At 49.1% G+C, this 70,100-nt stretch overlaps 2 protein-coding genes and 1 long non-coding RNA gene across 6 annotated transcripts; 2 read left to right on the top strand and 1 right to left on the bottom strand.

Moving 5' to 3' along the window:
• The first annotated feature begins 3,379 nt into the window (after positions 1 to 3,379).
• On the top strand, positions 3,380 to 4,468 carry LOC122457459. The gene is made up of 2 exons (XR_006276982.1): positions 3,380 to 3,708; positions 3,914 to 4,468. It is a non-coding gene; the product is annotated as an uncharacterized LOC122457459 (long non-coding RNA).
• Positions 4,301 to 12,787, bottom strand: LSM4 (LSM4 homolog, U6 small nuclear RNA and mRNA degradation associated). The gene is made up of 5 exons (XM_038384046.2): positions 12,549 to 12,787; positions 11,830 to 11,871; positions 9,948 to 10,046; positions 7,969 to 8,152; positions 4,301 to 5,099 (listed from the first exon to the last, which is right to left on the bottom strand). The coding sequence occupies exons 1-5, from the start codon at positions 12,549 to 12,551 to the stop codon at positions 5,011 to 5,013; spliced, it is 417 nt and encodes a 138-aa protein (XP_038239974.1). The 5' UTR covers positions 12,552 to 12,787; the 3' UTR covers positions 4,301 to 5,010.
• A 12,589-nt stretch (positions 12,788 to 25,376) lies between these two features.
• PGPEP1 (pyroglutamyl-peptidase I) lies at positions 25,377 to 52,785 on the top strand. 4 transcript variants are annotated; one of them, XM_043502559.1, is made up of 6 exons: positions 25,461 to 25,544; positions 28,649 to 28,701; positions 35,447 to 35,610; positions 41,367 to 41,483; positions 43,189 to 43,421; positions 45,324 to 46,442. In XM_043502559.1, exons 3-6 carry the CDS (start codon positions 35,581 to 35,583, stop codon positions 45,514 to 45,516), a joined length of 573 nt encoding a protein of 190 aa, XP_043358494.1. In that variant the 5' UTR covers positions 25,461 to 25,544; positions 28,649 to 28,701; positions 35,447 to 35,580; the 3' UTR covers positions 45,517 to 46,442. The 4 variants fall into 4 exon arrangements, with proteins under 4 accessions (XP_043358493.1, XP_043358494.1, XP_043358495.1 ...); XM_043502560.1 differs by lacking the exon at positions 35,447 to 35,610 and adding an exon at positions 37,308 to 37,434 and having other exon boundaries at positions 25,472 to 25,544; XM_043502558.1 differs by lacking the exon at positions 35,447 to 35,610 and having other exon boundaries at positions 25,377 to 25,544; positions 45,324 to 52,785.
• Positions 52,786 to 70,100: the final 17,315 nt, after the last annotated feature.

Genomic DNA, 70,100 nt, shown 5'->3' with positions numbered 1-70,100 from the left:
GTATGGGCATCTTGCACGCTGTAATACCATCTTGCAGTGCTACCATGCCTGAGTTACAGAGGGGAACTGAGGCAGAGAGGCTAACGACTGGCCCAAAGTCACCATGGGAAGCTTTGGCACAGAACAAAAGTGAACCCAGGGCTCCTGAATCCCATGCTAGTGCCCTGGGCACTCTCATTCCTCTCTATCACAACAGTAGGGCTAGCACCTGAGGCAGGAGCCCATCCATTATTCCCCTGGCCAGCCCATGATCTCATTTCTTTGCTTGTGGGAGGGGAGGGGGAGCCAATGCTCGGAGTACAAGGCCCAAGGTCTGCAGAGCCAGCTCCCGCACAGCAGTGCAGAAAGTCTCACCTGGGCTAAGACAGGCTCCATCCAACCCCCCACCTTTCTAGAGGATGGCAGGGAGGAGGAGGTGTGGAAAGCACCTGCTGCTAGTGCCAGGAGGCAGGTTGCATGGGGTTGTGCTCCCCACCTGGTTAATGACTCCTCAACTGTGTAGCTGTGAGACACCCTCAGCTGAGGCTAGCGAGCCTGGGAAGGAGAATTAACCCCTGCTTGGATTCACCCACCAAGAGCAAGGCAAGACTCAAAGGGAAGCGGCAGCTCAGAGACAGTGCACACTTAAATTCTTATTTCCTTCCAGAGAACCTGGCTCTGAATTCTGGAGGGAAAAACCTCAGCTAGTAAGGAGCTGTCAGCCATTCCCAACAGCCTGATGGAGGCACATGGAACAATCTGAAATTTAGAAAGGAAGGGAAGGAGGAGGAAGAGGATTCAAAGTGTATTTTTAGTTGCTTAACACAGCCCTAAAATATTTCTGCAGCCACTCCCTCTGGGCTGCAGGCTTCTCCTGTGTAACTATTCCTATGCTGTCTTCCAGCTGAAGGCACAGAAGTTATGAGTCAGAGCTGCTCAGAGTCAACAGAGAGCTGTTTACGCTGTGCAAAATAAGCGTTCTGCTAAAGAGAGATCATGTGTTCCTAGGTAAACACTTGCCCCATAAATACACACAACTGTGTTTCAGAACAAGGGGTTGCCCTTGCCCCACAGCTGGACTGTGGAAAAAAGAGAATAATTGTATTTTAGGGAAAGGGAAACTCAGAGTCAATAGACCCGGGAGAGAAAAGGGGGGTGGTGGTGGAATAGCAGGTTCCGCTGGGCAGCCAACACCCTACAGAGTAGCAACTGCAGGCTCCTTAGAACACCCTGTTCCTGGGAGAGGGGGAGCTACAGGGACAGGCTCCGACTGCACACTTCTCCCTGTGGCTAATGTGGGCCCCCCCGTGAGCAGACACGGCCATTTGTTTATGGCTCTGGCTATATCCCAGCCTCATGAGCAATTCTGACAACTTCCCTCCTTTGCTGCATCTCCTGCCCCCGCCCCCTTGATTCTTCTCCCTGGTCTCAGCTTTTCCTCACTGCTAGGGACTTACCATGACTACTCTGGCACCGTTCTGTCACACACCTTACACCCCCATCGCAAACAGGGGAAGAAGTTTGCTTGGATAGCAGGCAGAAGAGACAATACATGCACAGTAGAGATATACACTGCTAATGCCTTAGTCACCGAGGAGGCCCAGAAAAAGATCATCCTTGTCAACAGCACAGTGAACAGGACCCCGGCCTTCTGCGAAGCCCGAGCTCGTAAGCTGGAAAAATACGCCCCCCCCGGCCGACACCCTGAGCACGAAGGGCTGCGAGGTGCAGATGAATGCCCTGATAGTCGGAGCCCTGGGGACCCCTGCAACGAGCGTGCTGTGCACCTGTGGGATCGGTTGACGCTACGCAAGGCTCATGTGGCGAGTCATGGTCTCGGACACCATCCGATGGTCCAGGGACATCTACATCGAACACATCACCAGCCACCGACAGTAGCAGGATGTGTGAGCCGGTACGATATTGTGCATCAACTATGGGAAAGGGAATGAGAGACTTTTTCTATTGGACCATATGAACTAGAACCATAAACTCACCGAACATTAAATCCCACCAAATGAAGGTAGATCCATCCTCATCATCATATCCACTCATTATACTCCACACCTAAACATAGCCATTATATGGGCAACATACCCCCATATCTCAAGGTCTGTACTTTGACCCGTTAAACTTTTACCCCCAATTGGGGAGATTGCAGATTGTATTCCTTACGCCACCCGCTCCTAAACCGAATTTTGCACCCCTTGATAATCTGTACCTTAATCCCTGATAACCAGAAACTTCTATGCTTAAACTCTGTACCGTTTTCTTTTTACTTCAACATTATCTTAATAAAATTACATCTAGTCGTCCTGCAGATAACAGCTCCTTAGCAGAAGGCAGGACACGCATACATTATGTAAGGCCTGAAATGTTCCCAAGGAGAAGTGAAAGAGGGCTGGGGAGGAGGAACTCCCCTGCTGTAATGAAATGCTAGTAGCACTTCTTGATGGCCTTACAGGGTCAAGCCTTTCAGGTTGTTAGGAGTCACCTAAGGAGTGGTTAGTGGGATGCTACTCCGAGCTGAAGCCAAAGAGCTGCCTGTTGCAACTGCGCCGTGTCTGGCCAGAATAGACCTTTACTCCCTTTGTTAGTGACACTAAGAACCATCCTTCGCAGCACTTGTTTCCTCTTTCACTGAGGCAGCTGCAGCACTTGAAGTCTCCTGGCTTGAGCAGGGATGGGGATGGGAGGGGAGCAGAACGTTAAAGGGAAAAAACTGGCATGTGGCCCAACTTGTTTTTTGTTCAAGTGCTGGAGTGACATTTATTTCCAAATAGAGCATCTAGAGCAAGTACCCATTTCCATTTGCGTGGTCTGTGCCTTTGGCAGGAGGAGACATGGCTGCATTTGAACCTCTCTCACCATTTTGCTCCAAGGGATCAGAAGATCCACAGGCCCCAGTGATCAAACATAACAATTAAAATGTACAGTGGGGTTTAAAGATGGGTATTTTAGCCAGTCAGCTGGGGAGGGGTTTGGGTTTTTTTTGGTGATAACACCGATTTATAAAAAATTAACCCAATTGTCTAAAACAGAGACGCAAAGGTCTTCACCAAGGCCCAGCTTTGTTGCAGACAGCAGGCAAGAGTAATTTTCTACAAGTAACAATGAATTTATTTCACTCACAATTTAGCACTGGACTGGTTCAATAAAGTAAGAATTAAAAAAATGTATATATAAAAGCATGTTCTTCACTTGTTTACTCTTGTTCAGAAGAGGTGATTGAGGGCATAAGAGTGGACATGAACACAGATACCCCTTTAAAAAGGAAATTGTGTTCTCACCAAGAGCTGAAGGGTAAGCTACCTGTAATATTTTTCAAAAAATTAAACTACTTAAATCTTTTAAGACAAGAAATAGCTGAGGCAAAAGCCTACAGCATCTATTTCCACGCCAAAAGTTTGAACTTGTCAGGAGGTCTATTCTAGGAGTACTTCTCATTCAGGGAACATTGCAACCACTGGGGCTGAAGACTGGGGAAAATCCTGGCACTGCTGAAGTCAATGGGGAAATCCTGTCCTCACTGAAGCCAACGGGGAATTCCCAGTAACTTCAGCAGGGCCAGGATTTCCCCCTTTTCACTAGTGGCTCCAGGATAAAAAACTAAGCATAGATTCTTATAGGAGGCTTAGAAATGCCAGATACTGTTAATGAAATTAATCTCTACATGTCATCTAGCAAGAAGCAAGCTTGGGGGGTGGGGGGGAGCCAGTCTTATTTCAGGTTTCAGAGTAGCAGCCGTGTTAGTCTGTATTTGCAAAAAGAAAAGGAGTACTTGTGGCACCTTAGAGACTAACAAATTTATTAGAGCATAAGCTTTCGTGAGCATCCGATGAAGTGAGCTGTAGCTCACGAAAGCTTATGCTCTAATAAATTTGTTAGTCTCTAAGGTGCCACAAGTACTCCTTTTCTTTTAGTCTTATTTCAGAAAAGTCAGTCTCCAGAGTGAATTTAGGGTTAAAGGCTAGTCAAAGCAAATCCTCCTCTCACCTCACTATTCAATCCTCTCTCAAATAAAGTAATCTGAAGACAAAAGTGGTGCACTGGCATTTCAACCCATTTACAAAGGAAAAGTTTCATCCACAGTCTTAAATATAAAAAAAAATATCAGCATTTGGGAAACTCACTTACCACGGAGAACTCAGAATAGCGCACGCACATAAACCAATGAAACATTCATTTTTAATTTGAGTAGTTATGACCCAATGAATTATATTATAGTGTAAAAAAAAAGCTGTTAGCCTTTTGGTACTAGTACCTCAGGACTTCCCTATGTGAAATTCACATAGAGTAACAAACCAGAGAAAGCCAGGAATTAGTGATGTGATTTGAGAACTTGTAGTAATTGGTTTATTATTTTCAGTTTTTAATCACACAACCCAAGAGTGTTTTCCCCTTGGCCTATGGTTCAAGGCATGGGGGAGGGGGGGGAAGAGAGAGAGAACTGCCTCATCAGAAACAGAGGGCTAGTTAAAAAAGGATTTAAAAAAAAAAAAAAAAAGGACTCTTTGAGACAGCTCTTAAGCAAAGATACAATGTCCTCAATTTCAATGTTTCTAACTAAAAAGTTATGTATGCAACAGATGTAAAAACCTACCAAATCTGGTTTCAAGTATAAAACAAAGAACAAAACCAAACTGTCCTCAAGATGTTTACACAAGTTCTTAAAACATACAAGGGACAACATTTGTGTGTGTATTAAAAATATAGTGAGCCTGAAGAATTAAACAGAATGTAACTCTTCTCAGGAGACAGTCTACTGAAGTCACCTCCTTTATCAAACTGAAAAAAGAACCCAAATCTTTCAGATTATGGATTTACTGGCTAAAAAAGTGACAGCAATTACTCTAGCTTTACCAGCAGACTAGGATCGGAGGGACTGACAAGGTGCATGATGATTCAGAGTTTGTTTAGCTTGATTAATTGAAGTTTAGAAATCTAACACCTTTATACACATGACAATCCAGAGGTGACAAAACCAGATAACCTCCCAACACTGTCTCTGGCAAAGGTACAGACAGAGTCTCATTGCTTTGCAGATTGTCTGCCTGGCTTCTTTTCCTGCTGCCCTCTTCCACTCCCTGGTATCCCTCGGCCACGACCACCAAACACTCCTGGGGAAGAAGAGCAGTGAAAGAATAAGTTAGCGGTAACCTCCACTGCACAGTCTGGGTGCAATACAGTCACACATGCTTTGCCTGACTGGTAGACTCCTTTCCCAGGGCTCTCAAATGAGGTGTTAGAACCACCTTAAAACCTACACCTTGCTAATCCACAACACTACTTTTTACAATAAACCATGTAACCTCTCTTCACTTAGCAGCAGAGTGCTGTCAGATCTCACCCTGTATCCGATGAAGTGAGCTGTAGCTCACAAAAGCTTATGCTCTAATAAATTTGTTAGTCTCTAAGGTGCCACAAGTACTCCTTTTCTTTTTGCGAATACAGACTAACACGGCTGCTACTCTGAAACCTGCAAAGACTGTTAGCAAGATACTCACTACAGCGGTTACTAGTAGAATGCACCAGGATCACAAATTAAAAGTTACAATTTTCAAAATAAGTGGTCCAGTACATTGATTTAAAAACTAGATCAACATAACAGTCATTTAGTGAGATTAGCAAATTCTACCATAGGCAAAAAAAAAAAAAAAGAAGACACCAACAAGGATGCAGAAATCAACTTGATGGAGAAAGTGACTCACTTCAAAGATACGCCAGTTACAAAATGGGACAAGAGTACCCCACTGTGTTGTTACCTTGCCTATCTATCCATCAGACTTGCTTCAGTTTGCACACAGCATACTGACCCAGAAGGCACTCATGACTGGGGTGCTTTGGTCAGGGCATCAGCAAAATGGAGCAGCCTTGTAGCATGGCCCCAATTCCACCTCTCTCCAGAGCACTGCTCACCAAACTAAAGCTAAATCAGCATGAACATGCTGCCAGGGAGCTCCTCCAGACTGACCTTCTGGTAGAATTACTGTGGTGTGCTGGAGATAGGGTGCTCTGGGATTCACCCTGCTTACACTCCTGCACAGCAACCAGGCACAAGCAGCTTCCTTAGGGCCCACAAAGCCAGGTCACAGCTGGCTCTAGAGCAGCGGCTCCCAACCTTCTTAAACTGTTGGGAAGGGACACCAAACTCGCATGCCACCGGTGGGGCACGTACTAGTTTAGGGACCCCTGCTCTACATGCAGGTATCTATCCATGCAGCTGGGCTCTTTGCAGCCCATGGACTGATCAGGTGAGTAAAGTTAGGCACACTGCTGGCCTGAAAGGAGGAGAGGCCTCTTTCCCCCAAGCGGCTGAAGATATGACTACAGTGCCCCCTCCTGCTGGCCAGGAGCAAGAGACCGCGGATTGCTGAAAGGGTCATTCTTCTTGATATTAATTGTGTGTCCAGTTATAGCTTAGCTCCTACCAGCTAGCTCCTTAGCAAACTGTGTCACCCTTTCTGTGCCGCAGTAACAAGTGCCTTTCAGCTGATTAGCTAATGCTACAGCCATTCTAAAATATTCCCTAAGCTAATTAAAGTTACACATCAAAGCAGCAGGGAACTCCTTTACCTCAAGAGGAGAAATCAACTCTGCTTTCCACCAGGTGGATACAGCGATGGCACAAGGCCTAGAGGAAATATTTCATGCAAAATGTTTGTCGAATCCACCGAATCCAGAAGAAGCAATGCCAAGTACTGTGATCTCCGGAGTGGAGGGAAGAGAAATAAAGGCGCCTTCAGATTTCTAAAGGTCACTTTTGCATTTCGAAGGCTTTTAGAGGTTAAGCAAGAGCAGCAGAAATCCTAGCTTTGTTCCTCTGGGAGTTGACTGACATTCCTAGGGATGCTGCTTTTGCAAACAGAGTCCCCTTCACGAGCTCTCCAGTTCAAATCTGAAACTGCCAAACTCATTGCAACCACTGTTGCAATTACTTGTGTGATCACTAAGATAGGAAATGGTTCTGGTGACAAGCCTTTAAGGCTGCTCCATCCAAACAACAGTCAGCCAATCTCCCTCTTCAGTTATTGGTGCACAGAGAGCTAGTTGTGTGTCACAGGTGGCCTAAGGCGACCTCACATTTTGCTGTAACAGAATAAACGTGAGGTCCAGGACTGTCCTTAGGAGAAGCTTCAGACCCTGGCTCAAAAGCAACTCTTTGGCTGAGTAAGAAGCAGTACTGAGTGAATCCCATAGGTTTGACCAAAGCTGCAACTGGCCTCGGAGTGGGAGACAAGAAGCAGGAGGATAAGGAATGATCAACAGTAATAGGATCCTGGAATTGGGGCAACCCCTCTATGATTGTTGCACCCTACACTGATTTCTAGGGATCACCTTATAACAACCATGAAGCATTCAGCTGGAATGGTGAGAATGCTCCAAACATTCAGCAAGTGAAACAAAAAGTCAGCAGCTAGATCTCTTACAAGTAATGCAAAGACTTCCCAAAAGGATGGCCAGATGTGCTTCTCTTAAGAAGACTAGAGTGCATCACCTGAGCCCTGCACTGGAAAGAGGCTTCCCCTCCCCCACTGCAGTAATGGTCAGAACCCAATGCACATTCAGATAGAACATTCACTTGTGCCTCCAAACGGATTTGCTAATGAAGCAGATTTCACACGAGGTTTGTGCCGAGAGGGACAGAGCGATTACACAAATGGGCCGCAGCTTGTTTTGAAGGAGTCTGACCCAGCCAAGTTAAGGGACTTACTTATCTGTTAAGCTTCTACCCAGCTCCAGTAAACAGAAAGGAACAGTTCCTGCCCTTCCCTTTGTATTCACCTGCCTTACAGGCATGTTTGTGAGCAAGGCAAAGGACTTATTCCTCCTTAGCTGTTTTTTTTGTAGGACTCATTCCAGTGTCTCGTACCACACAGCACTATTCGTTTAAAACTGAGGAACAACAACAGTTACACTGCAAGAGATTTGCTTAAGACAGAAGCCTAGGAACTCCACTGCAAGCAGAAGATCAAACAGGACAATTACCTCGCCCAGCACCTCCACCTCCTCGGCCTTTCTGTTGTTTCTGCTGCTGCATGCCACCACGGCCTCTGCCCTTTGACACCACCTCCTCCTTCACCATGTCAATGATTTCATCTGGGATACGCAAATATTTAATTGTGCTGCCGCGAATGTAACACTCTGGCATTCTCCAGAATTTGTCTCCGTCCTGTCGGGGAGAAGCATGTTAGGGCAGAGCAGGTGCGTCAGTGAATACATGCTCTTACGTCTTTGACTCAGAAGTGCCTAAGTCAGTTTGAAAATGTTACCACTTATTTATTGTCAGCATAAATGGTTTCTCTAATACAAATACATGCCTTGGTGGGGGGGAGAGGGAGGGAGAGAGAGAGAGATTGTACATCTGCCACTAAAGTTTTGTCCACACATGGGGTTATTCAGGGATAGCTCCCTGTGTGGACACTTACTCTAAAACACTTACTCCCGTTTAGCTTACTGCTGCCCCCCACCCTTGGCCTTGGATCCTCCTAACTAGACTTCGGCTCAAAATACAAGAAAAGATTGAGCCAGTCTCCCTTCACTTCCTTGTTTCTGTACTCACAGAAGTAAACTAACTAACTAGTTTAGAGCCAGATCCTCCAGATACAGCCCCATGCCATCTAGTGGCCATTGCCATTAATACCATTCAACTAACCAGAGATGAGCAGGGTCAGCTGAGGCCGGCTTGACTGTATCCTGGGTGTATTTTTCTAAGTTTGGGTTTGTCTATTGATGTTTTCCTACTGCACAACTGGAGGGGGATTAAAAAGGCAGCCAGGCAGGATGAGCCACATGAACCATGTGGGTGTAACCCAGCCAGGCATGCATCCAGTTACGTAGCACTCTATGGGCTCACTTTGACTAGCATAAGCTTCTTTGCAGTGCTATGAGAGGCAGCGATAGAGAGAGAGAGGGACATTGGAAACCCTTTTGCCCTCAACCAGGTGCTCTAACAGCTCACTACCTGTACTCCAGGCTTTACCTGCTGCCAGTGTCCAAAGCATCAGGCACCATCTAACCACAATTTAATACAGGTAAAAAACAGATTCCAGTTCTCTTAAACAAAAGCAGTTTATCAGACACAGGAAAAAAGCAGCAAGTCAAACAAAACATTAAGCAGAACATGATCATGGTTACACTAGTGTCTAGGAAAGGTGCACTAAGCTTGGCTTTAAGCCAGTGGTCCCCAAACTTTTCAGGATCACCGAGCCACAGAGTGAGGGGGTTGCGACTGGGGCCAGGAACAGAGCCATGGCTAGTGGGAGAGGCTGGAGTCAGGGGGATAGGGCCAGAGCAGAGTGGGTCTGGGTGGCGCTACCTCCCCATCCTCCATAGGGGCAGGGCCAGCCCCCCCCAAATGTTTCTCTGCAATCCCCCCACCCAGCAGGCTGTGCCCTACAGTTTGGGAACCTCTGCCGTAAGCTGTTACATAGCGTGCATTGTTCACCAAAATGGTAATTTTGTATATCGGACAACCCTGACTCAACAGCAGGCTATCATCAGTTCAGATTCAGTCTCTGTGGAAATCTCCACAATGCCTCCCCCACTTCTCTCCTTGAGCCCCATTACCTCTTGATTTGGAAATGAAGCACTTACTCTGTAGAATATGTTTCCTCCCGTTGCCCAGTCTGGTTAATTTTGATTCCTGTGATCCCCTGCAAACTGTTTTACTCACTGGTGTTTGACAATGTTTTGTTTCTTTGCCCTTGCAAACAATTATTTGCATTTAAGAGAAGGTTCTCCTAAATTCTACATAAACATTAAACACTATTACTGAGCATAATGCACAAATACCACGTCAGTGGGAACATACTAGTTCTCACCAAATATCTCTTACAGAGTGGTAACCCACTAAAGGGAGAATACAGAATGATGGCCAGGCAGCAGCTATCACAGCTAGCCAGAGTCAGACTGGGGGTTCCTGGCATGGGGCACCTGACAGTGTAATCTAAAATTGCCAGCCTTACCCTTGATGTGCAGATGACTTCTCTTAGGTTGATGTTCATCCAGTTATCGCAACTCACTAGGTGACCGTTGTATGTTTCTCCATTTTTCAATTCCACCAACTGAGAGACAATGGAGAAAGTCAAATACAATAACCAGCAACTGTGAAATTCTCAAGAGCAGACAGTTTCAGGTAATATTTGAATCAATTATCCCCTAAGAGCGTATACAGGCAAGAGAAGCGTAGTCACAGTGTAAGACTGTACAAGAGGAAGTGAACTTCGAAATCAGTCTATATGGTATAATTTAGGCAATAAACAAGAGACACGCCAAGAGGTATATCCACCCCACATTACACATAGGAGAGCTACCTCCTGTTAATGGGAGTTGTACAGGAACAGGGAGAATAAAACCCGAGGTGTGCTAGGAACTTTTTTTTTTTTTGCTACTCAAGTTTTAGGATAAAAAGCTGCTACTGCACTTTAATCCCACCTCAGAATTCTAGCAGCCCTGCCTGTATTATTACCTGCACCCAGAATGGAAAAGGACACCCTCTCTACAGGACAGAGACAACTTTGTATCCAGCACCACTTGGGCCCTGATCCACTCTGCAACAGTGACTTGCAGTTGTGTCAGATTGCCTGTACAGTTTGACACAAAGAGTTACTGCCCACAGGGAACTGTACTGGGACCACCAGGTTCATTGAATTTAAATACGTCAGGTTACATTTTAATGTGACCAAGAGATTGTTTTCCTCTGCTGCTTAGGGCAGTTTAGACTCAAGTCAGCAAGACACACTAAGAGGAATATAGATAAAGAAGCCAGAGGCTAGGGGACCCTCTCAGAACCCTCCCCCCCATAAATAAAAGAGAAAACAGGAGGAATAAGAGTGCTACCGGAACAAAATATCTGGCCCCCAAGTTTTGTGAGCATCCTCCACGTTCCCCCACTTATTCTAAAAAAGTGAGGAAAATGCCCCCAAAACAAAAAAGAAAAAAAACAACTAAGTCCTAGGTAAGCTCCAAACGATGCTGCATGAGATCTGCATTTGTGTAGCACCTGTTCTGTTCTCTTCGCAAATAAGTTTTGCTAACAGTTTTAGATTTTTTATCGTCTGCATTCCAGTAGCACCCACTATGGGCCTGATCTCTCCACATACATACAAAGATGCAGATTCTGCCCTGAAGAGCTCACAATCAAAGATGAACACACAAAGGAATTAAAAAACAGTCAACAGAGTTGGATAAGAAGCATCAGCTGGCCCTATCTACCTGTCTATGCAGCCATAATTACCGGACCAATTTATTGTGTGATTTTTTTTTTTTAAACAGTGACCAGGTAGTGACTACAATGGGATCTTTCTAACACTCATATACAGATCGGCTTCCTAACGTAAAGGTACTTTGGATATTATTGTGCTAGCAGTTCCAGAATAGCTGCAATGCCCTTAGAAAGCTCTGTGAAGTAGTTGCTGCACAAACACACTAGGTGCTTTGTTAACTTACGTGTCTATTGGTTTTAAATGAAAACAAGCGATGAGCGACAGCCCAAAGACTCACCTTTAAAACTGTAAGGCTTCTGTTAAATTGAGAGTGGTGAAAAATGCACCTGACACTGCTTAGAATCTCTGCTATGTCTAATTCTAATCTTATTTCATAAAAAGTCACTCACAAGATTAGGAAGGTTTACTTTACACTAGGTTAATAAGAGACCAAAAAAGGGCCACCACACTACATTCTGGCTGCAGCACATGGAAGATGCAGAAAATACATCTAAAGCACTCACTTCTTTAGAGCTTCCAAATTCACCTCCCTACCCTCCAACATACAGACCCTGACCTGGTGACCCAAGAAGCTTCATAAGGATTGCAAGCATTGCTTGTAGGAAATATCCTTGCTACTCACCATAGGGTGGTTCTGTGCAGTCTTCAACAGGGATAAGGGAAGCTAGAACAGAAGGAAAGAGGATAAGCCTGAGAAACATGTCAGCAAGAGGATAAAACAGTCCATTTACAGACAGAGTTATTTTAGCCACGAATTTATTACCAAACACAAGATGACTGTGTTTCACTTTGCAGGGAGGAGTAAGAACCATTTCCCCAGATATATGCTACATGAGCTCCTACCACTCAAATTGACCTTTGAGCGTCAGGTAAAGCACAGCAGGCACCGAGTTTCACCCACACACCCCCTCCCCCGTAAACAGCACCCCACGCCAGAGAAGCCAAGCTACAAACCGCTAGTGCCCCCAGCATCTACTGCACCACAGCCCCACGCACTGACCTGCCCGGTGCATGATCACGGTAGCATCTAAGAGCCCACAGTGCCAGGTGCTGTGCGTGCCAGTGGTGTAGGTGTATCCCAGTAGCACCCAGGACCCTCTCCAGCCGCAGCCCAGGGGCCCATTATGCTAGGAGCTGTACACTATTAGGCGTACTACGGTAGTGCCGCAGAACCCCTGGACCAGGACCCTGGGTGGGGTAGGCGCCGCAATAGCTGTTAGCGCTATTAGGTGTATTACGGTAGCGCTTGGGCGGCCCTGCACCAGGGCCACGCGCCTTCCTCTTCCTCTTCCCCTCCCCCCACATCCCGCGCTCCCTTTCAGCCCCTCCCCCCCGACTCACCATCCTCCCGCTCGGCCCGGGCGCTCGCTCCCGTCCGCCTCCTGCTCCGGCCGCGCGAGCCCCACCGCTCAAACCGCCTGTGCTGCAGCCCCGCGCCACTCCGCGGCCGGCCCAGCCCTCAGCTAGGGCCGCCAAGCGACAGCCGCCGTTTTACGACAGAGCCGCAAAAGAGCGGCGGGCGCCAAGGGAGGAAGGGCGCGGGGCGTCCCCATTCCCCACAATGCCCCGCGCCCCCAGGGGCGGGGCTGTGTTACCCACAATCCCGTGCGGCGCGCCAGCCCGAGCCCGGCCTCCCAGGCTCGCGTGCGGCACGCGGGACGCCGTTGCACGTGCGGGAGGCGAAGCGGGGTTTGGGGTGGAGGCTGGTCGCTCCCGGCCCCCCCATGTAATAACCTCGCGACCCCAGCGTGGGAACCCCGGTCTAGAGCCCCCACGCGCCCTGCCCAGCTCAGATTCCAGTCCCCCCCCGCTGCTGCTGCGCCCCCCGCCAGCTGCTCGGGCTCAGTCCAGCTCCCCGTGGGCTGCTCCGCACGCCCCTGGCAGCCGTGGTGTGGGCCGCTCGCTAGTTGCCCCCCGCCTTGTCTAAGCCCCTCGTTTTCCAGCCCGGCTTAGAGACCTAATCAACCCCGCTGTTAGAATTGTGGCAGTCAGCCACAGCTCCTCTGTGACGGAGATGAACCATCACTGGCCACCATGAGAAACGTCCATCGTTTCTCCCATCTCCTTCTTTTTGCTTTTTCCGTCCTGTCTAGGCCAGCGTTTACAGGGCACTATTGTTAGCAACTGGGCTCTGGGCAGGTGCAGAAGTCCACCTTCGCAGAGCTTATTGCAGGATGATGAAGTGAGCTGTAGCTCACAAAACTTACGCTCAAATAAATTTGTTAGTCTCTAAGGTGCCACACGTACTCCTTTTCTTTTTGCGAATACAGACGAACACGGCTGCTACTCTGAAACCTGTCATATTGCAGGACTGAGGCCTAAATTTCCTAGTGTCCATCCAGCCTTCCTATTTCCTCTCCTCCCATCCCCCTGAACATTAGCCATACGATACTACTGCTTTGAGTAGCAGGCTCACAATTTAGAAACCCAGAAATGAGGAACTATGCCCCTAGCGTCCATTTCTCTTTCATTTTAAAACATTAGATTAGGTTATTGAATGAGTAATGCTACCCCAAAACCATTAACTTACATGACTGAAAAAGGGTCAGGTGAAAATTGGACACAATGCATCCCTTTAATTCTTTGAGGGCTGCACATACATCCTGCATACATGGAATTGGCACAGCTGCTTTATTAGCATATCTCCCAGTGAACTATTTAGCCCCTTTATTCATTTATTGGAACAGTATTAGCCCACGGAGGGCTTCTGCCCGCTCACTTCCCAGAACCAAACACAACGGTTCACCCAAAACACCCCACCTGGTTTGCAGGTGTTGATCCTACAGATAAATGGTTAAGTGGGCTCTACTGACTCACTGAGGCAGGTGGTTCACTTCCCACCAGCATATAAGGGAAGAAAGAGTAATACTTTCTTCTTTTCAAAGAGATGGTTTAGCAAAGCAATCCTGATGTAAGATCCCCTAGGCAAGTCTAGGAAAATGTTTGAGGTGAACTTTATTAAATTCTTTGTTAATAAAGGTAAAACTCTGAGGGGATGACTTGGCTTTACAGTGTGGACCTTGGAACGTGGCTTAGAGTAGGTTGAGAAAGGCACATCCAGGTCTATCAGTGTGATATGTGGGTGCATTTTACATTGCTTATGATGGCTTATTCCCAGCTCCTAATAATCATAGAAGGTTAGGGTTGGAAGGGACCTCAGGAGGTCATCTAGTCCAACCCCCTGCTCAAAGCAGGACCAATCCCCAATTTTTGCCCCAGATCCCTAAATGGCCCCTTCAAGGATTGAACTCACAACCCTGGGTTTAGCAAGGCCAATGCTCAAACCATTGAGCTATCGATCATGTTCCTCTGTAGCCAATCAGCTAATTCAGGACGTATAATTCCCTGGTCTGCTCCTACAGAGACATTTTGTATTTCTTCCTAAAAGTCGTGATCATGGTAATTCCTTACAGTGACAAAAAAACTGAACTTCAGTACACAGATAGATAAATATTCAAGAATTTACCTGCAAATGCAATCAATGACTAGGTGGTGTCACATCATATAGCACAGCAGTAACAATAGCAGACCCTGTTGATACTTTAAATCCTAGATTCTAGTACAAGTGTGGGAAAGGGGAAGAAGTTCAGAAAAAAGCAAAAAATGGGTCAAGTTGGTGAGAATATCCAACCTTGCCAGTAGTCACCCCAACCACCACTCAACTCCATTACATGTGTTAGTTTGGTATATGTATACAGACCTTTCTGCTGGTTCAGCTTAAGTTTTATCCTTTATAGCAAGCCAGATCCTTGGATTTCAGTAACTGGCTTTGTTTTCAAACTCCCTGGCTTGTATGGAAATCAAAGCAGCATTTTTAGTGCCTTCCTTGTTAAATTCTTAGTTATGTAATTGCTAGTGGTAAGATGTTAAACTAAAGGGACGAGGGGAACATGCAGAAAAGTTACCAGTGCACTCTGTACCACTGCTAAACAGCATTGCAGTTATTAGGAAAAGCGAGAGTCCAAGTTCATTCACGAGGCCTGTGTGGGACTTCGTCACGAGAAGCTCAAAGGTTCAAGTCCATTGGAAGGGCACAGCGTAAGGTGTGCCTGGGCCAACGCTGAAATCAGGAAGGGCAATCTTAGCCTGCTAGGGCCATAGGGCTGGGCGTGGAATCAGGCTGTGTCTCAGCCCTGGGGCTGGAGAGAACGGGGGGGGGGCGCTCAGCCCTGGGGCTGGAGAGAACGGGGGGGGCGCTCAGCCCTGGGGCTGGAGAGAACGGGGGGGCGCTCAGCCTGGGGCTGGAGAGAACGGGGGGGCGCTCAGCCCTGGGAGCTGGAGAGAACGGGGGGGGGCGCTCAGCCTGGGGCTGGAGAGAACCGGGGGGGCGCTCAGCCCTGGGGGCTGGAGAGAACGGGGGGGCGCTCAGCCCTGGGGGCTGGAGAGAACGGGGGGGCGCTCAGCCCTGGGGCTGGAGAGAACGGGGGGGGCGCTCAGCCCTGGGGCTGGAGAGAACGGGGGGGGCGCTCAGCCCTGGGGCTGGAGAGAACGGGGGGGGGCGCTCAGCCCTGGGGGCTGGAGAGAACGGGGGGGGCGCTCAGCCCTGGGGGCTGGAGAGAACGGGGGGGGCGCAGCCTGGGGCTGGAGAGATAGGGGGGGGCGCTCAGCCCTGGGGGCTGGAGAGAACGGGGGGGCGCTCAGCCCTGGGGGCTGGAGAGAACGGGGGGGCGCTCAGCCCTGGGGGCTGGAGAGAAGGGGGGCGCGCTCAGCCGGGGGCTGGAGAGAACGGGGGGGCGCTCACCCTGGGGCTGGAGAGAACGGGGGGGCGCTCAGCCCTGTGGCTGGAGAGAACGGGGGGGGCGCTCAGCCTGGGGGGGAGAGAACGGGGGGGGCGCTCAGCCCTGGGGGCTGGAGAGAACGGGGGGGGCGCTCAGCCTGGGGCTGGAGAGAACGGGGGGGGCGCTCAGCCTGGGGGCTGGAGAGAACGGGGGGGGCGCTCAGCACTGGGCTGGAGAGAACGGGGGGGGCGCTCAGCCCTGGGGCTGGAGAGAACGGGGGGGCGCTCAGCCCTGGGGGCTGGAGAGAACGGGGGGGGCGCTCAGCCCTGGGGCTGGAGAGAACGGGGGGGGGCGCTCAGCCCTGGGGCGGGGGAGAACGGGGGGGGGCGCGCAGCCCGGGGGGCGGGAGAGAACGGGGGGGGGCGCTCAGCCCGGGGGGCGGGGGAGAACGGGGGGGCGCTCAGCCCTGGGGGGTGGAGAGAACGGGGGGCGCTCAGCCCTGGGGCTGGAGAGAACGGGGGGGGGGCGCTCAGCCCTGGGGGCTGGAGAGAACGGGGGGGGCGCTCAGCCCTGGGGGCTGGAGAGAACGGGGGGGGCGCTCAGCCCTGGGGCTGGAGAGAACGGGGGGGCGCTCAGCCCTGGGGGCTGGAGAGAACGGGGGGGCGCTCAGCCCTGGGGGCTGGAGAGAACGGGGGGGGCGCTCAGCCCTGGGGGCTGGAGAGAACGGGGGGGGGCGCTCAGCCCTGGGGGCTGGAGAGAACGGGGGGGGGCGCTCAGCCCTGGGGGCTGGAGAGAACGGGGGGGCGCTCAGCCCTGGGGGCTGGAGAGAACGGGGGGGGCGCTCAGCCCTGGGGGCTGGAGAGAACGGGGGGGCGCTCAGCCCTGGGGCTGGAGAGAACGGGGGGGGCGCTCAGCCCTGGGGGCTGGAGAGAACGGGGGGGCGCTCAGCCCTGGGGCTGGAGAGAACGGGGGGGCGCTCAGCCCTGGGGCTGGAGAGAACGGGGGGGCGCTCAGCCCTGGGGGCTGGAGAGAACGGGGGGGGCGCTCAGCCCTGGGGGCTGGAGAGAACGGGGGGGCGCTCAGCCCTGGGGCTGGAGAGAACGGGGGGGCGCTCAGCCCTGGGGGCTGGAGAGAACGGGGGGGGGCGCTCAGCCCTGGGGGCTGGAGAGAACGGGGGGGCGCTCAGCCCTGGGGGGGGAGAGAACGGGGGGGCGCTCAGCCCTGGGAGCTGGAGAGAAGGGGGGCGCTCAGCCCTGGGGCTGGAGAGAACGGGGGGGGCGCTCAGCCTGGGAGCTGGAGAGAAGGGGGGGGCGCTCAGCCCTGGGGGCTGGAGAGGAGAACGGGGGGGCGCTCAGCCCTGGGGCTGGAGAGAACGGGGGGGGCAATCAGCCTGGGGGCTGGAGAGAACGGGGGGGCGCTCAGCCCTGGGGCTGGAGAGAAGGGGGGGCGCTCAGCCCGGGGTGGAGAGAACGGGGGGGGCGCTCACCTGGGGCTGGAGAGACGGGGGGGCGCTCAGCCCTGGGGGCTGGAGAGAACGGGGGGGCGCTCAGCCCTGGGGGGGCTGGAGAACGGGGGGGGCGCTCAGCCTGGGGGCTGGAGAGAACGGGGGGGGCGCTCAGCCCTGGGGGGAGAGAACGGGGGGCGCTCAGCCATGGGAGCTGGAGAGAAGGGGGGGGCGCTCAGCCCTGGGGGATGGAGAGAACGGGGGGGGCGCTCAGCCCTGGGGGGTGGAGAGAACGGGGGGGCGCTCAGCCATGGGAGCTGGAGAGAACGGGGGGGCGTCAGCCCTGGGGGCTGGGGAGAGAACGGGGGGGGCGCTCAGTCTGGAGCTGGAGAGAACGGGGGGGGCGCTCAGATGGGAGCTGGAGAGAACGGGGGGGGGCGCTCAGCTCTGGGAGCTGGAGAGAACGGGGGGGGCGCTCAGCCCTGGGGGCTGGAGAGAACGGGGGGGGCGCTCAGCCCTGGGGGCTGGAGAGAACGGGGGGGCGCTCAGCCCGGGGGCGGGAGAGAACGGGGGGGCGATCAGCCTGGGGCTGGAGAGAAGGGGGGGCGCTCAGCCCTGGGGGCTGGAAGAACGGGGGGGGCGCTCAGCCTGGGGCTGGAGAGATCGGGGGGGGCGCTCAGCCCTGGGGGCTGGAGAGAACGGGGGGGGGCGCTCAGCTGGGGGCTGGAGAGAACGGGGGGGGCGCTCAGCCCTGGGGCTGGAGAGAAGGGGGGGGCGCTCAGCCCTGGGGGCTGGAGAGAACGGGGGGGGCGCTCAGCCTGGGGCTGGAGAGAACGGGGGGCGCTCAGCCCTGGGGGCTGGAGAGAACGGGGGGGGCGCTCAGCCCTGGGGCTGGAGAGATCGGGGGGGGCGCTCAGCCCTGGGGCTGGAGAGATCGGGGGGGGCGCTCAGCCCGGGGGGCTGGAGAGAACGGGGGGGGCGCTCAGCCCTGGGGGCTGGAGAGAAGGGGGGGCGCTCAGCCCTGGGGGCTGGAGAGAACGGGGGGGGCGCTCAGCCCTGGGGGCTGGAGAGAACGGGGGGGGGCGCTCAGCCCTGGGGCTGGAGAGAACGGGGGGGGCGCTCAGCCCTGGGGCTGGAGAGAACGGGGGGGCGCTCAGCCCTGGGGCGGGGGAGAACGGGGGGGGCGCGCAGCCTGGGGGCTGGAGAGAACGGGGGGGGCGGCTCAGCCCTGGGGGCTGGAGAGAACGGGGGGGGGCGCTCAGCCCTGGGGGCTGGAGAGAACGGGGGGGGGCGCTCAGCCCTGGGGCTGGAGAGAACGGGGGGCGCTCAGCCCTGGGGGCTGGAGAGAACGGGGGGGGCGCTCAGCCTGGGGGCTGGAGAGAACGGGGGGGCGCTCAGCCCTGGGAGCTGGAGAGAACGGGGGGGGCGCTCAGCCCTGGGAGCTGGAGAGAACGGGGGGGGGGCGTCAGCCCTGGGGGCTGGAGAGAACGGGGGGGGCGCTCAGCCCTGGGGCTGGAGAGAAGGGGGGGCGCTCAGCCCTGGGGGCTGGAGAAACGGGGGGGCGCTCAGCCCTGGGGGCGGAGAGAACGGGGGGGGCGCTCAGCCTGGGGGCTGGAGAGAAGGGGGGGGGCGCTCAGCCCTGGGGGCTGGAGAGAACGGGGGGGGCGCTCAGCCCTGGGAGCTGGAGAGAACGGGGGGGCGCTCATGGGGGGCTGGAGGAGAACGGGGGGCGCTCAGCCTGGGGCTGGAGAGAACGGGGGGGGCGCTCAGCCTGGGGGCTGGAGAGAAGGGGGGGCGCTCAGCCCTGGGGCTGGAGAGAACGGGGGGGGGCGCTCGCCCTGGGGCTGGAGAGAACGGGGGGGGCGCTCAGCCCTGGGGGCTGGAGAGAACGGGGGGGCGCTCAGCCTGGGGGCTGGAGAGAACGGGGGGGCGCTCAGCCTGGGGGCTGGAGAGAACGGGGGGGGCGCTCAGCCCTGGGGGCTGGAGAGAACGGGGGGGGGCGCTCAGCCTGGGGGCTGGAGAGAACGGGGGGGCGCTCAGCCCTGGGGTGGAGAGAACGGGGGGGCGCTCAGCCCTGGGAGCTGGAGAGAAGGGGGCGCTCAGCCCTGGGAGTGGAGGAACGGGGGGGCGCTCAGCCCTGGGAGCGGAGAGAACGGGGGGGGCGCTCAGCCCTGGGGGCTGGAGAGAACGGGGGGGCGCTCAGCCCTGGGGCTGGAGAGAACGGGGGGGGCACTCAGCCCTGGGGGCTGGAGAGAACGGGGGGGCGCTCAGCCCTGGGGCTGGAGAGAACGGGGGGGCGCTCAGCCCTGGGGGCTGGAGAGAACGGGGGGGCGCTCAGCCCTGGGGCTGGAGAGAACGGGGGGGCGCTCAGCCCTGGGGGCTGGAGAGAACGGGGGGGCGCTCAGCCCTGGGGGCTGGAGAGAACGGGGGGGGCGCTCAGCCCTGGGGGGCGGGAGAGAACGGGGGGGCCGCTCAGCCCTGGGGGCTGGGAGAACGGGGGGGGGCGCTCAGCCCTGGGAGCTGGAGAGAACGGGGGGGGCGCTCAGCCCTGGGGGCTGGAGAGAACGGGGGGGGCGCTCAGCCCTGGGGGGTGGAGAGAACGGGGGGGCGCTCAGCCCTGGGAGCTGGAGAGAACGGGGGGGGGCGCTCAGCCCGGGGGGCTGGAGAGAGAACGGGGGGGGCGCTCAGCTCGGGAGCTGGAGAGAACGGGGGGGGGCGCTCAGCTGGGAGCTGGAGAGAACGGGGGGGGGCGCAGCTCGGGAGCTGGAGAGAACGGGGGGGGCGCTCAGCCCTGGGGGCTGGAGAGAACGGGGGGGGCGCTCAGCCTGGGGGCTGGAGAGAACGGGGGGGCGCTCAGCCTGGGGCTGGAGAGAACGGGGGGGCGCTCAGCCCTGGGGCTGGGGAGAGAACGGGGGGGCGCTCAGCCCTGGGGGCTGGAGAGAACGGGGGGGGCGCTCAGCCCTGGGGCTGGAGAGATCGGGGGGGCGCTCAGCCCTGGGGGCTGGAGAGAACGGGGGGGCGCTCAGCCCTGGGGCTGGAGAGAACGGGGGGGGCGCTCAGCCCTGGGAGCTGGAGAGAACGGGGGGGCGCTCAGCCCTGGGGCTGGAGAGAACGGGGGGGGGCGCTCAGCCCTGGGGCTGGAGAGAACGGGGGGGCGCTCAGCCCTGGGAGCTGGAGAGAACGGGGGGGCGCTCAGCCCTGGGGGCTGGAGAGAACGGGGGGGGCGCTCAGCCCTGGGAGCTGGAGAGAACGGGGGGGGGCGCTCAGCCTGGGGGCTGGAGAGAACGGGGGGGGGGCGCTCAGCCCTGGGGGCTGGAGAGAAGGGGGGGCGCTCAGCCCTGGGAGCTGGAGAGAACGGGGGGGCGCTCAGCCCTGGGAGCTGGAGAGAAAGGGGGGGGCGCTCAGCCCTGGGGGCTGGAGAGAACGGGGGGGCGCTCAGCCCTGGGGGCTGGAGAGAACGGGGGGGCGCTCAGCCCTGGGGGCTGGAGAGAACGGGGGGGCGCTCAGCCCTGGGAGCTGGAGAGAACGGGGGGGGGCGCTCAGCCCTGGGGGCTGGAGAGAACGGGGGGGGGCGCTCAGCCCTGGGGGCTGGAGAGAACGGGGGGGGCGCTCAGCCTGGGGCTGGAGAGAACGGGGGGGCGCTCAGCCCGGGGGGCTGGAGAGAACGGGGGGGCGCTCAGCCCTGGGGGTGGAGAGAACGGGGGGGGCGCTCAGCCTGGGGCTGGAGAGAACGGGGGGGGGCGCTCAGCCGGGGGCTGGAGAGAACGGGGGGGGGCGCTCAGCCCTGGGAGCTGGAGAGAACGGGGGGGGCGCTCAGCCCTGGGGGCTGGAGAGAAGGGGGGGCGCTCAGCCCTGGGGCTGGAGAGAACGGGGGGGGCGCTCAGCCCGGGGGCTGGAGAGAACGGGGGGGCGCTCAGCCCTGGGGCTGGAGAGAACGGGGGGGCGCTCAGCCCTGGGGCTGGAGAGAACGGGGGGGGCGCTCAGCCCTGGGGGCTGGAGAGAACGGGGGGGCGCTCAGCCCGGGGGCTGGAGAGAACGGGGGGGCGCTCAGCCCTGGGGGCTGGAGAGAACGGGGGGGGCGTCAGCCCTGGGGGCTGGAGAGAACGGGGGGGGGGGGCGCGCAGCCCGGGGGGCTGGAGAGAACGGGGGGGGGGCGCTCAGCCCTGGGGGCTGGAGAGAACGGGGGGGCGCTCAGCCTGGGAGCTGGAGAGAACGGGGGGGCGCTCAGCCCTGGGAGCTGGAGAGAAACGGGGGGGCGCTCAGCCTGGGAGCTGGAGAGAACGGGGGGGGCGCTCAGCCTGGGCTGGAGAGAAGGGGGGGGGCGCTCAGCCCTGGGGGGTGGAGGAGAAGGGGGGGCGCTCAGCCCTGGGGCTGGAGAGAACGGGGGGGCGCTCAGCCTGGGGCTGGAGAGACGGGGGGCGCCAGCCTGGGGCTGGAGAGAACGGGGGGGGGCGCTCAGCCCTGGGGGCTGGAGAGAACGGGGGGGCGCTCAGCCCTGGGGGCTGGAGAGAACGGGGGGGGGCGCTCAGCCCTGGGGGCTGGAGAGAACGGGGGGGGGGCGCTCAGCCCTGGGGGCTGGAGAGAACGGGGGGGGGCGCTCAGCCCTGGGGGCTGGAGAGAACGGGGGGGGCGCTCAGCCCTGGGGGCTGGAGAGAACGGGGGGGGGGCGCTCAGCCCTGGGGGCTGGAGAGAACGGGGGGGGCGCTCAGCCCGGGGGGGTGGAGAGAACGGGGGGGCGCTCAGCCCTGGGAGCTGGAGAGAGCGGGGGGGGCGCTCAGCCCTGGGAGCTGGAGAGAACGGGGGGGGGCGCTCAGCTCTGGGAGCTGGAGAGAACGGGGGGGGCGCTCAGCTCTGGGAGCTGGAGAGAACGGGGGGGGCGCTCAGCCCTGGGGGCTGGAGAGAACGGGGGGGGGGCGCTCAGCCCTGGGGGCTGGAGAGAACGGGGGGGCGCTCAGCCCTGGGGCTGGAGAGAACGGGGGGGCGCTCAGCCCTGGGGCTGGAGAGAACGGGGGGGGCGCTCAGCCCTGGGGGCTGGAGAGAACGGGGGGGGCGCTCAGCCCTGGGGGTGGAGAGAACGGGGGGGGGCGCTCAGCCCTGGGGGCTGGAGAGACCGGGGGGGCGCTCAGCCCTGGGGGCTGGAGAGAACGGGGGGGCGCTCAGCCCTGGGGCTGGAGAGAACGGGGGGGGCGCTCAGCTGGGAGCTGGAGAGAACGGGGGGGGCGCTCAGCCCTGGGGCTGGAGAGAACGGGGGGGGCGCTCAGCCCTGGGGCTGGAGAGAACGGGGGGGCGCTCAGCCTGGGAGCTGGAGAGAACGGGGGGGCGCTCAGCCCTGGGAGCTGGAGAGAACGGGGGGGGGGCGCTCAGCCCTGGGGCTGGAGAGAACGGGGGGGGCGCTCAGCCCTGGGAGCTGGAGAGAACGGGGGGGGCGCTCAGCCCTGGGGGCTGGAGAGAACGGGGGGGGCGTCAGCCCTGGGGGCTGGAGAGAACGGGGGGGCGCTCAGCCCTGGGGGCTGGGAGAACGGGGGGGCGCTCAGCCATGGGGGCTGGAGAGAACGGGGGGGGCGCTCAGCCCTGGGAGCTGGAGAGAAGGGGGGGGCGCTCAGCCTGGGGGCTGGAGGAGAGAACGGGGGGGGCGCTCAGCCCTGGGGGGAGAGAACGGGGGGGCGATCAGCCCTGGGAGCTGGAGAGAACGGGGGGGCGCTCAGCCCTGGGAGCTGGAGAGAACGGGGGGGCGCTCAGCCTGGGAGCTGGAGAGAAACGGGGGGGGCGCTCAGCCCTGGGGCTGGAGAGAACGGGGGGGGCGCTCAGCCCTGGGGGCTGGGAGAACGGGGGGGGCGCTCAGCCCTGGGGGCTGGAGAGAACGGGGGGGCGCTCAGCCTGGGGCGGAGAGAGGGGGGGCGCTCAGCCCTGGGGGGAGGAGAACGGGGGGGGCGCTCAGCCCTGGGGGCTGGAGAGAACGGGGGGGGCGCTCAGCCCTGGGGGCTGGAGAGAACGGGGGGGCGCTCAGCCCTGGGGGCTGGAGAGAACGGGGGGGCGCTCAGCCCTGGGAGCTGGAGAGAACGGGGGGGGCGCTCAGCCCTGGGGGCTGGAGAGAACGGGGGGGGCGCTCAGCCCTGGGGGCTGGAGAGAACGGGGGGGGCGCTCAGCCCTGGGGGGTGGAGAGAACGGGGGGGCGCTCAGCCCTGGGAGCTGGAGAGAACGGGGGGGGCGCTCAGCCTGGGGGCGGGAGAGAACGGGGGGGGCGCTCGCTCGGGAGCTGGAGAGAACGGGGGAGGGCGCTCAGCTCTGGGAGCTGGAGAGAACGGGGGGGGCGCTCAGCTCTGGGAGCTGGAGAGAACGGGGGGGGCGCTCAGCTGGGAGCTGGAGAGAACGGGGGGGGCGCTCAGCCCTGGGGGCTGGAGAGAACGGGGGGGGGGCGCTCAGCCCTGGGGGTGGAGAGAACGGGGGGGGGCGCTCAGCCCTGGGGGCTGGAGAGAACGGGGGGGCGCTCAGCCTGGGGGCTGGAGAGAACGGGGGGGCGCTCAGCCCTGGGGCTGGAGAGAACGGGGGGGCGCTCAGCCCTGGGGGCTGGAGAGAACGGGGGGGGCGCTCAGCCCTGGGCTGGAGAGATCGGGGGGGGGCGCTCAGCCCTGGGGGCTGGAGAGAACGGGGGGGCGCTCAGCCCTGGGGCTGGAGAGAACGGGGGGGGCGCTCAGCTCTGGGAGCTGGAGAGAACGGGGGGGGCGCTCAGCCCTGGGGCTGGAGAGAACGGGGGGGCGCTCAGCCCTGGGGCTGGAGAGAACGGGGGGGCGCTCAGCCCTGGGGCTGGAGAGAAAGGGGGGGGCGCTCAGCCCTGGGGGCTGGAGAGAACGGGGGGGGGGCGCTCAGCCCTGGGGCTGGAGAGATCGGGGGGGCGCTCAGCCCTGGGGGCTGGAGAGAACGGGGGGGGCGCTCAGCCCTGGGGGCTGGAGAGAACGGGGGGGCGCTCAGCCCTGGGGGCTGGAGAGAACGGGGGGGGGCGCTCAGCCCTGGGGCTGGAGAGAACGGGGGGGCGCTCAGCCCTGGGGGCTGGAGAGAACGGGGGGGGGGCGCTCAGCCCTGGGGGCTGGAGAGAAGGGGGGGCGCTCAGCCTGGGAGCTGGAGAGAAACGGGGGGGCGCTCAGCCTGGGAGCTGGAGAGAAGGGGGGGGCGCTCAGCCCTGGGGCTGGAGAGAACGGGGGGGGCGCTCAGCCCTGGGGGCTGGAGAGAACGGGGGGGGCGCTCAGCCTGGGGGCTGGAGAGAACGGGGGGGCGCTCAGCCCTGGGGTGGGGAGATCGGGGGGGCGCTCAGCCTGGGGCTGGAGAGATCGGGGGGGCGCTCAGCCCTGGGGCTGGAGAGAACGGGGGGGGCGCTCAGCCCTGGGGGCTGGAGAGAACGGGGGGGGCGCTCAGCCCGGGGGCTGGAGAGAACGGGGGGGCGCTCAGCCGGGGGGCTGGAGAGAACGGGGGGGGCGCTCAGCCCTGGGGGGGGGGCGCTCAGCCTGGGGGCTGGAGAGAACGGGGGGGGCGCTCAGCCCTGGGGGCTGGAGAGAAAGGGGGGGGCGCTCAGCCCTGGGGCTGGAGAGATCGGGGGGGCGCTCAGCCCTGGGGCTGGAGAGATCGGGGGGGGCGCTCAGCCCTGGGGCTGGAGAGAACGGGGGGGCGCTCAGCCCTGGGGCTGGAGAGATCGGGGGGGCGCTCAGCCCTGGGGCTGGAGAGATCGGGGGGGCGCTCAGCCCTGGGGCTGGAGAGAACGGGGGGGCGCTCAGCCCTGGGGCTGGAGAGAACGGGGGGGGCGCTCAGCCCTGGGGGCTGGAGAGATCGGGGGGGCGCTCAGCCCTGGGGCTGGAGAGAACGGGGGGGGCGCTCAGCTCTAAGGGGCCCTGGGGTGCGCGCAGGACACTGAGCAACCAGCCAGCACGCGAAGCCACGTGACCTACCGTCTGTCGGCGGCCGGGGAGGGGAATAAAGAGCAGCTTCCGGTTTGGAATACCAGAGCTGGCGGAAGTGCCCCGCTAGGGCCGCTCTGCCCCTGGGCAGCCCCCGCTCTATGCCCCTGGGCGGCCGCGAGCGGCGAGCGTGGTCACGTGGGGGCGCGGCTCCCAGTCACTCTCCGGGCGGCCTGGGGCAGCGGCGGAGGCGGGATGGAGCCTCTCCGGCGGCCGGTGGTGGTGACGGGTAAGCGGAGGCAGGCGGAGCGCCTCTCCAGCCCGGTTCTCGGGGGGCTGGGGGCGTTGGTGGGGGGAGCCAGGGAGTGGGGGAGGCTTTGGGGGGAGCCGGCGGGGGTGTGGCGGGGCTTTGGGGGGGAGCCAGGGAGTGGGGGAGGCTTTGGGGGGGAGCCGGCGGGGGTGTGGCGGGGCTTTGGGGGGGAGCCAGGGAGTGGGGGAGGCTTTGGGGGGGAGCCGGCGGGGGTGTGGCGGGGCTTTGGGGGGGAGCCAGGGAGTGGGGGAGGCTTGGGGGGAGCCGGTGGGGGTGTGGCGGGGCTTTGGGGGGGAGCCAGGGAGTGGGGGAGGCTTTGGGGGGAGCCGGCGGGGGTGTGGCCCCTCCACTGGATGGGGGGGGGGAGCCGGCGGGGGTGTGGCCCCTCCACTGGATGGGGGGGGGAGCCGGCGGGGGTGTGGCCCCTCCACTGGATGGGGGGGGGGAGCCGGCGGGGGTGTGGCCCCTCCACTGGATGGGGGGGGAGCCGGCGGGGGTGTGGCCCCTCCACTGGATGGGGGGGGGAGCCGGCGGGGGTGTGGCCCCTCCACTGGATGGGGGGGGAGCCGGCGGGGTTGTGGCCCCTCCACTGGATGGGGGGGCTGGCTGTGCAGTCTAGTCCTGCCACTGTCTCAGCTGGGGGTGGGCCTCACTTTTCCCGCCTGGGCTCCCTGCTCAGGGTCTTGCTGCAGGTTTGGGGCATGGGCAGAGCAATCTTGTGAATTAAAAGTAAATTCACCCCGAGGAACGTGGGGGAGCACTGGAAATCTGGCGGGTGTGCAGAGGCGTTTACACCCGGGCATGCCCCATCCCCTGGGGAAACGAAGCCAAAAGTGTTACCAAAATAACTGCGCCTGGGAGAGTGAAGTGGAAGTGGGGAAGCAAGCGAGGGAATGAAAGGCCCTTACGTAGCCGGCGAGCGCTTGTCAGAATCTTTTCCTAAGGATACAAAGGGGAGAGCAGTTTGATTTGTGGGGAAGGCAGCTCTGTGACAAATGGGGAACTCAATTAAACTATTCAGTGCTCCCTGTGTAGTTGAAGTTGAGATTGTTTGTATTGCGAAGGCATGGGAGTGGTAAGGGGTTTTGTTGCTGCAGTAGAGCGATTTGAATCGGAGGCAAGTGTTTCTACGTTACTGAGACCTAGGAAGGTGGCAGTTCTGGCTTTGTCAACCCAGTCAGTGTACGCAGCAAAGTTTCCGCATCCACTACTCATCAATTCCTTGATCAAAGGTCTAAAAAGAAAAGTTGGGTTGGTTAAGTTTCCACATCTCGCAGCACTTTCTGCTTTGGTACTGCACATTTATGGAGTCCAGTTTTGACAGAAGTTAACTTGCCTTAGACCCATGTTTACCACTGGGGTAATCTGTGTGTACAGCTGTCATGTTCTCTTTTTAAACTCTTTTTTTTTTTTTAAAAGTCTGGGAAATGATATTGCTTCCACCTCCTTCTGTTGGCGATATGTACTCAGTAGGGGTGTGTGTGTGTGTATATGTTTTATTTTTTAGAACTGTTTAAAGAGAGAATCCTATAAAGATCTCTGCAGCTGGCTTCAGTGCTAATTAGCCTTGGAAGAGGCCCCTTCAGTGTGGATGTCAAACTCAACTGAGCATGTCCAAGACTTCATCTTCCCTAAAGGACATAGGACAAGAGAGAGAATCCCTGTACACCTTTTCTATTGGGTTAGAAGAGCAAAAGGCCAGTGTGTCACCTGTGGGCAACTGATGCAGAATCAGAGCTTTAAGTCACACTGAGCACCTCTAGAATTGCCACTGAACAGGGAATTTGGTTTGTAGCTAGACTTGTTACAGAACTCCAGAAATGCAACAGTCTGGATTACGAAATGTTTCTGGTCATCTTTGGATAGTACTTTCTTTTACTGTCATTGAGTTGACTAATGAAATGATTTCTCAGCATTGTGCTGCTTTTCATTGTTTGCCGGTATGACCGTTATCTTATGGAGGTTAGGCCTGCACAGATAGGACACCTGCAGGTCAGTCTTGTGGAAAGCTTAACAAGTTGGTTTTTTTTGTTTGTTTTTTTAAGAACTGAAATTTGAGTTTGACGCTGGTTAGATTGTACATAGGTGTGTTTGGTTTTTTGTGGGATTTTTAAGTAGAATTTCTGTTTGATTGCACAGAGAGCTAATCACTAGTATAGCTGTATACAATATAACCTGAAATGTCACTCTCTATTCACAGCAAACTAATACTATCATAATAATGACAGCATTCTTTATGCCCCTAAGGCATTTCCTTTAGCTGAACAAGACTTCTTGTGTGTTTTCACAAGCACTCTAGGCTCACAAATCAATTCTGAAAGTTAATTTAAACTATAGTGGCATAACTTTGCATGCAGCTGAATTTCCTAACTTTTGTGGTGGTACAATAGTGAGGAAATGCTTGCTCAGTAAAAACTACTGTATTGTGGGTTACTAGTTAACCATAAGTTATTCATAAGAAAATTTAGGCTCCGTGCAAGTGTTTTATATAGAACTATCATTATATTTGGTGCTTATTTGTGTAGGGATCATCAGCAGTATTCTGTTTAACTTCCTGTTAAAATATAACAGTAATGATGGAAATATTAATTAAGACTTGCTTAATAGAGAGGAGATGCAGATTAGTAGGTATGCTAATTTGCTTGTATATTTGTAGAGGGATTTGTTGTGGACTCTGACAGTTGTGGGATGGGATGATTTCAACTGGGAAAGAAAAACAGAAAATTTGTAACTTTGTTCGGGGTTTTTTGTTTTTTCCCCAGACTGTCAGAAGCGGGAGGGAGTTTTTTATTTAGACAACATATTGAATCGGAATCATCTTCAATATTTTGTCTATTTTCATTCAAAAGACATAAAAGAATGTTATATAATATAAGTCAGATACTTTTGGAAGGCGGAAAGGATTTGAGTACTTGAATGTATGAAATGAGCAAGAATTTGGTATTCAAAGAAATCATTGTAGTATCCATAAGTAGTTTCCCTTGAGCACATTTAAAACAGAAAAGCGCAAATCAGTTTGCACCTCTGTGTCCAGTCAAGTCTGCAATAATGATTTCATCACTAAATCTTTATTTCTATTTCAGGGTTTGGCCCATTTGGAGAACATGCTGTTAACTCCAGCTGGATTGCAGTTCAGGTAACAACACATATTAAAACACAGTTGGCATGTTCCAAGAAAGTGCTGTGCTGATGTGTCCTGTTTTTTTTTTTAAAAAAGTTAGAATTTGTGAATCTATTATAGAGCCTGGCAGAAATTGTTCCTGAAATTTACCAGTTGAGGCCCAGACACCCCAATGATCAATCAAATTATATATTTTTTTCACTCATCAAAAATGTGTTCTGGACAAGTTGAATTTTGCAAGGCTGAGTTAATATAGTTAAGCAAAACAAAGAATTCACAGGATAACTCTATGAACATTCGCAAAAAGAAAAGGAGTACTTGTGGCACCTTAGAGACGAACAAATTTATTTGAGCATAAGCTTTCGTGAGCTACAGCTCACTTCATCGGATGCATTTGGCCCCGATGAAGTGAGCTGTAGCTCACGAAAGCTTATGCTCAAATAAATTTGTTCGTCTCTAAGGTGCCACAAGTACTCCTTTTCTTTTTGCGAATACAGACTAACACGGCTGCTACTCTGAAACCTGTCTCTTTGAACATTGTAGAAGTTTTCCTGTTATTCTCCCCCGACAGAGGGAAGAGAGGTAGATTTTTATAATTCCTCAGAAATAACCTGAAATATTCCTTAGTGGTTGCAGTGTGCAATGGAGTGAGCACAGGTTTTGGTTTAAGAAATGCATGAGTTCTGATCCCAGTTCTGCCATGAGTAATGGCCTTGGGTAAGTCACCTAAGCTCTGTGTTTTCCCCATTGTGAAATGAGGATAACATGTAACATCCCTGTGGATACAGGTACAGAATGAGAGTGGTTTTTAAAGCACTGCTATTTATTGATGAGGCACAAACTGTTCTCGGATCAAGTCATTACATAGGAAACTTATGCCATTCATGGTTTGCATATCTTCATAAGCATGTGTTCTTGCATTCATCTCACTGTGTGCGCTTACAACGTTGATATATTCACACTGGATGTCATCAAGAAATCAAACTCTCGCTAACAGTGAATTAAAATATTCTGCATGTTTTGCAGTATCCCATAACAGCATTAATTTGTGACAGTACTACTGTATTATCCAAATTCTTTGTTGTTGGAGACAGTTGACGAGTCAAGTGAAAGTTAGGGATACGTTTCAGTACTTTTGCCCAAGGAATTAGACCTGTTTTTTCTCACCAAGTCCCCATCCACCTCAGTGTTCTGGGACTAATGTATTTTTCAGAATGCTTTTAAATTTAATCACAAACTATAATCAATTATAGCCAACTAATGGAGGGCTGGCCAGATGTCTAATGCACTGCAGTGTTATAAGGAGATCAAACCTTTGATTCCTTGAACTGTTGGGGCTGGATGTACTTCTGAGAGAGGAAAGAGAGTACTTACGGCACCTTAGAGACTAACAAATTTATTTGAGCATAAGCTTTCGTGAGCTACAGCTCACTTCATCGGATGCATTCAGTGGAAAATACAGTGAGGAGATTTATATACAAAGAGAACATGAAAAAATGGGTGTTACTATACACACTATAATGAGTGATCAGGTAAGGTGAGGTATTATCAGCGGGAGGGCAGGAGGGGGGACCTTTTGTAGTGATGATCAAGGTGGGCCATTTCCAGCAGTTGACAAGAACGTCTGAGGGTTCGCTCAACTGCAGGTTGTAGAAAAGACAGGCTGTGTTTAGAAAACTGCAGTTACTATAATCTGATGTTATATAGTAGGGCTGACTGGTCCTTGTTCATTTATGGTTGGCATAAGGGCAGTAATCCTTAATAAAGGTAGCTGTGATGGGGGGCAGAGGCTAAATAATGGGGATCTGGGACAAGAAAAAACAGAATTGGTGGCCACTGTTCTGTGACTTGTAGTAAAAGTAAATACATAATCTGGCTTAAGGGAAGAGACAATCACCTCCACTCCCTCAGTTTAAGGCCCTGGTGATGGTGATCAGTTCCATCGTTGATAGAGTAATCATGTACATTTTATTAGAGAAGCTCTTTTTAATGTAGGTTAAATTTGTTCTGAATATGTAAAACTATCCTTTTGAGTTTTACACATACATTGCTGAGTTATAGCTGTACATGTGCTGGCTGTACTGCAAGCCTGTTCTTTGACAGGATTTTTTAATTACTTGTGGTAGATTGTGACTAAAAATCCTAAAAATTTAAACTTTCAACCAATGTGTAGGGGATTTGCATTTACCAACTCTACTCCAGTCCTGAGAGGCCCAGACAAAAAAGGAACAGCATGTCTTTGAACATGTGCAAGTTGGGCATTGTGCGAGTTTCAGACAGGGGACTTCATGGAGCTGAGTGGACACAAAGACATGTCTGAGTTTCTGAATCCCAGACAGTGTGATCTGCATTTTAATAGAAGAAAAATCAATTAAACAATCTTTGTAAATCCTCCCTAGCTTTAGGGCTAAGCTAGTTCGGGTTTATTAGATCTTTTATTATCCTGCATCCTGAGGATAAAATTCTGTTTTTCTTCTTTCCAATCCTTTTTTGGTTTTGTATGTTTGTATATTGAAGACAAATATGATTTTTTTTTTTCTCAGACTGCAGTGACTTTCTAATATGGTGACTTGGTCTTGAAAGCTAAATTATTAACATTTAGTAAAATATCGATATCTTGAAACTAGTCACTGCAGCATTTTAATAGTGCTAAGACTTTAATTGTTTTGTGCTTTTGTATGCACGGGGAGAGGCTGATCCTATAAATAAGATTATAGGACAGAAATTAGACACTAGACTTCTATGTGTATATGTAATACGCATTTTAGGAGTAGTAACCTAGGCTCTGATATAATTTTTTCAAAATGCTTATTTTTGTTTAATATCTTGAGACTTCATTAAAAACCTGCTGTCCATGTATATAGAATGCTCTGTATGTACTAAATTGTTTGAAATTTTATTTTTGGATGTTTTTATTTTCTCATTTTGAGTGAGAGGTGAAGACAAGGTTTCATTCAAGAGAGCTTTAAAAAAACTGTCATTGACATCGCTTTCCTATTTACTTAAACATAATGGCTTTCTCCCTGGTATAAAATAGCCTCTTTTCTGTACAGAGATGTGCAGATCAGCCTAGACACAGGTGTGTCCTATGGACTGTGAAGCTAATTGGCTCCTGGGTCCATCCCATTGAAGTGTTCCTGGCTGAGCTGGAGGATGAGAAGAAGGGTCAGAGTGCATTTTGACGTTACTAGGGACAATTGCTGTCAGCGTGTCTAGACAGACCTGATAAGGATATTAAAGGCTCACAAAGAGGTCCATTGTTGAGGGGTCAGGGAATGGGTCAAACATGTTGTTTTTTTGGGGGGGGGTTTCTATATTTGTCAGGTATACAAGGCTGTAGATAATAAGTTGTCTGGGGGCCAAAGGACATTTTTATTATTGAATAGAAGTGCGTGTGTGCTATTTGGTAAAATGTTTGTTGTGAATTTGTAAAACTACATTTTAATATAAATGCAGATAGAGAGCAGAGAAGTTGGCCTTTAAATACTTCCAGCTGCAAGTTACAGCATGGAGCATTCAGTGTAACATGTAGGGTTGAGCAAGGTGCGGTACGGGCACATCTCATAACTGTAGAGACTCGGCATTTAGTATCTTTCATACCCTTAGGAGTGGTGATAGAGAGAATTCCTAGGTGTTAGATAAAAGATGGACTTATTTCAGTATTACTTTAATATTGTGTAGTTACTTATTTATAGATTCATAGATACTAAGGTCAGAAGGGACCATTCTGATCATCTAGTCTGACCTCCTGCACAGCGCAGGCCACAGAATCTCACCCACCCACTCCTATGAAAAACCTCACCCATGTCTGAGCTATTGAAGTCCTTAAATCATGGTTTAAAGACTTCAAGGAGCAGAGAAGCCTCCCTCAAGTCAACCTTGCCCCATGCTACAGAGGAAGGCGAAAAACCTCCAGGGCCTCTCCAATCTGCCCTGGAGGAAAATTCCTTCCCGACCCCAAATATGGCAATAAGCTAAACCCTGAGCATATGGGCAAGATTCACCAGCCAGATACTACAGAAAATTCTTTCCTGGGTAACTCAGATCCCATCCATCTAATATCCCATCTCAGGGGATTTGGCCTATTTACCCTGAATATTTAAAGATCAATTGCATCATTGATGCACCAAGTAAAATACCTACAATTTTGAAAGTAGACTAGGGTAAAGAAGATGTGATGAAACATTACTTAGCATCCGTCTCTAGTAATGAATGTCTGCATGCTTCAGACGCTAATCAATACAGCAAACCTTTAATATCAGACTTGCCCTCAAAGCTACAGCAAGTGATTTATCACTGTTCTTGCTTAGACTTTCATGGACCAGCAGGTCTGACTCTTATCTTTTCTGGGTCTATTAATAATCTTGTTTTGAGGGGAGGGGAGCGGAGCGGAGCAGCGGCTGTGTCCCTCTGTCCATCCATACATGCGTAAACTTTCTCCATATGTCTAGAACTCCAATAAAGGACGTAACAGCACTGATAACTAGAGGATGACATGAAATGTTGACGGTCAGGTTGCAATATAGAGGAAATACTGCTATATTATAAAGCAGTCTCTCTCTAAACTTCAGTTAATGTTTACGCTAGCTTTCTATTACTGGCCAGATGTTTCAGATGCTTCTCCACCCAGGTTTTCCCAAAGAAACCAATCTTCCTGAAATTTTACATGCTTAATCTCATCCCTCGTTAGAATTTTTCTGGCATGTTTGGTAACTATCAGAAAAGGAGTTGTAAAGTTAAGGAGCTTTGAAAATTTTCCTAAGGTTTTATGGCTCACATCTCTAAAATGGCTTGGCCTGAAAAGTCCAAGTAGAGTTTGGAGCTTCATAAGAGCTGTCAGAGTAGCGCTTTGCTGCTGGGGGCCCTATATGCAAAGATGCTCACTCAAAAACCCTTCTTAAAGAGTTTGGCTAAGACCCAAACAATATTGCTGTCTTTATTTAAAAGAATCCAGATATTTTTATGTCGGGTGGTTGTTTTTTTTTTTTTAAAGTGTAGAAATAAACAATTAAGGTACCCAGCCTGCTCCTTGCTGACGTATAATCCTTCATTCACTTTACCTGGCCCAGTTTACACAGGTTTCTCAAACACAGCTTTGCCCTCTACAACTTGCAAAAATATGTTCAAAGATTAAGGTGAATTACCAAGCATTGTTGAAAATAGGATTTCATAATCTCAGTAATCTTGACTTTTTTGTATATTTTTGCAAATTTTAGGAGCAAAGCTTTTTGAGTGGATTGTGTAAATTAATGGTTTCTTTCCAGAGGTATTAATGTTGGGTTTTTTACAAGGTATAGAACTTTTTGAAAGTAATATTGACTGGAGTGTTAGACTCCATTGAAACACACATTTAGCCCTAATGTTCTAACTTTGTCTGAAAATAATTCCTTGAATATACACTATTCAGTCTGTGGATGAGCTTAATTTTTTTCTTAAATAGCAGGAAGTTAGGGGGATTCTGCAAAGGCCATGATTTTAAAAGCAATTAACAATTTTTGGCTGCCCACAAGAGGCACCATCTAAATGGGCCTCATTTCCAGAATACTCTGACCACTCATCCTCTTGCCCATTTAAGGAATTTCAAGTCAGGCACACACAATCGATATTCACTTGTGAAAGTCTGGGCCAGAAGTCTTCTTCAAAGCATGTTTTAGACATAGCCCAAAATGTGACACAAGTATGAGTGCTTAAAAAACAGTTTTTTTTAAAAGTGCACACTTCATAAAATTGAAAAGTTTGCAACTATAATTGGAGAGCAAAAGAGATTTTTTTAAAAAAAAGTACCCCACAGAATAATGCCTGGAATCTTCACAAGGGTCTGCTCTCATTGCTCTGATTGCAGTATCAGGAACTAAAACTGCAAAAGAGAAAAAGGATTTGGAAAGCGAAAGTGCCAAAGATGTTCTTTTATAGTAATCCTTAAATGTGTAACCCATCTGAGAGCAGGTTGGTGGTGTAAGAACAACAGCATGGACTCCTGATAACAATTAAAATAATAGCTCTTGGACTGTGAGTTGAAAGTCATTTTCTTGACACGCACATGTAACTCCTACTCTAACACTAATTGGAGTTAGCAGTGTAAGATCTTGGCAAGAGTAGAATTGTACTCTTTAACTGATACACATCTGCAGAAAAGCACAGAAATAGATGTTTTAAATGTGTATCAACTTGTGAAAATCTAAAGAGGTAAAAGTCAGTGATCTTTCCAAGCAAAATATAGGATCAGTAATAAAAACATCTCACTATCTGTTATTGTGTGTTCCAAAAGAAAAATACACTGGTCACCTCATTCTTGTGGGGGTGGAGGGGGAAGAGGACCTAAGGGTAAAGTTCTGGGATGCTGATGACTTGTCTGTCACTCCTTTTGTTGTTTAAAGAGCAATGGGTAACATTTTCAAAAGTGCCTAAGCCTTTGTCATTAAGAGAAAGATGTGTATTCTTAACTCTAGTTAACTAGATAAAGTCCCAGTACTGACAAGGCAGTTTGTAGTTGCCCTTCAACTCACATGGGAACCTCATGCAAACTACGAAGTATCTTGTCTGCACTAAGATTGTTTCTGGAGGTAGCTAACTTGAGTTATGAGCACTGACTTTTTTTCAAATGAAGATGCTGCCTATGTCCTACTGAAAGTCAGTCAGATTCTGAAGACTCTTAGCAGCTTCTGAAAATGCTCCCCTGTGTAATCTGTGGTAAGGTTCCTAAACCAAACGTATAGTATAGGTTTGGAGCTCTGCTTTTTAAATCTTTTTTTTTTTTCAGAGGCTTCAAATCTTTTGCGTGTCCCTCCCTACAGTTCTCAGGATGTTTGGGGTTTGAGGGCTCTGGAATTGATGGTTTCACTTCTGATGAGCCAGTTCCATTCTGGGCTAAACTGTTAAAATCCGACGTACCATATGAGCAAGCACCTGACTGAAATCTTGATGGTAAGACTGGAATGCATCAAAACAGAGCTGACAGCAGAAGAGCAAGAGAAGAGGCCAAACTAGTGTGTTTAGCAATCGACCATAGGGTAAACTAGATGAATGGAGATACTGCATACTGTAGCTGAGCTATGAACAATTTCCACTATAAAGGACTAGATAAAAGTAATCTTACAACTATGAGAGCTGAAAAACAGGCAAGGATTTGGAGAGAATTTTCAGTACAAGCTGTATTTAAACAATACTATTCTCTGTTCTTTCTTTGATTGAAGCATTCATCTTCCCCCTTCCCTAATTAACCTCAAAGAGGCTTCAGGCCAAGGGTCTAGTTGGTACTTGCAAAGTTTCCCACAAAAGTTTAAAAGAAACGGCCCAAGCACGCTTTTATTATCTATCCTTATGAATCCCCTTGAAAAACATCTCCTAACTTCAACGTAGTGTCTTAAACTACAATAATATAGGCCGCACATTATTCTACCAAATAAATGCAACTTCTGGGGTGCACAGTGATACCTTGCACTACCTGCAGACTCCACCCTTTACTGAAATTTTGGGTGAGCTGGAAACCAATACAGATTTAAGATATGAGGATTCCTTCCAAACCCTCTCATCATTATGTGAAGCAAAAAAAAAATAGTGCAAGTGATAATGCTCAATGGAATTGACACAGGTAGAACAGCTTCAGAATAATGTACGGAATCCACGCAGGTGCTGCAACTTCTGCCTTCCTGGCCCTTGCTTTGGGTGCCACTGAACACTCTGGAAATGGGACAAGAGCTTCCAAAGGAACTTCACAGCTGCCAAGATCAAGAGAACAGATCATTGAGCTCTACCTTAATAAAACTAAACACAGCTCCAATTGAAAAGTGTAGTAAACACCTGCTCTTTGAGGGAACACTCCCTTGAGAAGAGACAGGTTCAATATCCCATGCACCCTTGAGGTACTGGAGAAAAGACATTAAGACAAACTGGGTCCCCTTTACCTGCACTGGCCCCATACACGTTTGAAAGAAGAAACAAGTAGAGAGATGACCTGCTGGTCTAGTGTTGAAGAAAAACCTGTTTGTCCCTCATAAACTGGAGAGGCTGCTCAAGACCTGTTCAGCCAGGTAATACTAAGACCCTGTAATGCTGCTGGGCTCAGCAAGGCCAGTGGTGATCTGCAGAGTAAGTGCAAATCACAAGGTAAAGAGAAGCTTGGGGGCAACTTGAACTTGCACACTCAGCTTCTCAGATGTTTTCAACTAATGGTTAGAAAAAACGTAACTTGCTAGCTGGGGCTAGTTGCCTTCTCCTAGATAGGCACAATCATCTCTTGTGTACCTGACGGGCCTACTCTGAGGAACACTAAATTATCCATTTCTATCCCTGCCCCAGATTTCTAATGTTCTGGATGTTTTGCATAGAACTGCTTCTGTGTATCGCTTTGGAAGTAACAAAGACCAGACTAGAGCCCCGATTCTCTGCTCATTGTATTGAGATAGTTTTAGTATCGACAGAGCTCCCAATGTGCGTCTTTGGTCAGCATGGATCTCTCGCTTAACCAATTGTATATGCAGGAAGAAGCAAGCAATGACATGCAAGATATGCAGTAGATCCTCACAGCCCTTTGGAGTATTGTTTGGCACAAAGCCAGTGATCTTCAACTCCATGAATGTCTGTATGTGATAAAACTGTATTCTTTATTTGTATTACCATAGCACCTTGAAGCCCTAGTCATGGACCAGGATCCTGTTGTGCTAGGCGCTGTACACACACAGAACCCACAGGAGTTTACAATCCAACTATAGGATACAGACATGCTGGGAATACAAATAAAGAATGATTGTGAGTGTTGCTTATGAGCAGTTGTTACACTTCACCCTGTAGCTGTCCTGGCTATCTGGGTTTCCAACTTTCATAATACCCAGAGGTAAATGATTAAGGCTGTATTTCTAAACCTTAATGTTTAAAATAACCAAAGTCAGTCCTTTTCTTCCTTTAGTAGTTCCCTAAGCATGTGGAGGATGCAGTTACCCTGTGCACTTGCATACAAGTTTTAATACTGGTATCTTAATAATGCATAAATAAAGAATTCAATGAAGTGGTGCAACTTTGAAGAATCAGTTATTACTAGGATGTTGCAAAAAGTAGCCATAAATTATAGTGCAGTATTACTCTCTCCCAAACTACTAAAGCCTCCATATACTAAGCTGCTCTTGGGGGGGCCTCGTTGAGTTGCTGCCACAGGTTGAGTGTCTTTGTGCTTCAAACCAAGTAATGTGGTACTCAGACTTTTTTTCCTCTTCTCCCTGCCTCTGGGCAATTGGGAAGTTTAGTGTGTCTCTGGTGTCTGAATTTCGTTACAGTCTGCTGTCTGGCTTCTGTTTGTCTGATTAAGATTGTCATAGGACAGAAAGTTTTGACTACTGCAGAAATTCTAGTCCTGCATTTGAATAAATAGATTAAATTCAACTGAATTTTTAAGAAATTCAGTTGCAGCTAATGTCTTTTTTTACTTTTTTAAAATATTTGACACCCTTAATCTCATCTGCAAGTTGAAATACTTATTCTAAAATAAAGTAAGCAGTCACTTTATTTTGCTGCACAGAGGGTATAAATTGTTTAAAAAAAAATTATGATTGCATACATGTTTGTATTCTGGGCCATTAATCTTGACTAAAATTATAATCCAGATACTCTAGATTCAGAAGATGGGACTCTCAGCATTGTTGCCGAATTGGACAGCTGGCTATTCTATATGGGTTTGTGGAAATATAATTTCATTGATTTATAGTAAACCTACAAATCCTATGGAAGTATAGAAAATACCCTTCTGCTCTCTCCTAAAACTAATCCCATAGCCAGCAGATGGAACTCCTTTTTTTTAAATACATTTCAGTACATTGTCTCCTTTTTTTGAATTGCACTTTGCATGTGGAAAAAACAATTCATTTTTGTAGTGCCCAGATAAGCACAAAGCAACCACTTTTATTTGCTGAACTCCAATACACAACCCCAAACGCACAACTTTGTTATGATAAGTGAACACCACAACGGTAGTCAGTGAAGTCGCATTCTACCTTTGCATTTCAAAAACCGTTAAATCACCACCATGGGTTAGAATGCTTTTGAACATGTTAACTTATGAGTAAAGGGATATTCAATGTAACTCTTGGAACTCCAAGCTCTATCATCCATTCAGATTCCAATTTAAAATATGTATGTCCCACAACACAAACAATACTATGTAGCTGTCTTAGCAAACCTGTATAAAATTCAGTGCAACAAGCCAAAAGCTGTGCAAATAGTGATGTTTGTTCTTTTTATAAACATGTCAAAAGGGATACATTTACAATGCACTAAATGATAAAATAAATGGACTTAACACTCATTTATCCTAATATTTTATTAATCTATCAAACCAAAATATATTGAAACAGCAAGGCCCTCTGAAACAATACCTGTTAAAGCAAAGGGGTTATTAAAGTGTTAGTACAATCAGGATATCGGTTTTTATGGGTTCTCTATTGTCCCAACATGGTTTGGGACAAGCATGACAACATATTTTCAAGCTGCTCGTTATCCAGATGACAGGTTTCAGAGTAGCAGCTGTGTTAGTCTGTATTCGCAAAAAGAAAAGGAGTACTTGTGGCACCTTAGTGACTAACAAATTTATTAGAGCATAAGCTTTCGTGAGCTACAGCTCACTTCATCGGGTGCAATTTGTTAGTCTCTAAGGTGCCACAAGTACTCCTTTTCTGTTATCCAGATCAGAGGAGGAGGATGGCTTTGTCTTTAAAATTCTGCTAGGTGTCTAGTGAATTGGATTCTACTCCCGGCTCTCCCACTAGCATGCTGATTGAATTGCTCAAAGTTGTGTATCGCTGCTGAATTTCCCAGTCTCCAAAATGGGGACCTAACTGCCCTTCCATGTGTCACAGGTGTGTTTATGAGACTGAATTAACTGTTGGTAAAGCCTGGGATCCTTGAGTGAAAGATGCTGTAGAAGTACAAGCAAAGCATTACTTAAAGTGGTCCCATGGCGCAGGTCTGGATACCTATAGGGAAGTCAGATATACCAAGGGCTTGGGCATCCACCATGTCTGTTTGTTTGCCTTGGAGTAACACTAATTGTCATACCCACTGGTTGAATGGGGGGACCATATGTAGCCCTTCGTGCTTACGGGAGGGGAATGGTGAAAATGTAATGCCCTTGAAGACTTGCAGTATGTGTACTGATTGGTTTGGCACATGTGGGATGTGTTTTATACAGCTCTTGCTTAGTGGAATGGGGGAAAAATACCTGAAATCCTAAAGTAAACGACAGTTGTTTCCTTCAAGCATTGAATGTCAGTGTGGCTCAAGCACTTCCATGTGTCTTATGTTCCAATTTTTTATTTTTAAATGCTCCTAAAGGGTATATTTCTCTGTTATTGCATAGGGATTTATGCTGTCTAATCCTACTACACAAAGTGACCAGATTCCCACTCGTACTATCTAATCATCTGGGAAACTTGTTTCTGTCACATTTAGCCACAGTGCTCTAAGTTTTCTGTGTGTCTTGCTGTGATGGCTCTGGCACTGCTTCCCAGTGCAGGAGGATATATTTCCTAGCTAGCTATCATCTCTTTAACTGAACATTCTCTGCTTTAACAGAGCATCATGTTAGCTAGTATTAAGCATGCCACCGAACTGCCACTTTCACTCTTGTGTAGGAAAAAATTTGATGCTGGATGTTTGTTCAGCTGAAATTCAGTTAGTGTCCAAATATTTAAAATAGTCAGAGGACTCTTGGCCAATATTTTTAGAGGAGTGACAGTGCAATATTTGAATCAGAAATTAAAAATCGCTGTTGCAAAATTAAGTACAGATAAGCTGGATGGTACGGTGTAGGTGAAGACATCAAATGAAACTCCTTTTCCATTTTAAAGTTTAAGGCTGTATTTTTAATCCTGTCAAAGTGAAAGCAAAACCCATAAATATATCGAGTGATCCATGCTGATGCTGCTTAAGTTTTCCATATGAGGAATTTTGTAATTCCCTATAAAGATTAACAAAAAAGCAATCTGACTGGTGCTACTTTTCACTAGAGAGGAGTTGCTGACCTTCTTATACGCAGGCAAGTATGAAAACTTGCATATTCATTCTTCCGATCTAAGGTGACTAGAAAGACTTACTCTGTGAATAGAATGATCTGTGGTGCCTTCTATGTATAATGCAAACCACTTGAAAGAAGCAAGATATCATTACATATTCCTGAAAATAATATAGCTAAGAAAAATGGCACAGACATGAAGTTACTCTTTGATGTGAGGCACTGTCTGCAACCTGTCTGGGTTTAACTAAGGAATTTAACTTTCTGCATAGGTCAGAATCTGTATGATAAAAGGTCCTATCTGTGGATTTCTGATATTGTTGATGGAAAGATAATTTCTCACTGTCCCTTCAGCACAGTTATGATTGCTTTCCCCCTGCCCAGCTAATTGCTATGGAGAGAGCCTCTCCTCAGGGCCGGTGCAGAGCTTGCTATGGAATGCTGTCACTTCTACAAATGGCCAACAGAGGAGGAATGGAAAGGTCATTCCTTTTGTCTCACTTTAACTTGGGGACTGGAAACCTCATGGTGGTTCTCCTCCCATCTGTCCAGAGGCAAGGGAGCCAGACTGAGCTCTCTCCTGCAGGATAGCATAAAGCACACTCGAAGGCTGGCCCAGCAATAGACTTTCCAGCATAAATGTCTGATATTTTGAAACTTACTTTTTTTTCCCTGTTCTTAGGAGCTGGAGAAGCTTGGCTTGGGAGATGGTGTGGATCTGTATGTATATGAAATCCCAGTTGAATACCAAACAGTACAAAGACTAATTCCTGCATTGTGGAAAAAACACAGTCCACAAGTGAGTAAAATCCAAAGCAAGATGGAACAGATCATAAACTGACGGATCCTTACAACCATGGGCTGATGTTCCTAATGCAAAATCAAACTTCTGATTAAAATTTTGATTTGACACATCTTTCCTTTTGACAAAAACTTGTGAATTTTGACAATTATACATCTTAAAATAGATAGAGCCCTGGTTAGTAGTGTCAGTTCCCAAATCCCTGCACAACTGATGTTTACATGGCCTCCTTGAGGGCAGCCCGCTTGGGTTCAGGCCTCTAGCTGCCACTGTTCTCAGGGCAGAATCGTGCAATCTGCTCCTGGGCTGCAGATCGTTGCAATTCATTAATCGCCTCCACAGATCTGACTTCAACTCATCACTTGTAGTTCCATTCTCTCCAGGGCAATGACAAAGCTATCCAGTGATTAGCCAGCTTTCATAAAGCCAAGTACTGTTTTCTCTAAAATGATTTCATTCTGAACAAACACATCTGAGAAACAAACCTGTTATATGCATGCCCGACCTACCAGGTGATCACCCATCTTTCACAGGGAAGGGCTGGTAGATTCTAAAATACTTAAGGTCCTCCTGCAGGACCTGATTCTTTTAGACATATCTTCATGCCCGTCAGTTCACAAGTAGCGTCTGTGGTCCTCTGCCCAGGCCAGAGCTGACATCTTGCACAGCTCCAAGTTCTTTCTCGGTTAAGCTCTTGAACCAACTCAAAGCAGTTGGAGTGCTATTTCCCAGGGGATGAACTGCCACAAGCATTACCACCTGCTCTGTTTCAGCATTGGGAATTTTCACTAATTACACCCCAGTACTTTGGTTGCTTCAGGAAACCTCCTATATCTTACCCTTTTAGTCAGGAATGCCATCACTAGGCAGCCCATAAAGATGCATGGAACATTTATAAAGTCAATACAGAGGCCTTTGGCTAGTCCATGGTTTCCAAAGCACCACTTTTGTTTGAAGAATTCTACACCTCAAAATGGAGAGCCCTGCCCAGCAGTAGTGGTTGTTGGACAGGCATTGAAAAGGGCTGGCTAGGGCTAGGCACCTCAGGACTAATCTGTGTCACCTTGCCTCGTCCACTAGCAAGCTTCTCCCGAGCAGATTCTGCCATTCATGTCATTCCTTCCTTTTGCCTGGTGTGAAATAAAACTCACTAGGAGTTAGACACAAGTAGAATCCGTTTCACATTGGACCCAAGACTTCGTTAGCTTATGAACTACGGTAGAACCTCAGAGTTATGAACACCTTGGGAAAGGAGGTTGTCATAACTCTGAACACAACATTATAGTTCTTTCAAAAGTTTACATCTGAACATTGACTGAATACCACTTTGAAACTTTACTGCGCAGAAGAAAAATGCTGCTTTTAACCATCTTAATTTAAATGAATCAAGCACAGAAACAGTTTCCTTACTTTGTCAAATCTTTTTTTTTAAATGTTCCTGGTTTTTTTAGTAGTTTACATTTAACACAGTACTGCATTTGGGAGGGAGGCGGTATCTGCTGCTGCTTGATTACATACTTCCAGTTTCAAACAAAATGCGTGGTTGACTGGTCAGTTTGCAACTCAAAGGTTCTACTGGGACTCTCTAGGTTTTAATGTGGCCCCATCAGCATACCATTAGAATGCCCCCGGGGTTACTGTCTTCTTCCCTCCCACCACCAATTTTAGCTAACTAATTTGTTTTGTTTTGTTTTCTTTGCAGTTGGTGGTTCATGTGGGTGTATCAGGTATGGCTACAACTGTAACACTGGAAAAATGTGGGCATAACGTAGGATACAAAGGCTTGGACAACTGCCGTTTCTGCCCAGGCTCTCAGTGTTGTGTAGAAGGGGGCCCAGAATGCATCGATTCAATTATTGACATGGATGCAGTTTGCAAGAGAGTCTCAACATTGGGACTTGATGTCACAGTTACTATATCCAAGGATGCTGGCAGGTACGGGATCATAGTGATCAGTGGCGAAACCCATTCATGCTGCGGTGTATGTTCCATTTGTGCTAAACTAATGGGGATGATGGAGTTTCTGGGCCTCTCACTTTTAATGGGGTCGACACTTCCATCCCTTCACCCAGGGAGTGGGGATGGGGAAAGAAATCCTAATTTGTCTTTTAAAATGAATTTAATTTAATCTGGGACTATGAAGAGAGAATGTCACATTCCTAGACCTGTGGTTAGTGCATGGTGTTGCTAGAAGATGGAGGTAAGGTTGTTCAGATGCCCTAACTGTTTCCGTATCTGAATGTTTCTGCATGTTAAGTTTTAACCTTAACTGTGAATTTCCTAGGTTTATAATTGAAACATCACTGTAATGTAATTTAGGGTAAAATACTGATATGAACTCTCAACCTTAACTCCATTTTAACAGTTTTTTGTGTGAAGCATCGGAACTGGACTTGTTTTCTATTGTGGTGTTAATGAAAAAGAAACTAAGAATGTTTATCTGGAGATCTTGCAACAGTTGTTATCCCTAGATTTAAATCAGAATATTATCCACTGTTCACAGACCATACAAAACCCCAGGGCTGGAACTGAGACACATTAAAATGTTGTAGTAGCCAGATATGTTGGCTGCAACTCAAGGCTCTTATCACAGCTGTTTTTTTTTTTTTTGTCTCTGGGATGTTTTGGGGGCACTTACCTTGTGTTTCCTGGAAGTCCACTTAGATAATTATCAGTGTTCTTATTGTGGGAGTAGAGTTTCTGAAACTGGGTTAAACCAAAAATGCAATCTGGCTGCAGCAGAAACAGCTATCGTGTGGTTTTGCTTTACTGTTGAACATTGTCATGACTTTTTCCTAGAATAGCAAAAATTACTCCTTCATTTTAACAAGATGTATTCAGAGAACTGCTGAAATATTTGTTTGAAACGACTTTCTGAAATATCTGCAGCTGTATCTTTATCTGCATTTTGATATTCTCCACTTCAGCTTTCCTTACAGAAAGCAAAGCTATGAACTCTTCAATGTTTGCATGTTTTCCCCTCCTTGTTTAAGTGTTCCAAAGGAAGGGATGTTCTGGAGTGGAGGGCCCTAGCCTGGAATTTGTGGGACATGAATTCAGTACCCTCTTCTGCCACAGGCTTCCCATGTGACCTTTTCTCTGTACCCCACAGATCCCCATCATCCAGATGGGGAACAGCCCTGCCGCCCAGGGGTGTCGAAGATAAATGTTAGACTGAAGCGCTTGCGGGCACTTCTGTCTTCCTTAATTAGAAACATGCTAATTTTGCTCATGTCCATCGGTTGTCTAAAACAGAACACTGAGGCCACATAAATGCTTAGGAACAGATTGTCTGCAGAGCAGAGGAATGCTTTAATCCTTTCTATGAAATTATTACTTTAGATTTAAGTGTTACACTGAAGTTAGCAATCAACTCTGCCTCTTGGGCCAGCCTTATTTCCATGTGTGTGTCTTTCTCAGTTGGCACCATTCTAACCCACTGTGCACTGCTGTAAGTAACTACACAAGGTGTAGGACAGCGGAGAATTGGGTCTTTGGTCCTTGTGACATCCCGCTATCCTAATAAAGGCCATCTCCTCAATGCTCTTCAGGTAAAGCAACTAGAAAGTGATGTCTTGTTGTCTGGGGAGAAGTTATTTGGTGTTTTAGAACAGCTGGCATGGGAATGACATGAGAGGCTCTGAACCTGTTTGGCTGCTTCCGAGACAATAACTGAAGCCAATATAGGGTTAGTGTAACCATTCTTCTCCTGTAGCTGCTTTCCATTGCTAATTAGCAGAAGCCATTGGTGCTGGGCTTCCCACACTCCATTTTATTCATATCCATTTGCTCACAGCACTTGTTGCTTATCACTAAACAAACTCTTTTTAATTACAGATATCTCTGTGATTTCACTTACTATACGTCCTTATACCAGAGCCATGGCAGGTCTGCGTTTGTTCATGTGCCTCCACTGGGAAAACCATATACTGCAGAACAGCTGGGTCGGGCACTACAGGCTATCATAGAAGAAATGCTTGATGTTTTGGAGCATTCTGAAGGCAAAATCAATTGTCGCCATGAACACTGAAGCTGGGCAAAAGTCCTACTACTGTTGCACTTCCAAAATATTTCCCACTACTAAGTACTGGGGGAGTAGCCTGTCTGAAATATACAGAAAAAGAATCAGAGACTTCAGAATGAAAGTTAATTGCTGGAAGTGGAATTCTGTGACATTCTTTTCTTCCTGTGTGAATTCGCTTAAGCAAGAAAGGATTTCAAGTCTTTCTTTTAAACCATCTGTAACAACTTATTTCCTGAAGTGGCTGAAAAATGTGTGCTGTGTTCTACAGAGGATATCTCTAAATCAAGTGACGGCTATTGAGCAGTCTAATACAGTGCAAATGAAAAGGTTTACACCTGGAATCAGAGTTCATGTGCAGGGAATTGATAATACCACCTTCTGATTAGAAGTCCTTAGTTTAAAAGATTTGCTGATTTAAAAAAAAAAAAAATTTTTTAATGTAAAATTATAGCTATAAGCAGTTGGCATAGAAGACGGCTTATTTTGGGCTTATATTTTAAACAGTTCTTGTTTGGGATGGGGAGTCATTTATAATAGTTTTAGAGGGGCACTGAATCTTTTTGCCAGTCCTAAAATACCAATGCATTAGTGTGGACATCTGTTAAGACTTTAATAGTGCTGCAAACAGAAGGGGTATATGGTTTTGATTTGATGGGAAGCACTTGAGGTACAAAGAGGGGATGGCTTTTTGTATGTGGGAGAAACCCAACCCGCACCAATTATTTCCGAAAAATTATTTTTATTGTGCTCTTAATACCACCTTCCTTGCTCAGACTAACCATATGCCTCCTTTACGAAACACATTGTTTCATATGCATATAAAATAAAACATATAGTGGTTGGAAAAGCTTTGCTAGTGACCACTGTTTCCACAGGGGTCTCTTTTCCCAGAACCTCAATGCTAGAGCTTACCCTGCCCCCATACCTTAAAACCAACATGGTACTCTTATTGTAAATGTTTGCTCTGTTTAGGGATTGGAGGAAGAATAACATCTAGCGGCTTGTGCTCCAGCTGTCCCTTGAAGACCCTGCTGGTGTGCTCTAAAAGGTTCCCAGTGCATGTTGACGGAATCCTGCTTCAATACTGAACTCATGCACAGCATGTTAAAGTGCTTTACAAATAGCACCCCTATAGAGTGCTTTAGCACGCTATGTAGACGAGTCCTCAACTAAATATTAAGTTACATGGTCTTGGTTTATTATAGACATAAATATGCTAAAATGTGAATGAGAGGCAACCACGCCTCACAGCTAGCAGGCACTCAGCCCCACCCAATGCCACCATTGCTGCAGGCCCAGAGTTGCAATTATCTTGTTTACTCCTGCGCTGAGCTCTGTGTTTGTGCTTCTCCTGGGGCACCGGGAAGGAATGACCAGAAGGTACCACGGCTTCCATTATTATCTGTATTGCCTTTGGGGCCACCATGGGGCTCCACTGGGCTAGGTGCTGTACACATACACACAGTGGTTCCTGCTGCAAAGAGGCTCTCCTACAGCTCTGGTTTCAAGTCCCATGGCTCAGTTCCCAGTGAAAGTAAACCTTTAGTGGTCTACAGCCAGGAGAAAACGAGTCTCATTCTTCACTGCCTTGCCTTTCTGGCCATTATCTACACCAGTGCAAACCAATTGTGATCTGTCTACACTAGGAAAATCAGGACCCAGGGTTCTCTGCTGGGGTCACTCACCGCAGTGGTTGCAAACATGCACTTTTCTGACTGGTCTGTTCGTCTCAAAACCAATTGTAGGAGGCATGATGCATTGGGGCAGATACATGTCCCCATTCTAGCTGCAGCGTCCTCTTGGGCAGCAAAACTTTCCGCATAAGAAGTGTTGTGGGCTTGGCCCCATTCTATCAGTTTTTAAGAAAGCCCTTCTCATCATGTATAAACTGAGACTTGTATTTTAAAATTTCACTCCATAGGGGCATTTCTGGGTGGCCTCCATGTGCCCTCTCTTTGGTGAGATGATTTCATTTGTGTCATTGAGGCTAGGTCTGAAGTGCTGCTTGCCTTGCAAACTTTCCAAAGGCAGCACTTGGCAAGATAGGTCTAGTGTTCTAGCCAAGATTCAAAAAGGTTTTTGAACTGGTAGTATGTGACCTTGACTCTAAATTGTGATGCAAGTAAAAGGTATGTAATGCCACAACAAAAGTAACGGTTAAATTGGTACTAGCTAGCATGTTTTTTAGGGAGCCATTTAAATAAGAACTTATGTGACTAGTCTAATACTTTTACTAAAATAGATTTTAAACTGTTTTGAAACCTGTTTAGAAATATCTTACTGTTTTAAGTTCTCTAATTATGAACGGTTCTACTACAGTATCTCTCAATGAGAGCTGCCACGTTACTGCTGCTTCCCACCAGGAAGTATAGTGACAAAGAAAATACCACTTAACATCTGAATGCATGCCAGAGGTTGGAGACTTCTGCAGTTGCGTTAAGGCCACTCTTTTGCTTGGGAAACTAGTGCATGGAGATCTTCAGACTGGTTTTGTGGGGAAATAGCTCCATGTGTTCTTCACAGCTTTTCTGATTGAGATAACTTGCTTTAAAAGTCTATGTACAGTCTCTCATGTGCATTAGATGCAGAGTAGCACTTTGTCAGGCTTTCAGCAGGCAGGTCAGATCACAATTTCCAGTTTAGTAATTTATTATATTTAATATTTTGTTTAAATATTGGTGATTTTACTCATTTTTGTGAATAGTGGAGGTAATCTTGTAGTTTTCCCTTTTTATTGGTAAGCAGTTATGATCACCAAAATGCATCTTAACTGTTGAACCTCTTCAAAAGAGAGAATTCATATATTCCATTAAATAAAGCAGCTGACTTTTACATAATTTCTGAAACCATTTAATTTCCACTTAGATTCCTGGCTATGAACAAAATGGAAGCAGAACTCCACAGCTGAATGAGAGAGAAGGACCATAGAGTTAAAACTCCATGGGATGGTCTCCTAAAGGGCTGCAGATCAACAAACCCATGTTCCTTGTAGTGCATGTCCCCAGAAAGTCACAGACAAGGCTGCCCCTAAACAGAAACTTTTATTGGTTCATCTTGGCAGGTATCTGCTTGTGTGGGCCACCTGTCTGCTGAACGTTCCTCCTAATTCAGTAAGGGAAGTCGAGCAGCTCCGATCCTCTGGATCGTTGACCAGTTTTAAGTCTCATTTTGGTCAACATTTCCAGTTCTAAATAGGACACTGTCAACATCTTCCTGTTGAATGTTCAATTGTAACTTTTGAGTGCAGATAGTCCTTATGGAGTTTGCAGATGGGCAGCCTCAGAGCCCCCTACTAATGTTGATACTGCACCATGCTTGGTGGAATCCACTCGAGTTTAGGAATGGATTATATTCTATAAAACTGTGGAAGGAGGAGCGTCTAGTTCTGTGAACGGAGAAAGTAGGAGGGACATGTCTTCTAGAGGATAAAACTGCATTCGGGATTAGCTTGCTCAGTCAGTGGAGTCTCCTCAGCCAGGTACCCTTCCAGAAATGCGTTTTGGGTCCCTTCCTGCAATCCTTCTTTGAGGGGGAAAACTTCACTGATTTCTGAGAGTGGGAGCGTGGGATGGGAGCTCTGAATGTCAGTGTCAAAGTTCTTATTTCTACTAATACGTTTCACTTTGTTGTGAGCAGTGTTTTTTAATTGTTTGCATTTCCTCAGTCTGCTTTTGTAAAGCTTCATGGGATCAGTTTTATTTGCTAGAAAATTATAATTTATTTTATCTTTTGTTTTGAGAATAAGTAGTTGATCACCTCTTTAAAGAGCTGGTGTCTCATTTTATTAGCCAAGTTTTGTATAGTGATTTTTTTTAATTGTGACATTAAACTCATTTTATTTAAATCTGACCTAAATTACATACTTTTGTGGGTTTTTTGGATGATTTTTTTTTAAACCCATTAACTCGTGTTCCCTAATATAGACCTATTTTGTTTGGAATTACACCATACAAATGGCCAAAAACTTTAGTTACTGTCTTGTGTAATATTTGCTGCCTGCTTCATCCTCAATTATTCATAAATAGAACTTTGCCTGGGAGATCCATTGCCAGCTACAGAATCTTTCAAACTAACAAGTCCAATGTTGAAACCCAAAAAATGAGGGTTACTTAAAATTGATACCTATAACTAGTACACCTTATAAAATGTGTGAAATTCTATTAAGTCATTGCAGCATTGTCTGTTTTAACACTTTGCTGAGAAACTGGGTGAGAGAGCTTGGTGGATTTTGTTTTAATGAGAGATCAGGTTTTTTGGGTGTCTTTATGTGCTTACTCACAGCTTGGGGGAGGAAATGAGTAAGGAGCTGGTGACACTTATGGATGAGACTTAGTTGCTTCAGTTAATAAAAACTTTGGAGGATTTTTGAGAAACTCCAAATGTGCTCAAACTCCTTCAGGGATTGGTAACCATAGTAGCAGGAGAAATTAAGCTTGAATAAAAACATGGTAATGTCCATTATCTCTCAGGGAAGAGAAGCACTGACTGACTCTGAACTTGAAGGCTTCTCTGAAAATAAGGACTCGGAGACATTATGGGTATACTAGTAAAGACTGATGCCCAAGGCTCAGCAGCCATTTGTGTTTGAGTACATTTGGAAAAGGACAGTGATGTATGGGGAAAAAAAGAAAATATCCCTGGCTCACATTTATGTGGAGTATTGTCCAGCATTGGCTGCCTCCTCTGGAAAGATTGAAAGGTAATGAAAATGGTTAGAGGTATTGAGCAGGGTTGTGGTGTGAGACTGCAAAGACTGGAATTATTTAGCCTGGAAAGAACAATTTTACAAGGAGGGGACTTGGTTGAGGGGGTTCAAAATTATAAGACTTGGTGAAATTAAAGGGAGTACATTTAGAATAAAAAAATTTAATACCACTTTATGCAGCTCAGTGTTTGAAATTCATTGCTGCTGGTAGGCCTAGCTCTCTGGCCAGTTTCACTGGTACCATGTAAACTAAGAATAATAAAAATTAAACTGACTGCTTGCTGGCGTTGAAGGGATTGGTTGCCATGCAGCATGGCGTTACAGAGTGTAGAGGGTTGTCACTCTTCCTCTGAAGCATTGGGTATTGGCTGCTGCCAGGATCTGATAGATGATGACTTCTCTGTATCACCTTAAGATTTGTACTGTAAGTGCTTGGCTTATAATAAGTCAAGTAGGGAACTATAAATTGTCCCAAATGTAGCATTTAGACTTCAGTGATGTGTATTTTTTTTATTTTTTTTTGGTCTGCCTAATCTTCCACGCGGTGTTAACCTCTCTGTGCCTCAGTCAACTGGCAAACAGTACCCTGGACATGGTCGCACAGCGAATCCATGGTACAGCTGGGATAAGAACCCAGGAGCTTCCAGGCCTGGGCTCTAGCTGATAGTACAGCTTCCTGGTATCCTTTTTTTTTTTTTTTAATGGAAAGTTTAAAAAAAAAATTGTAATCTCCTAAATGTGATAGAACACCAATAATCCTCAGTGTCTGAACATGTAATTCAGTGAAAAGTTACACACAAGCATAGCTAGATATGAACTGTATAAAGGAAGCACTGTGCAAAGGCCTGGCTGGACCCCAAGTGGGGAAAGGTTAGGTGGGAAAGAGCGACTAATCTGGCAGGTGACAACCTTGTGTAAAAGAGGAACTATCCCATGAAATAAACTCCCAACCTGAGTGTATTCTGTCAGCACTAGCCCAATGATGACCGGTGAATCAGTTTTTTAAGTTGTAGCATAAGTGTGTTTAATCTTTCTAACCATGCATTTTTGTGATACAGCAAAGGGAGCTCAAGAGTTAGTTGCAGTGTTTAAAAAACACCTGTTCAGGTGCAACGTAAGGGAGAGTAATAGGCACGCTGGTGTATATTCATATATGGAGTTCAGTTTTTCTCAGTTTTAGGAATCCTTCTGCAACAAGGATGTTGTAGCTGAATTCACAATAGCTCTAAATCAATTTGTTTCTCAAATTATGCTTCCACAAAGCAGCTTTCCTCCAAGCGCCTTTGACTGTTTCACTTCTGGTTTGTAGAAAGCCGGTTTACAGTGAAATCCAGGGAGGTGCGGGGCTGTTTGATAGGGCTTTCAATTTAGCTTATTCTGGGTTTTATTTTCAAAAGTTTATTGAAAAGCTTGCATAAAATACCCCTAATCGCTCATATACACACACCCCCAATAAAAATCTTGTGGAGTATTACATTGCATTTACCAGAAATCCTAACGTTTTGCAGTGAAGAAATATCCTTTTTCCTTTCAAAACTAGTATTTGCAGCTTGACATAGTAAATAACTGTCTTATCAATGTAAAAATAAACCATTTCACTGAATCTCCACAGCAGAAACAAAGCTATATCCAAAAAATTAAACCTACAGGATACTCTTGGGCTTAATTCCTCTCCCTATGGAAATATGGAGACTGCTTCTATTTAAAGAAATATTTTAAAACAAAATGAAATGCAAGGTGTCTTGCTGTAGACAAGAATTAAATATGGGAAATGAAATTATACACTGTCCTGAAGTTAAACCCTGGGCTGTTTAAATACAGGCTCAGGTCTTGTATTGCACCAGCTTATTGAAATGCCTGTATGAACTTTGATTAAACAGTGAGTGCCTTTTCTTGGGCTTTGCTCCCTGGGGATGCAGCCTGTTGGTGCGTGGGGACAGATGAGCCATTTGCACGTGGGTGCAGAGGAAAGAGGCAAGATTGGACACCTGTAACTAGGAGAAACCACTGACCACCTGTCTGTGTCCCCTTTATCTGAGTACATTCTGTAGAAGTTCTGCATTGACCTGGGAAGGTCTTAGGAACTCAGAACACATCCAGCCCTAGGAAGGGAGAGCAGACTACATGCTATAAGTGCACTTACATGCACAACATTCTTGCTGTTCACTGGTCTTCAGCAGACTGGCTGAATTATTGGTCAGACTTCTTGTCCAAATGCTCTTGTTTATGCATTTTGCAGCATCACTCAGCCTTTCAAGATTGGCACTTTTGAACCTTCTCTGTTTAGTTGTGATCAGATAACTCTCTCTCCCCCCCTTCCCCGCAAGTCTCATCCCCAAGTGTGCTTATCAGAACTATTGTAACTACAGTTATACATTGTTGGGGCTTCTGTTTTTTCTCAAGTACTTTCTTGCAGTGCCTTGTAAAACCAAACAATCCAGTGTGTCACAAAAGGGCTGTATTGTAATGACCAACAGTAACACACTTTCAGCTTGCCATTGCTAGACTGGACTCTGTAACTGAAAACTTAAAACTGATATTTCAAAAGTAAATAAAATGAGTTAATTCTTTGCTGTGTAGTGTTCTTTAACAAATGCTTCAGGAGCTTTCTCTGAGATACCCTCTTGTATGGTTGGAATCACTTTGGTTTTTAAACTTCCATTGCGTAGCTTAGATTTTTGTGCAGTGTTACAGGGAAGAGTGCTTGGAAGTATTATTCTGTTCTGTGTATATAGTAGTATCTGCACCCCACTGTTCTAGGTGTATGTAATGTAGGACTTTTCAGAAAACTTACATTGGCCTACAAGGGAGTGATACAGGACGTAAAGCTGGGGATCTGTAGAAATGGTTCTGGCATGTTACATAGCAAAAATTGTTTACTTTTGTTTACAACTTTCTAAATGTTAAATGCTTCCTGTGGCTACTTGCCAGCGTAGTGGCCTTCCCCTCGGGGGGTGGGGGGGGAAGTGTTATGAAGATTCTTGCCCAGGTTTAGCAGCTGGATCAATTTGGTAAGAGTAGCAAGCATGAAATCTTAACAGACAAAATCTAATCGCACAGTTCTCTGAGCCCGAGACCTGCAATGTGTCACTCTGTGACTAATGATCCCAGGAACCAATAGGCAGAGGTTCTAGTTATCACAGCCAGTTATGCAACTGATGTGATGTATTGATTCAATTAAGAGAATTGTTTGTTTACAAGGCAATGGCTTGATGGAGGCTTTTTGGCAGCTGACCCAAGGTTTTTTGGAGCTCCCTTCCTCAAGTTTGAAATGTCTACAAATCTCCATCTTTGGCCTAAAGATGAAGATTCATCTCTCTGCCTTAGTTTTCCTAGGATAATGTTTTAAACAAACATACCCTGACCCCTCTTAGCTATATCTACCATGTACAACTAATCTCCACTGAGCACCTGTTAGTTCCCATCTTCCTGTAAACCTCTCATGGTGAGTGCAGTATAAATACCTAGATAATGTTCTGCACGTCAAAGAATTTCACTGAATGTAACATTAGACACCCTGTCTAGCATATCTAGACAGATATTTATAGAGAGGATACACAAAGGCCAGCCATATCCCCTGTCTGCCAGGGTTCAAAGAGCTTCACAAAATGAATTCAGTAACATTAATGTGGCAGGAAACTGGAGAAAAAGGGATTTGCATCAATGTCACTTTTTTAACTTCTGTCTGAAATTAAAGTGTGGGACCAACCCCAAATAATATGCAGTGTGTGAAACTTCTAAGGAGACACACCTCCAGCTCATCCCATCATTCACAGACCTTTTCTTAAGCTGAATTTAAGAGTATACTGCAAAGCATGCATTAAAGAAATAGGCATGACTAAAAACTAGACGGTGAATTTAAATATGGCTCTTACTTTGGGCTGCAAATTCTTCACAATGAGTTTACCAAAATCTGAGAAGCTGCCATAGTGGGTGGGTTGGTGGTTGGTTTGCTATAATTTTTAGTCAGGTTTTTTCAGCGTACTTGATCTGACAAACTAGTCCTGGAGTAACACCTTTGTGGAGGCTGAATAGCCTGTTAGAAGAACTATGGTATTGCAGATGCTCATAAAACGATTGGTTAGATGCCTATCTCCAATTGACCATGGACTCCGACTGCCTCTTGAAAACCAACAGCTAACACTGGAAACTTTGAGGACTCCAGGTGACCAAATCCAAGGCAGATCCTCCTTTAAGCCTTGCCTGCCCTGAGTTCTGTTCTTGATTCAGACTAAAGCCACACCACCTGTGGGAGCGTTATCGTAGACATGTCGCCGACCTTATCTCTGTGGCCTGATCTCAGCAGCGTTCGATGACATGGCAGTCAACACACTACAGCTGATCCATGTGAGTGTTGCCACCGTTGCAGCCGCACGTGGAGCTGCCCCAGCAGCCACGGAACGGTGGAGGCTTTTGGTGGGCGGGGGGGGGGGGGTGTTGGTTATCTGTAGACCCAGCTTTGATGGCTTGTATGTTGTGATAGTCACTAGATGGTGCTAACGTACAGCTAATCCAGGGATGCGGGTTAGGCACAGGTGCTGGAACCTCCCCACTCTGTTGCAGTTTTGAAGTCCCATTAACTGGAAAGCTGTCTATGCACAAGATCCTAGTTCTGTGTTTTAAAACAAGCTAATGCTGCTTACGTCCAAGCAGGCTCTGCTGGCCTGACTGGAGAACAGGGTGGGTCACTCATCAGACTGAACCATCCAACTATGTGCAAATCTTTTTTTTTTTTTTTTTTTTTTCTTCCAGGAATCCATGACAGCAGTGCCTTTTTCTTCCGGTAACGCAGCACAGGCCTGGGGAGGAATGCAAGGGCTACCACGTTTTGTCTGGAAAGCGAACTGCTTTCAGCCTGAAGAACGTCATAAGCTGGAAAAATCTCTAGCTATTACTAAGATCCCTGTGTCGGATGCTGACTACCTTTTGTACAGCACTTTCAGATCTGAAGATAAGAGCCAGGTGGGGGTGGTGAATAGGCATAATCAGTGCAGATCTGTTACTACAAGAAACTATAAGCAATTGGGAACATCACTTCTTCTGTCCCTGCACAGGCAAATCCTAGTGCTGGTCAGGGTTACTAGGTTAGCCACGGTGAGTCTGCTAGGACTTCCCTGTGCGTGCCCAAGGCCTCAAGGTAGAGGAGCTGTGGTTATAGCAGAGGAAAGAAGCTGAGATTTGTAGGTTCTCTCCCTAGCTCTCTCTGGCCCTGGACAGCTCTCTCTCTCCCTGTCACGGTGACTTCTCTCCGTAACACGGGAATCAGATTTAACTAGCTCTCAAGAGTGTTGCAAGGGTTCCTTTGTCTGTGACTCCCTGAGGTCCTTGGATAAAAGGTGCTATGGAAGAACCAAGTACCAATGAACCCTTCACATGCCTTTCTTAGCAGTCTGACTTTGCCTCTTCCTTTTGCAAGATCTATGAAAAAGTGACACATCAGCCTCTGGGCTGGTATGCGCTTCATTTATAAAGACAGTGGAAGTTCACATATATCTCCACTCCTGATGGGTGTCAGGTCTGGGCTCTATTCTGCCATTTATTTGCTGCATGATTTTGGGCAAGTCCCTTCCCCTGCCTGTGCCTCAGTTTCCCCATATGTACAATGGGTTAATGATGCTCACCTTCCTTTGTAAAGCAGTTTGAGATCAACAGCTAAAAATGAGTGTTTGTGGGGCTGGGAAAATGGCACATAAAAAATATCCATCTTTTGAATTTCCCTTTAGTCTCTCAAACTACTTGCACTAGGTCACTTTGTTTTAATTCTATCCACATCTCTTTCTGAGATGTCTTGGTTACCCATTTGCCTGTATTACTTCTGCTAGTGACATATCTTTTTAGATGCTCCCAGTCTGGTCTCTTCTTGTGGGTTGCTGATGACAAACCGCCTTGAATGAGTTAATCATATATTGTTCAAGTTACTTCCCCTTGCTGCAAGTGAAAGCGTAGGTAATGGGGAATGTCAGCAATTTTCTCGTTGCTGAGTGCTCTGGAGAGGAAATTGCTAGTTTTTGCAGCTGCTACTTCTAGCTTTAGCCCTATCTATATGGGGTCAGCTCTTCAAGTCTTCCTCCGTTCCGGTCTATCTCAAAGCAGTGTCTCAGCAACTCCACGGCTGCTCACAGATGTTGGTACGCTGTCCATCCATCTAGGTTTGGGTCTTCCAACCCTTCTTTTACCCTCCACTTCTTCTAAGTTTAACACCCTGTTTTCTATATGCTCTTCAGATCTTTTCACACATCCAAACCATCTAAACCTGGATTCCCTCAGCTTTTCCACAGCTGGTACCACTGTCACACTTCCCAACTCATTCATTCTGAGCATGGTCCATCCTTGTAACTCCAAGCATCCATCTTAACACTTTCATTTCCACTGTATTCAAGATCTACTCCTGTCTCTCAGTGCCCAGCATTCGGAACTATATAAAAGTGCAGGGCTAATTACTGTCTTGTAGATCTTGTCAATGTGATAGGCATTCTCCTATCGCAGATCATTCTTCTCACTTCTCTCCCTTTTTAGGCTCCCTTTTTAGCCTTTCCAGTTCTGCTTATAAGTTGGTTTGTTTGAGTTCACCATTATCCTGTACTATGAAACATAGTTATTGGAATTTCTCTACCTCTGGAATGGCTGGCCTGCAAAATTTGGTCTCATCTCTCTGCAAGGTATCCTCAAATCTGCAGACTGTATACTAATTTTAGTTCTGGTGATTGTCATGCCCATTTCTTTCAAGTGTGTGCACTTCCATCTTGAAATCATCTTCCACTTCCTCTTTGCTTTCCCCCATGAACACCTCTGCAAAAATCACGCAGCCATGGTGCCACTCCCTGGATGTTTTCTGTAAGTGCATTGAGCATCAATATGTGCCAAGCCTTACTAAAACCTGTTCAGTTTCTCCACATGGCCTTCAACCTGTGGTAATATACCACCCTTTGTATATGCCCTGGATGAGTCTCAGATGGTCAAGAGTTTTCCCAAGGTCGATGAATACCATGTGCAGGGTTTTCTCTTCGGTCTCTTCCCCCGTCTCCCCCCTCCCCCCAGCCATTTAATGCAAAGATAGTGTCTGTTGTTACCTTGCCTGGCACAAATCCAAACTGATTGTCACTGACCTTTATTTCTCTTCATAGTCTTATCAATAACTCTCCCAGATCTTTATGTGGTGTATGAGTTTAATGCTGCAGTAGTCATCACAACCTTGTACAGCTCCTTTTCTCTTAGAGCACATTAATGCCAATATCTTTCTGTAGGCATCGCCTCATGAGGCAACCAGGCAGTTGTCTCAATTTCTTCACACCTATTTGCTCCAGGTACTTCGGTGGTACTTCTGGTATCCATTGGGGCTGAGAGCTTTCTTATTTCTCATTGTTTAATGCCTCCCTGCCGCATGTAGGACTGACATCGTTAGACCCTTGTTTGGCTTTCTCCTACAGCATGGTTCTCTTGGAGTCTCCTTATTCAGAAACCTTTCAGAGTAACTTCTCCACTGGTTCCCATTGGGTAATGTATTTCTACTTTGATCTTATCAGTGTCTTTTTAGTTTCCATCGCGGGTCTTTGCCAGTCATTTCAAGATGGGGCATATAAGCCTTCCATGGTGCTAGCCTTAGCAGATGCCTCCTCTTTCTTGGCTACGTTTTTGACTTTTTTGAATACTTCTGAAAATCCTGCTGTTGGAGCGTTGCTTGCCAAAATTTAAAACACTTTTTCTTGTCCTTCAGCCATCTTGCAATGATCCTTCAACCATCTTGCAACTCTAGTCTGTAGAGGGGGGAGGGATAGCTCAGTGGTTTGAGCATTGGCCTGCTAAACCCAGGGTTGTGAGTTCAATCCTTGACGGGGCCATTTGGGATCTGAAGCAAAAATTGGGGATTGGTCCTGCTTTGAGCAGGGGGTTGGACTAGATGACCTCCTGAGGTCCCTTCCAACCCTGGTATTCTATGATTAACTTGTACATACACAGAGATCACTCTAATTAAATGACTTGAAAAAGTGATCAGCCCTTCCCGCAAGGTGTTGCTTCTGGAATGATGTCCCAGCACTAGATCTGATACGGTCAGATTGCAGTCAGAACACTTTTTTGAGGAAGGAATGACCCAAGAGCAAGCCAATAAAGATGGGCATCTAGCTGGGAAACTACTTGGATTTTTGGAGTGCATCCTGAGTAGATTTCTAGACAGCAGGTGCAGGGAGCTAGTGGGAGAACTCCTTGCACAGTTGTTCTGCTGGATTTTATTCTGTTAGCTGAGGGTTTTTATTGAGAAGGGTTTATTTATTAAACTCCACTGGCTTGCAAGTCAAAGCTGACCTTAGGCAAAGGTGCGAGAACCAACTCTCTTTGCAATGTAAGAGACAGGCTCCCCAGACTTCAATAAGGCAAGTGCAGCTATAGGATCTGGGGTTGGGAATGGCTGGAATTTCCTGCCTCCTTGGGTCCCCCAGCTTCTGATAAACCCCATTCCTGGAGGTATGCATGTGCACATGCCTCAGGGAACGGAGTTTAGCCTGCAAGTGCTTGAAGTGCTGTTCACTCCTAGCAAGCCCGTCCTGTTTCACAGGTAACTGGCTCTGGCCCAATCCCTTGCTCAGCCAGATGACTGACACATTTTGAAGCATTGGAAAGGAATTTCTGATATTTGCTTCCTGTTCCAGTGGACTGAGTGTTCCTGAGCTCATCCTTGGAAGACAGGCTTTGACTGTACATTTCCCACTTCTGCCTCTTCCTTGGCTCTGTGCAGTGACATTTCAACAGCCTGTTCATTACTTTACTGACGCCGCTGAGGTACCTTCATTGTCTGGCTCCTGTCCTCTCTCTGAAATATAAATACTTCACCCCTCTGCAGGCACGTGTCTCTGTCTCCGCTTTGGTACTTAAGGGTATGCTCTTTATCCGCTCCAACTTCTGAATGGAGTCTGATTCTTTCCAGTGAATTTCTTGCTAGTGGAAGAGTGCCAGCCTGACGTCGCTGGGGACTGGAGCACTCTTATTACATCTAGAACAGACACAGCATGCCCTCTGGCAGTGCTAGCTCGCTCACTCTGCATCACCTCTTGGTACAGCTGCAAGGACTGCGGTGGATGATGGGTTATACTGTTCCCTGGCTGTTGGGTTGGATCCCCCAGTCTGTCTTGACATGTAGCCTTGAACAGCTGTGTTAATCAGCTAGACTGGATTTAGAATGAGGAGATGATCTGTGTGTTTTCCAGGAGTCAATATTCAGACATCATGGATTGTCCTGTTGTCAGGTGGGGATGGAGAGGGTATGCCAGCCCATGGGGCCCATGCTGGGATTTCATAGGAGCCTAAGAGTTATGCACTGAGTTCCCACTCAATTCTGTGGGAGTTAGGTGCCTCCCTTTGAAAATCCTTGCCCGAAGCTACCCAGTCTGCTCTGGACCGGAGTCTCTGCATAGAAATGAGCCAGGCAATGCTGCATCCTGCCTTGCACTGACTCAGTAGCAGAACACAGCCATGGAAATGGGTAAGCCGTGTGTGTGTACGCACTGCAGAATAGACGCAGTATGTCATCTTGGGCTAATCCTACTGGAAATGCAGAGACTCCGCTCCTGGCTCCATCCTCTGCTCATCCCAAGGGACCCTGCTGTTGCACGTGGGGCCACAGTTGGTGATCTCTGCACCTGAGATGCTGGGTTACCTACCCAATAAAAATATCCTACAAGACTGGTCCAAAGCACCGCAGTGCTCTCTAGCGTTGCCTGCGGGGGTTGAGGCTGTTGCTGGGTTTTCAAACAGCAGCATAACTGTAGTGACCAAGTGCTTGTGGGTAAATAGATCCTCATGGCCAGGAGCCTGGCTGACTTCAAGTCTTCTGCTCTCATCCCTTCCCAGGCAAAGCAGGTGGCGCTTTGTGACATGCGCTAGTTGTCTTGTTTCCTTCCTCCCATCTCCCATTGTTCTGGCTCCAGTGGGAAAGCTTCTTGGGAGGGGCCTGCAGCACGGCCAGTGGGTGATCATCTGGGGTCACGCTGACCTCCCCTGGGAGCTGGTTTTGCAGTCGAGCTGCAGTGACCGAGAGCAGTTTCTCTGGCTTTCTTGTGCTTAGTCCTGGGCATTGTGCTCTGCATCGTCCCAAAGGAGCGCGGCCACCTTGGGGTGGGGGGGGTCCTGGCTGCTGAGGTAGCTGGGTGCTGGCCTGCTGATGGCTTTGGGAGATCTGGCCTAGGCCCTGGAAGCAGACTGGCACCCAGCCTGTATGTTCATGGCAGCATCTCCTATCGAGGAGATGGGCTGGCTGCCATGTTCTGCATGACCCAGAGCCTCTGCCTGGCTTCCACCTTTGGCCCCAGACAGTGCTACGGTGACCTGGAGATGATGGATTGCTGGGGCCCGGTCCTTGTCTGGGAGGGAGGGGCAGCCTTTCCTAGAGGGTCAGAAGTGGACAATGACCCTTTTCTACAGATGCGGTCTGATTTGTCTAGGCCAGAGTCCAGGCCTCTCAACTTTTTTGATATCAGGGCCTGGCTCACTGCCTTCCCGGAGGTCTCTGGGACCAGCGCCAGACCAGGGACCAGTTGATGAGAACCGCTGATCTAGGCTATGTGCCAGGTCAGACAGAGTCCTGAGGCTTCGTACCAGTTTGACAAATGGGGGGGGGTCAGCACAATCAATGGAAGGAGGGCTAGAATGGGCAGTGTGTCCCCCTCCTAGTCAGCCAGGCCTTGCCCGGGCTGCGTTTGTCAGCTGCTCTCCAGCCATCTGGGGGGGGCGGGGGGGTCTCTCAGCATTGCCAGATCCTTGGGAAGATGGGATGAAGAGACGGCTTGTTACGCTGAGCAGCGCCGGAGGCTGTGTGGGCCAATGATTCTACAAAGCACCAGCCATTCCAGCTAAGGGAGAGACTTGTTAACTGTCCCTTTGTTTCCTGACGGATAGCCGATCCAATGGAAACCTCCACTCAAGACCCGGCCCAGCCTGCCAAGCCTGGGCAGTGGCTGCGCCGTGATGGCAGATAACTAAGGGGACGGGGGAGATCGGGGTGGCTGTGTATCTGTGAAAGGGGCAAGCTAAAGAGACCACTAGGGGAGACCTTGAGAGACATTTCGGGTAAAGGGCTGGCTGGAAAGGGTCTTGAACCTGGGTCCTGCTGCCTACTTTCCCTGAACGCAGCAGAAATCGGGCCTTTTGTGTGCATTCTTTGGAAGTAAATTGGATTACATCCAATGAACACCTGTTCCAGCATCCACTTCTAGCCTGTAAGACACCCCCCACCCCCAATGCTGGCTAACTGCTCAGGCCCAAAAGGAGTAACACCTGGGGATGGGGAGTGAAGGTCTCCTGTAACAGCATATCCTAAGGATGGGCTGTCACAGCGCGGCACCCCTTCTGGTGTAATCCTGGCCTAAGTCAGAGCCCAGGAAGGATGTTCACTGCTGACCGTGGCTGCAAAAGACTTCCCGTGTGAAGGGGTTAATAGCAGAAAGGTGTTTCAGGCAGCAGCTGAGGGGACACGTTATACAAGATTTCTATTTTTGGTGGTTGGAAGCTCAAGCATGCTTCTCTGCATTGCACGGACCGGGAACATTGGGGGGTTACTGTACAGTTAATTTCTTTGATGGCAAGTGTGGTTAAGTGAGAAATGTTCCACTTGTAAAAAGTGTAAGCTTTGTCTTGGACAAACGCTGTCAACTGCTGGAGGAAAAGAAAGCAGACAGATTCCTGCTGCAGCAGGAACAAAACTGTTTAGCACCCATTTTGATTCATCTTGTTTGGTTGCTTTAGAACTACCTAAAGGTCAGCGAGGATTCCATTGTGGGATTCATTATTACAACTGTCAGTGCTAGGAAAACCTCAGATGTAACTGTTCCCCAAGCTGGCAAAGGAGGAAGAAATGTTCTGTTTTCCAACCTTCGCGTACAGTTCCGGACAGAAGGTGAAAACTCTCCTGCTTTTTTCTTGGCTTTATGCAAGAAGGCAGGGCCTCTCTACCCTTTGCTATTCTGATCACAAGCAGTGAAGGAGACTAACCAGTTTGCAGACTCAGATGTTCTTTAATTTGTGGGGGTTTTAAAGAAGAATTATAGTTAGGGAATCTGCTAAAGCCGCCTCCAGTAAATTAATCCACAGGACAGTAAAAGACACAAAACTGCCAAGTTGCGTCTAGCCCATGAGGCTTATCTGGGGTCTTGTTAGGCAAAGCACAGTCTTCCTGCCTCTTGGCAGCGTGGACTTTCTTGTATGTTACTTGCCTCACTACTTTTGGCTTCAAGCATTACATGAAAACGGCTTTATTCCTCGACTGAAACATCCTTCCTCAGGAGGAGGTAGGGTGATGCCCCATGAGTCTGGGGTTTAGAATATTCTTTAGGGTATCACGTTGAGTATGCTCTAAAGTGTGTCCATGCTGTTATAGTGCAAGGGGTGGCTTCCATCTGAATTCTGTCCATCAGGCATGGCTCTCACTGGGGAGGGAGTGCAGACAAACACAATAGAGTACGTCTGCCTTCAGTGCCCAGTTCTGGTGGTCTTGTAGGCAAAATGCCCATTGATGTGACCAAGTTCTCTGCCCGGTCAATACAAACATGGGGCACATTTCTGAAAGCGTGAAAGGAAAGAAAATAGAAAATGAAGGGACTGAGTCCAAAGAGGTCTTTGAAGTCCTAGATCATGGACATTTGAGCTGCGAAAGGTCTTGTAGGTGGTCTAGTTCCTCTGCAAGTCAATGCAGAGCTCTGCATTACAGCACGCTTCCCTTGGCTTCGCCCAGCCTGTTTTTAAACTTCCTGGGCCCTATCTTTTTCCCTTGAGAGACAATGCCATAGCCTAATATCTCTGTGTTAGGAAGACTTTCTCGATGCTCATCGTATATCCCGCTGCCAGAGATGCGTCTTTCCTGATAGGCCTGAGGCACTCGGATGCAGGCTTTGAATAAATGCTCTGAGGCCAGTTGTGCAACCTCTCCAAGAGTCAAAGAAAATAACGTTCCTCTCACTGAAACTACAGCAAATAGCTGGCGCTGGAGCAAACAATTCTACTGAATACATGCACCTTCCAATTGGTGCGGGTCACTGCAGGCCGCGACCCTTGGCTTCACAGATGCTGCACCCCTCCCACCTCTCTTGTCCCCGCTTCCTCCCTGGAGACTTTCCTGCAGCTCTGGTGTGTCACCGTGCAAGTGGGAGAGGTTGGAGACAAGTGACAATGGGACTAGACAGTCTCCTCTTAAGAGGAGCCGAAAGAAACCCAACCGCTGTCAAACTTCAGAAGGAGCCATGTGAAGCCCAATTGGTGTCTCTAGGCGGCCCTATGGCCGGTTCCTGCTCTTCCAAACCTTTAATTGCCCACAATGTAAGAGCCAGCTGCAAGTCCCCAGCACACTAACCCACAGACATTTCCGAACTCGTGCTGCCCCCGCCTCTTCTGACAACTCCAGGGTCCCCGTTGAGCCTGTAGCTTGCTGAGGGCCCTGTTCGTTGCATGGATACACAGCATCTGAATGAGCTCTCCCCTGATGGCTAATGATGAGCGAGGGGTATTAAGACTTCCGAAACAGGCCCTGTCTGCATAGACACGCCTACCCTGCCTAGTGCACAGCAGATGGAGCCCAAAGGATCAATGTCAGCTGGTTCTGAGTTATCAATACTCTAGTACTCGAATGCAGGGGTAATGAAATGTTGTTCTCATTGTACAAGCATTGAACTGAGCTCTGCCTGCAGGGGACTCCTGAGCTGAACTCACTCGCTGAGCAGATCTGGGGGCTTCGCCCTGGGCCTTCCATGGGGATAGTGTTGCAGCAAAAGACCACCCAGAAGCTGCACTGGCAGCAAGGTTCCCCTCTCCCTGAGAGCTGGGTTCAGCGTGGAACCTTGGAATGCGGTGGTGGCAGAGAGACTGACCGCGGCAGCTGCGAGCCAGGTGCAGAGGGTCAGCAGCAGAGGCATTGCTCTGGGAAGTGTGAACGCACCTCTGAGCTCTGGGTCTGCGCTAACCAAGGACAGCAAACCGCAGGGGAGAGGGGAGTGGTGTGTTGAGGGACATTCGTTTGTTGGATTTTCACCTCGCAAGGTGAGAAACTGAGGCAGAGGGTACTGCCCAGCGTGTTGTGGGGTGGGTGTTTCTTTGCCTGTGGTCACATGCTTTTGAATGTTATGGTGTATTCCCAGATCACCACTGGGGCCCCTTTTCCCTTTGAATAAAAGCTGTACTGTGTTGTACCTGGCCTCAGTGCTTGTGCAAGGGGCGGTATTGTCTCTGTGAGGCGCCAGGGGAGGGGCTCATTTCCCAGGTCACTGGCTGGGGTTCAAACTGGTTGTGTTGGGTGTTAAGAGGAACCCCTAGGTATTGACTCAGCCCTTGCTTTCACCCCTGGCAGAAGGGTTACCCAGGAAATCAAGGGAGTCCAGGCTCCCATTGTCTTTGCAGAGTCTATTTGCTAGAACATCTCCATCTTGCAGGGCTTCCCGACTGCTCTGCTGGGGCCTGTGGAAATGCAGCGGTGGCCAAACCCCCCAGGCCCAGTGATCTTCTCCCAGCCAGCACCTTTGCACCTTTGTGCTGTGGCATGTGGCTGCAATGAGGGAGGTTCCCAGCTTTGGGGATGACCAGGTTTCTCTGCTTTCCCCTTCATCCGAGCAGCTCGCTGAGTCTAGGAGACTGACTGACGGTGGCATGGCTTTGGTGGGGCTTCCTACCGTTGCTGTTCCGGTCCCCTCCTGCCAGCTGTCACAGTCATTGTTCCAGGGCTGAGCACTTCTGCGCTGCCTCCGGCTCTCGCGAACGTTTAGAAGCCAGCCATGGTGGAGGGATAGCTCAGTGGTTTGAGCATTGGCCTGCTAAACCCAGGGTTCTGAGTTCAATCCTTGAGGGGGCCATTTAGGGATCTGGGGCAAAAAAAAATAGGGGATTGGCCCTGCTTTGAGCAGGGGGTTGGACTAGATGACCTCTTGAGGTTCCTTCCCACCCTGATATTCTATGATTCAGGCAGGTCTCTTCTGCATGGAGGTTCCAGGAATAAGTTCCTTGTCCAGCCACAGACCTGGTACCTCCAAAGGTTGGCAGGTGCGTGTCTCCTAGAAGCACTCAAGGAAGAAAGGTGCTCTGTGCACATGACGGGAGTGAAGGCTACAAGAATGACACCCTGCTCTCCTGGGCCTGCCCACCACATTGGAACCACTGGTGAAGTGCATGAACTGCTTTACGTACTAACGGTTTGTTTAGTGACGGTGGATGGCTGGCTTATGTTTCATTTAATGGGGAAGTACTTAAGTGTGTGTTCCTATTGCTGCCTGTTTGGTATCTGATCGCATTCTGTTCAGCATAACCTCTCTCGACGCAGATTCCTTGTGCCCGGCAGGCAGGAGGAAGGGCTGGGGTTTGCCCTGAGCAGTATGTTTAGACACACAGTGAGAGCAGTGAAAGGCTCATAGAGAGGAAGATCTTTGTGGTGGTTCACACAGTTGTCCGTTTGCACAACTGGCGATGTTCCTTGCAGAATGTTCTTGTCTAGTCAGAAGACGGGCTCGACCAGCTCCTTGGACTGTCTGATTGCACCTGCTGAATGAGTCAGGCACCTGCTCTACCAGCTGATGGGACCTCTTGAGTCTGTTGACCCAGTTAAGACCTCGCTGGCTTCCCTCGACAGCAAATAGGGTTTGGTAACAGTTCAGCAGCCCCCTCCCACATCGCATGCAGAATCACTCTGTCTTCTCTCACTCTATCCTAGCAACCCTAGCTTTAATGCACTTGTCTGGGGAACACTCCAGCTGGAGAGAGGCTGGGTAAATGTATCTTGGTGGGGCATACAACTCATTAGTCTTCCCTTTTCGGCTGGTGTTTGAGGCCCTGCGAGTCGCAATGTATTTCTGAGTGCACCCTCTGAACTTCCCTCTCGTCGCTCATTAGGCCGTTAGCCTGTGTACCAGATATGCCACTGGGCTGTTCAATCAGAGCAAAACTTTAGAGCCATCTCCCTATTTCCACTACCAACTTTCCCCCAAAAGAAGGGAGGGTGTTAGCCGGTCTTGCCTGCAGCACATGCAAGTGCACTAGTTGCAGAGTTGCTTTCTTCCACCCATTTCCCAGTCACGCTCTGAAGATCAGTATCAAACAAGATGGTGTTGGTGCTGGGTAAATCTCTGACTCCTGGATACAAACATCCTATACCACTGGGCCTCGGAACAGAAGAATCTCTAAGACACTAGATTAGTTATGAGTGCACACAAATCACAGAAGAGGATAACTCAGCTCCCATTCTGGTCAGGACAGATGCAGGAATTTCTTAACTGGTCCCTGAGCAATTGCAAATGCAGCTATTAAAACATAAGTTTTATTGCTGTTCCTGGATTGTAAATCCACTTCAGTGACTGGAGCCTTTCAGAGGAAACCAGCTGGCTTGACATAAACTTTGAAGTGCCCCAGGCTTTAGTCACCAGGCGTCAGTCATGGGACAGGAAGCACTAGGACCAATGAGCAGAGCTCAGCAGCCAGAAAACTGTTTGAAAAACAGAGCTAAAATATTTAGCGCTTGTCACTTCAATGGATAAGAATTTCCCATGTTGCACATAAACTGCTCGTGACCCAGGGCCTGTTTGTACCCTGGGGAGCTGGGTTGGTAACCCAAATTCTTAACCTCACATGACAAAGGGCTTGCCACGCAAACGGACTTGAACTTGGTGTCTTGTGGAGATCCCCTTTCCAGCTTCCCTTTGACTCACCCAGGGATTTCAGGAAGCCTCCCTCGCTGCATGCTGGCAAACTTCATAGTGCTTTCCTTCTACACAGTGCTGCATACCAAGCTATGCCAATGCTACAGCTGGTGAAACTCAGGTTGGCTTTGCTGCTGGAGTTTCATGCAGAGATTCCTTCAGGTTTGCTCCATGGGTGGCTCCTGGCCCCCTTGACTTTGTGCTGAGATTGGGGGTTTGAAGGAAGCAAAACCTTTCAAGATGGAAGCGGGTGAAGATCACTAAGCCACTCACAGAAACCCAAAGCTTGGCAAAGGTCTCCAGGCCAAGGCATCAACTCCCCAAGCTCATGTGAAACTAGGGCCCAGTTTGCCTGGAAACTGCGTGCTTCTCCATGAGATCCAACTCCCAGGAAATGTGGGGAACTTTGGGGTTCCACTGTCACCATGCTATGGGGTTTGAGCAGGAAGGGAGGCCTTCCTTTCATCTCCTCCTGCCTCCCCTTCCTTCACTTGTGTTTATAACCAAGGCACTGCGATTCCCGAAGAGGCTGGATGGGAATGGAGCAACCAATGCAAGGAGCAGAGGAGGAAGGAAAAGTTGCTTGTTCTGCACAGATTGAAACCGAGAGATGGGGTGGGGCAAAGACCCAAGGTGCTGCCTCTTCTATTTTGGGGGCCCCCTAAGCAGCCAGGGCTCTGGGTGCTCCCCGTGCTGCAGACTCTGCCATTAGAATAATAGAATATTAGGGTTGGAAGAGACCTCAGGAGGTCATCTAGTCCAACCCCAACTAAATCATCCCAGCTAGGGCTTTGTCAAGCTGGGCCTTAAAAACCTCAAAGGAAGGAGATTCCACCATCTCCCTAGGTAACCCATTCCAGTGCTTCACCACCCTCCTAGTTTCAGAGTAGCAGCCGTGTTAGTCTGTATTCGCAAAAAGAAAAGGAGTACTTGTGGCATCTTAGAGACTAACAAATTTATTTGAGCATAAGCTTTTGTGAGCTACAGCCCACTTTGTTGGATGCATTCAGTGGAAAATACAGTGGGGAGATTTATATACATAGAGAACATTAAAACAATGGGTGTTACCATACACACTGTAAGGAGAGTGATCACTTAAGATGAGCTATGACCAGCAGGAGACCGGGGGGGGGGGGGGAGAAAACCTTTTGTAGTGATAATCAAAAGGTTTTCTCCCCACCCCTCCCCCGGCTCTCCTGCTGGTGTAATACTCATCTTGATACTGACTGCCAATTAGCCATCGAGCCATTGATCGCTACCCGTTGAGTCCGACAATCTAGCCAGCTTTCTATCCACCTTATAGTACATTCATCCAGCCCATACTTTAACTTGCTGGCAAGAATACTGTGGGAGACTATATCAAAAGCTTTGTTCCCTTCAGGTTTCAGAGTAGCAGCCGTGTTAGTCTGTATTCGCAAAAAGAAAAGGAGTACTTGTGGCACCTTAGAGACTAACACATTTATTAGAGCATAAGCTTTCGTGAGCTACAGCTCACTTCATCGGATGCATTTGTAGCTCACGAAAGCTTATGCTCTAATAAATTTTAGTCTCTAAGGTGCCACAAGTACTCCTTTTCTTTTTGTTCCCTTCAGTGATCAAGGGCGATGAGTCCTGAACTGCCCAGTGTCTCCTGAACAAAAATACTGGAAGGAGCCCTTGTCCTGAGGCCCTGTCCTTCCTTGGACCTGTTCTCCATCCCTCTCTGCCACCAGCTCCTTGGCCAGCATTGTCAGGGAACTTCTGCCCGGTACCTGCCCTTTGCCTTCTGAGTGTGAATCCTGTGAAGGGTTCGGTTACAGAGACCCCCTTGGGACTGTCACCTGATGTGCTGAGATTACCTCTGAGCCTGTTTTCTCTGCCAGTTTGGGTCTTCAGAACCCTGACTTGTTGAGCTAGACACACTAACCTGCTGCAAACACAGACCCAGGGTCTGACCCACGCCCCCAAAGCTGCAGACTTAACTGAAAAGGGGCTTAGCAAGTGCTCCTGTCTCTAGCACCCAGACACCCAGCTCCTAATGGGATCCAAACCCCAGATAAATCCGTTTTACTCTGTATAAAGCTTATACATGGTAAACTCATAAATTGTCCGCCCTCCTATAACACTGATAGAGATATGCATAGCTGTTTCCTCCCCCAGGTATTAATTACTTACTCTGGGTTAATTAACCAAACTGATTTTATTAAATATAAAAGTAGGTTTAAGTATTTCCAAATAGACAGAAAAAAAGTAAGTTACCAAACAAAACAAAACACATAAGTCTAAGACAAATACAGTGTGAAACTGAATACAGGTAAATCACCCTCAGAGATGTTCCAATAAGCTTCTTTCACAGACTAGACTGACTCCTTCCTAGTCTGCACCCAATCCTTTATAGACCAACGTTGTAGTTTATGGCCTGGGTCCACCAATCACTCACACCCCTGTAGTTACTGTCCTTTGTTCCGGTTTCTTTCAGGCATCTTTTTGTGGGTGAAGAGGCCATCACTTGAGCGAGCTGAAGACAAAATGGAGAGGCTTCCAGGGCCTTTTATAGTCTCTCTTGTGGGCGGAAACCCCTTTGTTCTTCTGTACAAAGTCACAGTAACAAGATGAGCATAAGCTTTCATGAGCTACAGCTCACTTCATCGGATGCATCCGATGAAGTGAGCTGTAGCTCACGAAAGCTTATGCTCAAATAAATTTGTTAGTCTCTAAGGTGCCACAAGTCCTCCTTTTCTTTTTGCGAAAACAGACTAACACGGCTGCTACTCTGAAACCAGTAACAAGATGGAGTTTGTAGCCATCTGGGCAAGTAATGTCCATGAATGATTCAGCTTTTTGCAAGCTGACACCATTGTTTACATGTTAGTTTTCAATGTTCCCAGGAAAGCTCAGATGTAGATTGGTGTCTTCTAAAATTCATTGTCAGCTAAGTGTTTTGTTTCTTGATTGGGCACTTATTGAGAATAGTCCCTTCTCAAGAAGCTGACCAAATGCTTCACTGAGGTTCCTTAGAATCAAACACCTTGAGATATAAATATTGGCTATGTACTTGTAACTTCAAATGCAAAAATGATACACACACATACAGACAGCATAATCGTAACCATCAAATTACAACCTGGCTGTAGACACCTTACTTGACCTCCTTTGTACAAGATGTAGTGTAACTATAGGACTTTGTTGCAACAATGATCTATATGGTCACAGTTCATGTCAACGTCACAAACCCCCTTGTCCCTAAGAGA

Source organism: Dermochelys coriacea, chromosome 25 (genome assembly GCF_009764565.3).
Source record: "Dermochelys coriacea isolate rDerCor1 chromosome 25, rDerCor1.pri.v4, whole genome shotgun sequence".
NCBI lineage: Eukaryota > Metazoa > Chordata > Testudines > Dermochelyidae > Dermochelys > Dermochelys coriacea.
Note: the sequence above shows the minus strand (reverse complement) of the source record. Positions and strands in the feature narration are given on the sequence as shown.

Coding starts and splice junctions, on each gene's coding strand:
- LSM4 (XM_038384046.2), bottom strand. Junction 10,047..11,829: donor CTGCACAGAACCACCCTATG/GTGAGTAGCAAG, acceptor ATTGTCTCTCAG/TTGGTGGAATTGAAAAATGG. Junction 8,153..9,947: donor AAGTCATCTGCACATCAAGG/GTAAGGCTGGCA, acceptor TCTCCCCGACAG/GACGGAGACAAATTCTGGAG.
- PGPEP1 (XM_043502558.1), top strand. CDS start 25,511: ATGGAGCCTCTCCGGCGGCCGGTGGTGGTGACGG. Junction 25,545..28,648: donor GCGGCCGGTGGTGGTGACGG/GTAAGCGGAGGC, acceptor TTTCTATTTCAG/GGTTTGGCCCATTTGGAGAA. Junction 43,422..45,323: donor ATATCCAAGGATGCTGGCAG/GTACGGGATCAT, acceptor TTTTAATTACAG/ATATCTCTGTGATTTCACTT.